Source organism: Diadema antillarum, unplaced genomic scaffold, assembly GCF_040938485.1.
Source record: "Diadema antillarum isolate AM-2024a unplaced genomic scaffold, OU_Dant_1.0 seq00001292_RagTag, whole genome shotgun sequence".
Taxonomy (NCBI): Eukaryota; Metazoa; Echinodermata; class Echinoidea; order Diadematoida; family Diadematidae; genus Diadema; species Diadema antillarum.
This window is the reverse complement of record NW_027272071.1, coordinates 946,725-1,009,866: the sequence shown is the minus strand read 5'-3', so window position 1 is coordinate 1,009,866 and position 63,142 is coordinate 946,725. Positions and strand designations below refer to the sequence as shown.

At 39.2% G+C, this 63,142-nt stretch overlaps 1 protein-coding gene across 1 annotated transcript; it reads left to right on the top strand.

Annotated features, from left to right (window-relative positions):
- The first annotated feature begins 7,956 nt into the window (after positions 1 to 7,956).
- On the top strand, positions 7,957 to 33,733 carry LOC139707978 (telomerase protein component 1-like). The gene is made up of 23 exons (XM_071619968.1): positions 7,957 to 8,325; positions 8,763 to 8,831; positions 9,835 to 9,941; positions 10,479 to 10,612; positions 11,835 to 11,965; positions 12,796 to 12,891; positions 13,534 to 13,626; positions 14,198 to 14,391; positions 16,055 to 16,166; positions 16,877 to 16,984; positions 17,603 to 17,776; positions 19,782 to 19,969; positions 20,741 to 20,898; positions 21,755 to 21,920; positions 22,645 to 22,738; positions 24,144 to 24,272; positions 26,245 to 26,372; positions 27,679 to 27,811; positions 28,678 to 28,797; positions 29,226 to 29,369; positions 31,136 to 31,216; positions 32,043 to 32,201; positions 33,629 to 33,733. Exons 1-23 carry the CDS (start codon positions 8,050 to 8,052, stop codon positions 33,731 to 33,733), a joined length of 3,099 nt encoding a protein of 1,032 aa, XP_071476069.1. The 5' UTR covers positions 7,957 to 8,049.
- The last annotated feature ends 29,409 nt before the right edge of the window (positions 33,734 to 63,142 follow it).

Here is a 63,142-nt window from a genome sequence, read left to right as displayed (position 1 = left end):
AATTTCCCTTGACCTCTAATTTCTTTTCTAATACAAAAACAGATCATAGAAAGTAGAAAATGCAAAATCAATTAAACTCGTAAAAATCAATTTCATTTTCAGAATACCAAAGTACTGTGAGTTCTAATTGCCTGTCCAAAATGACTCATAAAGGCTTGTTCAGATATGATGAGACAAACTCCGGCAACATTTTAGTGCACAAATCAATGCGATATGAGATGGTAAAAAACAAACAAAAAAACAAATCAAAATGTAACAAAACAAAACAAAAACACTGAGGCAAGAGGAATATATTTTGCCACACAGTGGCAAGAAGTTATGGTGCAATCAAGCTCAAAAGTAAGTGAAGATACAATGTCATGAGTTTATCTTTAGCTTATTTTTTTTTGAGTCATGTGCATTCATTAACATAATGAAAGTGGCGTGGTTCGGCGCACCATATCTGAACACTAAAAATGTCAGGGGGTTTGTCGCATCATATTTGAACAAACCTTATAGTCATGTAGACTTACCTTTTGAAATCGGATAAGGTAGTCTATAGCCAAAGCCACAGAAATCTTGCACAATCCTTGCGCCCTGGTTCACAGGTGGAAGCAGATAGAGTACAAGAAGGATTTGCAGGTTACTTACATTCTATGCTGTGTTGTAAGAAATGCATATTATATACAATATATTCTACGACTCATTAACAAAGTATCCAGGTATCAACAGAAATTATCAGTGAATTGCACTGCATAATCAGGGAGCATTAAGTAAAACATATGATCCTTCATGTAGGATGAACCCATGGGTTGTTGTGTGGCTTCTATAAAAAAAAAACAAGAAAAAAAAACTCTTCTTTATTTCATCAGCATCTCCAAAATAACAAAATTACATTACATATTGATTTGTGACTGTGAACTTTTATATTACAATTGAGTTTGGTGAAATCCATTCATCTGCCTTTGAAAAATCAAAGTCACAAGATATTTCCTGCATTTTTTTTTTCATAATGAAGGGCTCCTGACCCTTGATTATTGACCTCATGACCCTCATCGACTCCAGGGAAACGTTTGATAAAATGTATTGTCAGATGCAAAGATTTCAGCTACTTATAACTAGTTGTCACCAATGACAAGTTTTGTGGAACGCCCCCTGGATTTACATAGCCTTACCAAGTTTCATTCACAGATGATTGTTTTCAACTTGCGGCATGATACACAAGAAACGATATTGGATGGATAGACATCTAGAACATAAAAAAGGGGCTTTCAAAACCTATAGTATTGTGCATACCCTGACTGCTACCAGGTCTGGTGGTACACTATTTGATGATTGCTCCAAGTCTCATGAATCCACATCAGTTTTCCGCATTCAACAGCTTGACTGTGGTTTCTGAAGGCTTTCCTCTTGCTAGCTTGACAAGACCTTCCACCAAAAACTGGCCACTGCTCAAAAAAGCTTGGCATCGTTGCCTGGGAGAAGGAGTGAGAAGTACTGTTCAACCTGCAAGTGTAAGGACCATGAACATACATAATTATCAAGTGGCTACAAGTCCGCAAACTGTCAAACTGGTGCGCAAGGTGTGATGCACTGGCTTAGGATTCAAAGTACTGAACATCCACATAATTGCACTAGTGTATTTACTGTATACAAGTGCATGAAACAGATTTATCTTGTGTGCATGAAAGATTTGACCAGAACTGCAGAAAACAAAGGGTTTTGTTCAGGTGGCTTCAGATTAATTCAGTCGGTGATTTTATTATATATACCTACTTGAGATATGCTCATAATTTCAAGTTCGTTTTAATTAGCTACCAGGGGGGGGGGGGGGGGGGGGGGGCAAAAATATCCTGCTTCCAGGTATTCATCATCTTTATGCAGTGTACATTTATGCAAATATTGTTTGAGGAGAAATGGAAAAATCAAATGCCATTTTGCAATTGATCTACTCTCATTTTCAAGGTTTTTTAGATAGATAATAAAAGGTCTTTTTGCAATTCTGTCATTTTCAAGATTCTCAAGTGCACTATTGCCAATATCATTAAGTGTGGCAATAACATAAGTATGGGGAAGAGGCATATTCCAGAAGGGATTTTTTTTTCAAGAGATTATTTCAACAAATACTACCATCAAAGTAGACGTATATTCCCTCACCTGAATCATGAAAAAAGCGATGATACATGTATTCCATTTTGACTCATTTGTGAAATTTAGGATCAGTTCTCAGACAGAGAACAACTGCCAGTTATTAATAGGGGCTGTGATTCTGTTTCTCGCTACCCTTGAACTCGCACCTTACAATTAGATCTAGTGCACTGTCTTAACATGGACTCGGTGGAAATACCGGTTTTACATGCATGTGACGTCATCAACTTTATAAGAGCATATTCTTATATAATGTAAATTTGTAAGCGGTTAGCAAACTCATAAATAGTAGTACTCATATTAGAAACTAGTTAGTAGATTCTAACGTAAGATCCACGCGCAAACACTAGCGTCCTATATAGGCCCCTACGTTCCTACGTGTAGCTACTGAAAACATCACGTAACCTGTTGTTGTGATAAACAAAAATCGGGTCGGGAGAATCCCCCACCCAGCCCCTTTAATCGGGTATTTACGCTCTTTTTAGAGCGATATTTGCTACTAGTACCTAGTACTAATTTAAACCTAACAGTTTGGACCTAGAACAGTTACAGTAGGCCCTACAAAAAATATAGTAGGCCTAGGGGCCTACCATTATACATGCGAACAAGTACACACAAACATTGTTCGAACTTCGTCTTCGTGCACGTCAGTAGCGGGTCGGGTTCATTGGTTACAAATGATTTGCGCGCTGACAAAGATCCGCACCAGAGCCTCAGAGGTAAGAAAACTACATCAATAACAATACAAAATGCCACGGAACCTTTCATATTTAAAATTTGATGATATTTTTAAAATGCAATTATTGGACAAAGGAACCCTCAGCGAAATTCGGACTCAATTCACCGCTGCAGCGCGTTGGTGTTATGGCCTATTATGTATGGCAAACACTATAGGCTACTTAGTATGCTGCGCTACATAGTATACTATAGTATTATGTGCGTGCAAAGACAAAGTTGTCTAGGCCTATGTATGCGATGAAATCCGTGAAAATCATGCACATCGTTTATGATAGAAAATAACTGGTACAGGAAATAATTACCTTAAAAGATTCTTATCCCTGCTGACAGACTTAGCAAAGTCACCATCATAGATTCAATGTCATTTTTAGCCCCAGACGACATCGAAAACCTGACTATCGCGATGACAGACGTTGACGACTCCGCGCCACAGCAACAAATTTCAGGCATTGGCATGTGTAACCAATGAGATCATCAGACTGCGAACACGTGATCTTCTCTGATGGACAACTAACACCGATACGGTGTTATTAGTGAAAACCCCCTTTTCATGACAAAACTATAACACCACTTGGGTGTCATTTTAACACCGAGAATCTAACACCCAATGAATGAGAGAATGTTGGTGTTAAATTAACACCGAAGGGTGTCAAATTGTGTCAATTTAACACCAAATTTAACACCCACAGTTTGACACCCGGTTGGTGTTACACTTTTAACACCGCATTTTTTGCAGTGTAGTACAGCAACGAAGGTTGCTGGGCGACGGTGTCCCAAAACAGGTGATCCGTGTCCCTCCCCCCCCCCCCCCCCTCCAGCTACCGCAAAGTTCATAATAACAACATTCCAGAAATATAACAAATTTTGTCAAACATTACTTCTTTAGTGTTAAACGGATGCATATTTTCCGGCGGTGTACAAGCAACAAACACAACATTAGACAAATTACTGAGGCAGCTTCGTGTAGTAGAGCTTTAAATCAATCTTATCGTATTACATTATACTAACAAACATTTTATCCTTGTTAAGTATAATTATATATAAAAATGATTATATGAGTTAACTTTCCCCGGAACTGTTACCAAAACATAAAATGATAATTTTGATTACCGAGAAACTATTACAAATACAAACATATATTTAAACCTGGTTGGTACTGGAAAAGGGGGGCTCGTACAACAAATACATATATATCTTAATTTGTGATCAACTTTATCCATTACACAAACAAACGAATGGGGTTTATGTAGATCGTTTTCCTATTCCCTTTCTTCCTTATCATCTGATTATTTTTTTTTTCAATACTGGGTTTGATCTGAAGGTCATACATGAGAATCAGCATTCCACACGAAAAATAAAGAACTTGATGTCAACATGGACATACATTGTGGAATAGATATTATGAATAAATGCGTACTGTATGTATTACTTTGTCTTGACTAGAAAATGGAAATGAGAAGGGAAAAAGAAAAAAAAAACTTCATATTATGCGTATTATGCTTGGAGAATTTTCACACTCATACAAAAACAAAATGTATTAAACTTTGAAGTCAGCTTTAACACAGGTTTCAGTCATTTTAACAAATAAAAGGATTTTTCTGTCTTCATTCTCCTCTTCCTTGTTTATTACAAAATGGAAATAATTCAAAGAAGAAAAGGTGTGAAATGATGTCACGCAGCAAATAACCTGCTTTAAGTTTACTTTCACTAAAAAATAAAGGCGTGTTGTCACCTGGGAAAAATGTTTGCACAATTGTTACGTCTTTACACTCTTGCATAAAATAACGTTCTGACAACAGAACGCCTCCCAATCTCCAGTAATTTTAGATATGTTATGGCTTTGAATTTTAAATAACTAATACATTAAGACAACCAACGGCAGTCAAGGGGCCAACATCACCTGGTATGATACAATAAATTGCCATAACTATCCATGAGTATAAACAGCACCTATAAACAGGCCCAAGTAAGTATAGTACAGCAACGAAGGTTGCTGGGCGACGGTGTCCCAAAACAGGTGATCCGTGTCCCTCCCCCCCCCCCCTCCTCCAGCTACCGCAAAGTTCATAATAACAACATTCCAGAAATATAACAAATTTTGTCAAACATTACTTCTTTAGTGTTAAACGGATGCATATTTTCCGGCGGTGTACAAGCAACAAACACAACATTAGACAAATTACTGAGGCAGCTTCGTGTAGTAGAGCTTTAAATCAATCTTATCGTATTACATTATACTAACAAACATTTTATCCTTGTTAAGTATAATTATATATAAAAATGATTATATGAGTTAACTTTCCCCGGAACTGTTACCAAAACAAAACATAAAATGATAATTTTGATTACCGAGAAACTATTACAAATACAAACATATATTTAAACCTGGTTGGTACTGGAAAAGGGGGGCTCGTACAACAAATACATATATATCTTAATTTGTGATCAACTTTATCCATTACACAAACAAACGAATGGGGTTTATGTAGATCGTTTTCCTATTCCCTTTCTTCCTTATCATCTGATTAGTTTTTTTTTTTTTCAATACTGGGTTTGATCTGAAGGTCATACATGAGAATCAGCATTCCACACGAAAAATAAAGAACTTGATGTCAACATGGACATACATTGTGGAATAGATATTATGAATAAATGCGTACTGTATGTATTACTTTGTCTTGACTAGAAAATGGAAATGAGAAGGGAAAAAGAAAAAAAACTTCATATTATGCGTATTATGCTTGGAGAATTTTCACACACATACAAAAACAAAATGTATTAAACTTTGAAGTCAGCTTTAACACAGGTTTCAGTCATTTTAACAAATAAAAGGATTTTTCTGTCTTCATTCTCCTCTTCCTTGTTTATTACAAAATGGAAATAATTCAAAGAAGAAAAGGTGTGAAATGATGTCGCGCAGCAAATAACCTGCTTTAAGTTTACTTTCACTATAGACCTATTTCATGATACAATTGTAAGTATAACAGGTAAGGTAAAAGCTAAATCCGATTTACCTTCATCTCCTCCTTCTCCTCATTGCTTTTTTTTTTGTGCAATTAAGAGTGGGTCTGTGAAGGCTTAACTTATCTAATCAATGAAGAAAGGATATACACGGAGAAGTATAAAGTCATTGCTGTGTATAGGCAGCACTGATATACAATATTCACAATCAGTATAAAAGGTTAGTATATACAAATATTTTTTTCTTCTTTCTTTTTCATTACTAAATGGAAATGAGGAGAAAATAAAACAAATATATTAACAAAAAGGCACGATTTTAACTTTAAGGCTGCAAAATGATTATGTTTTTATTAAAAACAGACTGACAGCTAGGTCTAAACGGATAAAAAAAACAAACAAACAATGTAACAGCAGTCATTTGAGAGGTGTGTCACGTTTTTCCTTGGTGTACTGTAACACCGTCTGCCACGAGAAAGTGCCCATTTTGCGGAAGCAAACGCAGAGGGCGGTATGCCCAAACATCGCACTGCCAAACATGATGGAAATGGAATTGGTCCTTTCGTGAATGGGGATTTGTCCGCCGTCGGTCGCGTAGGGAACCCGACGCTATTTACATGAAATGAAACGGGCCAGCAGTGGCCAGACCAGGTACAGGTAGGCAGTAGGTACGGCTAGCTGGACTTCGTGTGCAGACTTGCCCCGATGGCTGTGGTTGAGACTCCGGCCGCGCTAAAAAGAGAGGCCTACTACGATTATTGAATGACACCATGGAAAGTTTTGAGTGGCACATATGAGACCGAGATTGATATCTGTGCTGATAAATAAACAACCCCTCGACCTACCAGCCAACGATCAGACGTGGAAAGTGGAAGTAGAGGCCTACTTACCGACACACGTCGAAGCCATCAGTCACCTCGCCGACCCTACGCTCCTTGGTAAGCCATTTATATGCTAGAGTCTAATTGAAGAAATCTAGTACAGTAGAATCATACATGGTATTGGTTGTGTTGAAAGTCCTGAACTACCTCTCTGAAAAACGTTAGTTAGAAATACCTGTATAACTCCATCCCCTCACTCGAGAAGGCTAGGCACAGCTCTTTTTATTTTATTTTTTTTACTATTCTTGTTAGAACTAACGTTAGGCACAGTCTACTTTACCTTAGCCTGCGTGTAGTTAACTTTACCTTATTACCCCTTACGCAAATCAATGCTGAGCTCATCTAAGTCATACAATATCCCCACTAACGTTCATAGTGTTTACATCAATTGGGCAATGGTATTGCTGGGGGTGTTCCTATTAATTCATATTAATGGTTAGAGGTCTAACCACTTGTAATGATGATCAATCACAGTGTATAAGTTGCTTGTTAAAATATTTATCTAAGCAAAACACACAAGTGTATATTTCCCATACGGCAGCATGGCTCAAAACAGATACCGTTACTGTTAGAACCTGTTATTTTCTTGTAGACCTTGAGTTTCTAGAGATTTTTTTTTTTTCAAATGAGAAGTTTTGCAGACATTTTTGTGAGATGTTGTTTTTGCAATTTGACATCAAGACTATCGTACATGGAAGCGCACTAATGTCGATGCCTGTCCATTTGCCTGAGCCTGTTAAATTCGGGGCCCAACAGTAGAAAATGTGCAAAATTCACAAAAAATTAAACCCTCATGAAAACAACCACAGTTTTACAGTACATGATGTACAATTGTAGCGCTTCTATACAGAAAATTTCTCCAATGAGTATTCAAGTTTATTACCCACCTAACTGCGACAGCCGCCACTGCGTGTGGCGGCTGCGCCGTGCTCCCATAAAAGATCTTCATGTTGAACAAACGGGTGCCTTTGCGGCGCTATATTTCCTTAATTTTTCAACAGAAACTACTAGGAATACTTACATGGGTCGATGAAACCTAAATGACTATCATCGGCGACTGTTTGATCCATTTCATTGCTTGTGATGCACAAAATGATGTCTTATAAGCAGCTCACCGATGTTCACAGAATTCACAATCACTTGCACAAGCGCACAGAATACTTAGGAACTAACATAAGCGAAACTGCGGGGAAGCCGCCAGGACCGCGCCTGGCGGCGCGGTCTCCGGGGCTATTACCCACCATACTTTTGCTACCATGTAATATATCAGTTGGAAAAAGGATTCAGTTTTCTACATCATTGTGTTGTTCAGCCGCACTCGGGAGAAGGCAGACCCAGTTGAAGAATGGGCTGCGGTTCGTCCATCCCCCCACCCATCGCCGACAACGCTCCTTTACCCGGTCCGGGAAGGGCTGGCTCATTTTACAACCCCACTTGGGGACCCAAAGAGTACAAGTACATTGTCAAGGAGACCTGGAACAAAGTGGACGGCACGCTGGACCAACTGGACAGCGCCCAAAAGAAGCTGGTGATCCGCCGGAGCGGCTGGAAGACCATCCGCATCTTTGTTTCTTCGACTTTCAAGGACTTCCATGCCGAGAGAGAGGTCCTTGTGAAAGAGGTATAATGCATGATGCGTAGTGTAGGCTGATGAGGGACTGCACTCTAAAGGGGAATGAAACTGAATACTTATACCGGTATAATATGTGTGGATTCATGGGTGAATGCTGAAATATTTAATAGTCACACATCAGTGAACCTTAAAGAAAATCGGACGATCAGTTCAAAAGTTACGTATTTTCAAATTTGACACAGCCATCACTGGATAACATGATTATAGCAATCCACAATGTAAAATGTCAGTTTGTGTACGGTCATTGTTGCTACAGTGCAAGTACAGCAAGTTTTCTGGTTTTCTAAAACAATGGAATGCTTAAGATTTTAACGAATCAGTAACCACTGACAGTCTGTTAATGTACAATACTGTAAAATAAAGATACGTTGAGATCTGTCCAATCATATGTTATTGACTTTTCCTTACCTCCTCTATATCAACAGGTGTTCCCTGATCTGAGGCAGTGGTGTGAAGGGCGTCGTCTCCACCTAATTGACTGTGACCTGAGATGGGTAAGATCACTTTAATACAGCTCCTACAGGACAAATATTTAAAGACAGTTTTGGTTTAGATACTAGTTTGCACGCAAATCCGTGTAGGCTCTTCTCTGAGGACCTAGTAACAAGCCTGTTCAATGCACCTCATCCTAAGATGATGCAGAAAAGCACTCGCACAGTGCAGACCTCTGTCAAGCAGCTCATGTTCCATCCATACATGCATGCTGAAATTTAGCCAAATTTTCTCCTCCCCCTCCCCCCCCCCCATAAAAAGAATGATAAAGGGTCCTTGTGTCCTTGTGTTTAACTCATCAGTTTTCCTGTTGCACTGCACCTTCAGCAGAGCATGCAGAAGGTTTTGTGTGCAAACCTCAAATACATGTAGCTTGAACTCCCAAGTTCATTGACCCTATTTCCCGTAAGATTTTTAAAAATCCTTCAAAAATTCATGAAAATTCCCAGATTCCTGCCAAAGTTTAATCATCTGTTCCTTGTGTCATCAACTCTCCCAAATCCATTCACAACATTTTGAGGTGGTTTTTTTTTTTTTTGGAAACAGAAAACAAAACACAAACATTATCTCCTTGATGGATGTGAAAATGCTTTCTAGTGTTTATCTCAGGCTGTTTACTTTGGTACATTCTCTGTATGTCGCCATTATTTCTCAAATGCTTACTGACTAGAAATTTAGGAACCGGTACTCTACATCTGCAGTGGTTTGCACAAAATTAGCTTTCAAATACACATAGCCTCATGATTTCAGTGTGTGTCGGAAAAGGAGATCTGAATAAGAACAGTAAAGCACTGCCTCATTTACTCTTCAATTCCTTCATGTGCTGTCAATTATACCAAAAACGTGCAAGCTGTAGCTGCAGAATGTTCAAAACAATAATAACCACACTTTTTTTTTTTTAGTGTGCATGTTGACAGAGCCAGTTTTGTTTCAACTAGCATGTATATCCTTGCACATCACTTGTTGCTCACAGTGATAGACATGATGTGTTGATTATCTCTACAGGGTGTTCCAAAAGACACAACATCAGAGGAGACTCTCAGGACGTGCCTGGGGGAGATAGACAGATGCTACCAGGATAACATCATGCCATTCTTCCTCAATCTCACCAGGTAAATTTGATTTTTTTTTTTTTTTTTTGTGGTCATGAAAGAGATTCTATATCCTAATGCCTGTTTTTACTTTTGTTAATCTGTTGTTGAAACCTTCATCTGACCCAGCTTGGATTCATTAGTTGTTTCTAGGTGGGAGAAGGTAGGGCAAGCTTTCTGGTTGCTAAGAAAAAGAATGCTTAGGGCTTTGACTGAAATGATGAATATTTGCAATTATTCACAACTCTCTAGAATATATTCCCTTTCAGAAACTCAAAAGGGGATCTCTATCCTGTAATGATATTGAAACTAAACACAATTTTTCATTTGTTACGTATGCAGAGAGTCAATAATTTTTTTTTCATGCAAAAAATTGACTATTCCTCAAACAGACGACTCCAGCACTTGATTACCAACAATATACTTTTATTTTATCCCAAACTAGAATAACATGTTCTTTCTATAGAAAAAAAAGATCAACATTATCTTTCCACTACCCAGTTGATGTTATGGATGAAATGTTGGACAAAGTGCTGTATTTCTGTTTTGTTTCATTAGTGAGCGCTGCGGCTGGATACCCACATCTCAAGACGTGCCGTTGTCCGTCACCAATGAATACAAGTGGGTCCATGGCCTGTCGGTCACTGAGATGGAGATCATGCATGGGGCGTACAGAATAGACAACCCAAACTGTGAGTCTGTCAAGTGGGTTATGTGAGGTTGATGCGTCAGTTATGATATGTTTACGTTTATTCTTTTAGTTTATATTCTATCTATATACATACATATGTATGTTATGCACACTGGTCACAATGCTAGTACTGGAATAATAAAATGTTTAATAGATACTTATCTGTTCATTACCTTTAGTCAGAAGATTTTTCCCAATCTCTGATAAATGCATCTTTGTGAAAAAGAAATCATTGTGATTATCTTGGTCAGGATTGTGAGCTGATATAAGAGGAATTCTTCAGTTTGCAGCTTCAATGTATTGTTACCTATGATGTCAGTGTAAATGATTTTACATACCCATATCTTAGTCATTCCCATCTATAAACACAGGTGTACTTTTGCCCCTATTTGTAACATATATCAATTCAATTCAATCACACTTTCCTTCCATCCAACAAAAAAAAAAAACATAATCTCTCTATATGAATGTGTGTATATGTGACCCTGCACCACAAAACAAACAAAAAGTCGCCAGACATGAATTTTTAGTTAAGACCATATACTGAAAGAGCAGACTTCAAGCTTTAAAATGATGTATAACTCAAATCAAATGGACTCTCCAAACCTATCTAAATATTGGAAAGAAAACACTACACTCAGGAAAAGTGTGAACTGAGAAAAGAGGCTCTGAAGTACAGTGTCTATTCAAGCGCTTAATCTTTACCAAACTGGCTGTGCTGGCTGTGCGATGAATGGGATAAAAAACAGGAGGCGAACCACCAGAGTAACAACAATGAAGGGATTATGAGATTGAACTGAAATTAAGCATGCCTCATTAGCACATTCTGTCCATAATTAATGCTAACTTTCAAAGCAGTAGCACTGTCCTTTCAAAAGTTATTAGAGTTGAAAGCGAAGAGTGTGTACAAGGTTTTTCAGAAATGAAAAAGGGACTCTAAAAGACACACCTAATCACACTATTCTACCAAGAATATTCGAGATAAACTGCTAAAAAACACACTTTCCCACCCGATTTATGATACCAAACTTCAGCATAATGTAAAAGAAGACCTGCTCTTTCAGAAAATATGAAAAAATCAAGATCAGCTAGGTTGACCCGTTTCACTTATTTTCAGTCCTCACGCAAAATCAGTGTGTGCGACTTTATACTCGTTTTGTGGTGCATGGTCACATATTATACTGTATGTTTAACATGTGCCTCCATTCCTACCCCTGCTACAGCACTGTTCTTGGTAAGGAATAGCTCCTTCCTGGAATCTCTGCCAGAAGACTTCAAAGATGACTTCCTTGACCCTAATCCCATCGCTGCCCACAAGCTGGAGATCTTGAAACACATGCTGCAATCCAGACTGGTAAGTGGAAGGAGGCTTCAGTTGTGATCGCAAGAAGTGTTGTAACCGTGGTAACTTGGTATCATTCACATTCCTGTATTGCCATGAATTTTGTCCGTAGGAGGTTTCATCCACTTAACATAAATGTTGTAAGAGAATTTTACTTGCCATGGTAGAAGTGCCAGTGAGAAATAAAATCAAAATTTTGTTCTTTTATATACAACAAATTTTATCAAGTATTATAATTTTTATCATTTAATCATGATATTGTCTTTGGAATTACTATCCCAACAGATTCCATGCTTTGAAGAGTCTAAAATCAAAGCATACTACAAGATATGTATTCTACAATTTAAAGTGCACACTATAGATTTACATACTACAATTTTAGAAATTTCATTTATCTTTCTACAGAGCAGATGTAACATTTTCTAGGGTGTACTTATCATGTGATGTCACTCTGCCATCAGTAGTCAGAAGGTACACTTGTTAATTAACATGTCAAACATTATTTTCTATCTTATCTGTGGCAGGAAAAATGACATTCTGATTGTTTGAAAAGAATGGTTTCATGTGTCCACAGATATGAGATCATATCGTCTGTTGAGAATGAGAAGGGCGTTAAGTGGTCGTGAACACTATGGGTTTAGTGGCAACTTAACACCCTTATCATTCTCAGCCGACGATATGCATATTATCAGTGCTTGGATGGCATTATTCTTCAAAAAGAGTAATGATGAATAATGATGGATGCATTTGCCCGAAGAGTTTTGTTGTAGGCAGTTGAGGTCATTTTGGTCTTCAGTTACATCACTCATGTGTAACATGACTTTGTATACTGTTCATGGCAGGGAAAGAGGGTGCAGTGGTATGACGTGAAGTACTCTGGTATTGATGACCATGGGAAGGTGCAGTTTTCAGGTATCCATGACAACCTTGCTCCCAAGGTAAGCTTGCTCCGTCTGTATCACTCCTCTCTCATCATTTGAGTCTTTAGCAAGTTGAGCACGAGTCTAGATTCATCGAAAAGAATTCTGTGCATATGATAACTCTCAGTCTCAAACTGTTTGAGAACTATATTACTTTCAAAATGACTTTAGTGTTGTATGTAATGCAGTTTCCAGTGGTATTGTAGGGTTGCACAAATGATGCATTCATTGGAATTTTTGCCTAGGTGTTGCTTATACCATTGCATACATGCAGTTCCACAGTCCCACACAATGAAAATTCTGTGTATCATCTTCTTGCATGGTTACAAAGAACATCTTGGTTCTACCAGGTCTTACTACCATAGGTATATTTATTATCATATGAGGATGCAATGAAGATGTAAATCAGGTCACAAGTATGTTGTTTGAATCAACCTTCAAGGCATGCAATTTACATTCTGAGAATTTCCAAAGCTGATTGAGCAATTGAAAGCTTTTAGTATAGCAGTACTAGCAAACAAGCTTTCCTGTGAAGAATTGTGCATCGTTTACAGGCACTTTTCATTAAATTGGTCTTGACTTATCAAGTAGATGTATTGAGCAGGGGTAGTAAGCTTCAATGTCAGAATGAAGTATTTTTGTGGTTTCTCTCACTTTCAGGTGTTTGAGTTTTTCAAGGAAAGGATTTCAGAGCAGTATCCACCCCCTGATGTGAATCTGGATCCGTACCAACAGGCCAAAGAAGCACATGAGGTTAGAAAGTCTCCAAATTTTTGTTCTATCTTTTCATTATACCTGTGCAAACATATTCCTGATCTTTATTTCCTTATATTCCTAGGTATGGTGCATTTGCTCTCTTTCAAGTACCTGTAAAATCCAATCAGATACTGACATATCATCACAACAATATTAGAACATTAGCATGTAAGTTTATATTTGATGTTTATTCTTAGGGTGTTTAAAGGGGTATTTCAAATTATAAAATTAAACCAATATCATGTTGTAGCATTCTTCTTTGTGATGAAAATCATCATTTTCATGGTAAACTATCAGTGCATAAAGTTGCTATATTGAAATATTGATTGTCATTGTTCTACTACCTTGTAGATACAATGTGTATTTTATGTATTGGCCTCTTCTCCTGAGGAAGATGCATGTTGTGTTATGTACAGTTAAATTTTCTTACTCACTGATATTTCAAATTCACCAGAATGATTTCTTTATCAGTGATAATTATATAACTTTAACAAAAATCATGAAACAGCGATTTACTGTACTTAAGATGACAATGGCAAGTGAGTGTCATTTCCATTTCCGTCCACAGTCGTTCCTGAAGAGCCGTGGCTCTGTGGTCCTGGGGCGGAATGACATTCTGGAGAAGATCCAGGTGTACATGACCAGTGAGGGAAGTGGTAACCCCTTGGTGATCTCGGGCGGGGCTGGTACCGGGAAGTCTTCTATCATGGCCAGGGCGGCGGATGTCACCCAGACCATGGCACTGAACAAGAGGATACCCGGGTATGTGATGGTGTCACGGTGCTGTGACCTTGAACAATGCACTGTAAGGAAGATTAAGCATCTTGAAGGGATGGTATACTGTAAAAGTGGTTTCTGTCACGGTGGTTTTATTTTCGCGCTTTTCACGCTTCGATTTTGAATTTAACATCACAAGAAAATATTTTGAACTCGCCGCTTGTTACAATGCTATTGCGCACATGCACACACGAAGATTCCGCGCATCGAGTGTATTGATGGTCAACACACACAGAGCGATAGGACCTACCGCACAATGTCTGTACAAGCATGTTATAAAGTACTCGAGAGACGGGATTTCAGGTAAGCCTGCCTTTAATTCTAATTTCTATTGAATAAATAAAAGGATAATTGGATAATAGTTTGGGTTTTCATGTGCAAAATGAAACAGTTTTTGCCGACTGTGAATTCAGAGATTTTGCCAACCGCGAATTTAAACTCGTTCAAAAAATTCGGCATCGACTGAAACCGCGAAAGTGTCTGTACGCGAAAGAAACCACTTTTACAGTAGTATTGGTGGAGATGAGGATTGAACTCTTACCTTTTTTCGAGATGCTATGAAACACTCATGAAATGTTACAGAACATACCATTCTAAGAGGAATTCAAAGTTTATTTGATGAAAAGATATCCATGAAGAGCTATCCATAAACAAAGTAAACAAAGCGATCCTAATAAACGATGGCTCCCACCTTTTATAAGGATCACTTTGCTTTGGATATCTCAGCCATTTTACAACCAATTTTCATCAATTAGATGTTAATTTCCACTTGGAAGTACATATTCTTTCATATTTCATAATAGATTTATCATTATCTCATCAAAAAATGTTAGAAACCTGAAGCCAGGTCTCAACCAATACTTAACCATCCCTTAAGTAAACCTGATGAAGACTAGTCTTGAGTATACAGTACTTGGGCAGGTGTTTATGGGAAATGCATGTTACAGCAAAATCAGCTCACCCTCAAAGGGGTAATTCTCGTGTTGGAAGTTTGTCAGTGTAATACAACCTTGCCCCACTTTGTTCTCCAGAAAAGAAAAAAAAACGGCTAAACTTCAGTGGCCTTCAAAAGGAATTAGTATGGTGCTGTTGGGGCAACAAAGGTCATATCTAGAATATGTCAAATGTTTGAGAGAGCGAAAAAGCAAGGCAACCAAAGCACGGTAATTAATGGGCTAACCTTTCCTATGCTATGCCATGGTGGCGTCATTTTGGGTAAGACAGCTAGGATTTGGACAAGACGTCAGTTGATTGAGTATCTGATGGTTAATAAAAAAAGTAATTTTCACACACACAAAAATTAGATACATGCTTTGGTCATCTCATTGATGATGGATCACCTTCAAATAAGTATTATGATTTGAAAATTATGGTAAGGATTATTGAATTCTTGTACTTTGTACATACTTTTTAGTTTTTTCTCTCTGTAAATCAGGTTTTTGATATGCCTGCCCTAGGTATCATTGCTCTGTATTTTCAGTATCTATGCTGGTCTTCTTCCTTTTTTTTTTTTTTTTTTTTTTTTTGCTTCCTCATCAAAAGTGTCCACATCATTAGAGGAATAGTCTTTCACAAAGAGACCTAAAAGGTTTTGCTCAAAGGGATGATTTCAGTGAAGTTCCACCTCTTTCTCCATGCATCTGAACAGAGGTGGTGACACAGGTTGGCATGTCTTCTACCACTTTGTTGGTGCCATCCCAGGATCAACAGACCTGGAGCTGTGTCTCCGCAGAGTCCTCAAGGAACTGAAGGCATACAATGTAAGTTGTCGAAAGATCCTCCTCTCGTATACCCCTCCCATGAAATCAATCTGTAAAATGATTTGGGCAAGATCACAGTATTACCTTCTGTGTAGAAGTAGAACAAAGCTGGAGGTATGATTACCTGAGATGTTAGCATAAGTGAATATCTGAGGTATCATTAGACAGTGTTTTCCATAAGGCAGATTTGTAACTTCTATTTTGTATGTCTGAACCTATGTGTCTCAGTTTGTGTAAATCTGGACGTTAAGAGCTACCTCTTGTAACTAGCATTGGTTGTTGAGACAAACTGCCTTAAGAAACTTCTTGATAGAAAAAAAGTAGTCTCTAATAAGCAGTAGTCCTTTATGCCCAGGTGGTAACTATTGGCAGGTTGCTTTGCAGCAATGAGGTCCATTTGCTTTTGATTGGTGGACTTGTTTAGTGTCTTCAATGTTGCTAGTTTGTCATTCTTTCCTAACTTTTTCTACTCTTTCTACTTCCCCTTCATGTCTTTTTTTTTCTTTCCTTTTCTTTCTTCTCCTCTTCCTTTTTAGTCTTCTTTTGTTCTTTTGTTCTTCTTTCTTCTTTGTTATTCATATTAAATCTGTCAATAAATCATTATCATCGTCGTCGTCACCATCAAAATCTGCTAATGTCATCATCATCGTCAGCTGTTGTTACTACCGCTGCTATCATATATGTCTTGTGTGGACTCTTCTTGTTACCAGGAGGCTTCAGCTCCCAAAGATTTGGAGGCATGCTGTCAGCTGGCTTGCAGCGTCTTATCCAACACCCAGACCCAGCCACTGGTGATCTACATCGATGCCCTCAATCAAGTATGATCTCAGTCCAGGCCCAAGCTTGCTCTCATGTCATGTCATGTCATGCATCTGATAAGGTTTAGTAGGCCGGGTGTTAGGCAAAGGCCGCGTTTGAGCACTCGGAAGCCACCTGAACCACACTGAACAGTGCCTAATTGGGAGTGTTTGAGCACTTTGTAGAGATAGCTTACCTTATTATCTATTTTTGACATTGAGTCAGAGGGGTCACAAGTTTTGTAGCAATAGGGTTTATTCACCTTGTGCGCTTACACTACATACAGGTGTCCATTGTAAAGAGATTCAACTCTATGTACAGGTGTCCGTAATAAAGAGATTCAACTCTTGTATTATGACATTGTGTGTGTCATGAACATTTTTCTCGTGTAAACTTGAGTCCCTATGTGTTGATAAGAATGCCAATTTTGACATGTTGTAATAGCTGATGGAAACTTTGCAGTATGGTAATTTTTAAAGAATTCCTCACAATTGCAGCAAAACCTTTAATATTGAAGAGGAATGTTGATAAGTAAACGTGTGCTGAATAATGTTGAATGAAGCCGTGAAAAACAATTGTTTGATGAATTGCACTGACTGGATGTACCGATATTTGGCTGGTGCATGTTCACCCTACAGTTTGATGATGACCAGGGATCAGCCATCCTCAGCTGGTTGCCACGGACACTGGCTCATCAGGTCCGCGTCATCCTCTCCATGATTGACGACACCCCGCCCCACAAGGAGCTGTTCAAGAGGGCAGTGTCTCCGGAGGAGGTCGTCGTCATGCCGCTAGATATGAAAGCAAGACAGGTGAGATGTCACGCATTCTTGTATCAATACTAACAGTGAAATTTTGCATTATTTCACTCTTTTCATTACGTCTGCCAAGGAGGGTTATGTTTTCATCCGCGTTGGGTGGTTTGTTGGTTGGTTCGTTTGTCTGTGTGCAAAATAACTCAAAAAGTTGTGAACGGATTTGGATGAAACTTACAGGAAAGGTTAAGAATGACACAAGGAACAGATGATTAAATTTTAGTAGTGATCTGGGAATAGTTATGGAGTTTATAAAGGATTTTCAATATTTGGCTGATAGGTCAACGAACTTGGGGGTTCAAGCTGCATGTATTTGAGGTTTGCATACAGGCACTAAAGTGCGTGCTCTACTTCCTGTTTGGATGATGAGGTGCTGCGCAGCTGGAAGTTGATGATGTAATAAAAGGCTTCTATATTGGGAAGTCGGGCGATTTTCAGCATGCATACGTATGGATGGAAATCACTGATGGAGGAAAGGAATAAGATCAGTGGTGGAAATGAGCCACTTGGCGGAGGTCTGCACTGTCAAAGTGCTTCTCTAGTTTGTTATGTGAATGCAAGTGCACCACAAGATACATTTCCAAATAATAGTACATTGCAGTATTTCAAACTCTGCCCGAATAATCATGTGAGATTTGAGCATGAATCGTCTCACCAAATACCACTGATTCTTCAGAGGTATATTTCTCATGTGACCTGACACTCTTTTTTTCCCCCTTCCTTCCACAGGAGATATGTGTATGCCCAGTGTTTAAGTTGAAGCAGTAAATTTTAAGGACCAGAAATAGCATGGTATTTAGTGAATGAGAATGTTACCAAGTGAATTATTGTGGTATAGTATATCTATTACCATTGTATTTTCCTGGTTAGAATGGTGCCGACAATTACCATGGTATTTTGTACCACGGAAGTTCACATACAAATACACCTCATGATGAATTTGACTGTCTGTGGAGGTGATAATCATGTGCACTACCTCATGTTCTTCAGTGGAGGTTGTGTTTTATGAGTACAAGGCAGAGTCTTATGACTGTTACAGTTTCAGTTTTATTGTCCCCGCCGAACGAGTTCGAGCAGGGGACTATGAAACGGGCTCCGTACGTGTGTGTGTCTGTGCGTCCGTCCGTGCGTCCGTCCGTGCGTCCGTGTGTGATCAAAATGTTCAATTTGCTACTTCTCTGTCATTTATGAGCCAATTTTGATTCTGTTTGCTTTATATGATAACACTACATGGGAGCTTTGAAACTTCTACACAGAATTTCAGTTGTGAGCTTTGACCTTGACCTTTGACCTATATTGTACATTTTGCTACAAAATGCTACTCCTTCGCCATTTCTAACCCGATTTCGATTCCGTTTGCTTTATGTGATGGCACTAGGTGAGGGCTTCAAAACTTCTACACAGAATTTTGCCCTTTGCCTTCTTTGACCTTTGACCTTGATTTTTGACCTATATTGTACATTGGCTACAAAATGCTACTCCTTCGCCATTTCTAACCCGATTTCGATTCCGTTTGCTCTATGTGATGGCACTAGGTGAGGGCTTCAAAACTTCTACACAGAATTTTGACCTTTGACTTGTTTGACCTTTGACCTTGATTTTTTACCTATATTGCACATTTTGCTACAAAATGCTACTTCCTGCGGGGACATATATTACGCACCGCGTAATTTCTACTTTTTTTTTCCTTGTTTGATGGTGTGTATATGTTTTTGCCGATGTATGAGTCAGTGTCGAAATGTGTGTGCTAGTTCAGGTGCTAAAAGTTGCAAAGTCACAATGTACAGGGCAAATTTCGCCAGCACTGTTCATTTGTTTGATATAAAGTTAGCTACATAGAACCAATGACAGAGAGGAATCCTGGTAATAGGATGAAAAGCTGCATGGGTCACTTTAAAAATGAAGTCACTTAAACAATTGATGGAAAATTAACGAATTATGATGAGTTCTCGTATTGAAATTTCATGTTGATATCATCATTATCAATGACTGGACTTTGCAGCAAATAGTGACCGAGATGCTGGGCAAGTACAATAAGAAGCTGGATGAGGACCAGATGGTCAGTCTGCTGGCCAAGGAGTCTTCCCAGAATCCCCTCTGGCTGTCCATCGCGTGCGAGGAGCTCCGCGTCTTTGGTCTCTTTGACCGAATCAACGATAAGATCAACAGCTTGGCCGACGGACTGTTTGAGTGAGTGTGTGAATCTCTGCCTCTTGCAATAGGATGTTAACATTGACTCACCATCACTGAGAGACCACTGTGGTATAGTGGTTACTGCCCCTTGGCTCTTAAGTAGGAAGTCGTGGGTTCAAATCCTGCCCAGTACAAATGTCATACCCATGTCTGTCTCAACCCATATGTAGATATATTTGCCTGGTGATGCTTGAGTTATCAATGATGGTCCTATGAGAGAACAGTGCTTACACTAGAGAAGCCACCTAAGGGCAAACAGTATTCAAGACCACATGGCAATCATATATCTCCAATTCATTTTTACATAGGGCACAGACAAAGCACATCAACCATTCTCAAGTTTCTTTAGTGTAGTCCACCATTGACTCCAGAATCAACATATTACCTAGCAACACATCATTATCTCCTCATTGTGAAGTATGATTGAACTGTAGATGAGTATGTACGTACAAAGTGAACTCTTACCAAATACTTAAACCTCTTTTGTTTTTGTTATTTTGCCAATGCCAATTCTTTCTTTTTGAGAGATTAAGTGATTTTGAAATGTGCTTATGTCATCAATCTGATAACAATTTCAATGAGGTAGTGCATGACAACTCTGGCGTACTGTTTCTGTAGCACGCTTTTGTGTCAGGAGTATCTGTCCATGGACCAGGAACAGCTGAACTATTTTGAAGAGATAATGATAATGCATTGAGTATACATGATACCATTTTGTCATGGTAGTTTGTAATGTTTCTCGTTTGTGTTTTATTCTACTGTGCCTAGACTCCTTGAACAGGTGTTTACACGGTTTGAGGAGGAGAATGGAGGCATGCTCCTGGTGGCCACCCTCTGTCTCCTGGAGTGTTCCGCCACCGGACTCCTGGAGACTGAGCTCCTCCTCATCCTGGGAGATGAGGACAACCTCATGCCGGGCAATAAGAGTAAGATGTTCTTCTGGGCCACATCTCATAAAAAGTTGCAATAATTATACAGGACTGGACACTAAACGGGCCACTATAATCTTTAAATCTTAAAATTTTGTGACCCCCCCCCCCCCCCCAAAAAAAAAAAGAAAGAAATGTAGTGGCCCGAAATAAGTGGAAACATAAAAACCAATTTTGAAAGTTAGGTGCCACTGAGAAACAGCCTTTTTGGAAATTTGGTGGACTGACATGAGTCACCACTAAAAGTCAAGCCCTACATTATTGCAACTCTTGATGCAATGGTAAGGGCCATGATAATGACAAGAACCCTGCTTCCTGATTGGCTGTTGCTACAAGAAGTTGCTATTCAAGAAGGAATTGCCACTGTAACATCTTCTATAGAGTAAGACCTTGGTCTCTTCTCCCCAAAATGAAATCATCCAAGTGAAGCAAAGAAACAGTTTGACAATGGACAGAGAAGCGGTACATTCAATACAACGTTTGATTTAAAAAAATATTGCAGTGCGAAGTGTGCTTTGTGTGAATGAGAGCCTCATACAATTACATACCACCTTTCATTAGGACCACCTTCGTTTACTTTGTTTTCTGGTTACCTTAAGATGTTATAGCCATTTTATAAATGATATTCATCAAATAAACTTTTAATTCCTCTTTGATAAAACATATAAGTAGCTCTAATTATCTTGCAAAAAGCTAAAACCTTATTGCCCTTATTGTCTGTCAAGTCAAAATCTCACAATGTTGTAACTATCTTCAGGTTCAACTTCCTTTGACAATGCCATTTCACTGTCATAGGCTTTGCATGATTTAATTCTAATTATGTCATGGCTTTCCAAATTGTGCTCTTTTTCAGCCGGAGGACGCAGTGAGAAGAAATACCACGACATGGCCCCCCTGCCGGCAGCCAAGTGGGCGGTGGTCTACCGCGCCCTCAAACCCTTCATCAGACCCTTTGGAGACAGCGGGGAGGGGAGGCTGGACTTCTACCACAGGGCCCTCAGCAAAGCTGTCAGGAGAAAGTGAGTCCAGCGATCTCCAATGTTATCAACCACTTGAAGACGGGATGATTTTGCTATAACACATGCTTCTCATAGACACCTGCCTGAGTATTCTTGGGACTACTGTATACGCCATATATTTCGCGAGTCTAAATTTTCGCGAATCGGAATATCCTGATGATGATGATCGTAGAGTCCTGTACTGAACGGAGAAGTGTACACACGTACGTCACATTTACATCAGGATCAGAGTCAATATTTTCGCATGTCTTTAATTTTGCAAATAACACCTGACTTGTGAAATTCGCAAAAATTAAAACCTCGCGAAATGTTTGGCATATACAGGGGTCAAGGTTTTACAATGTATGAGATTTTAATCCGTATAAAAATATATACCCCAAAGAAAGAGAGAGATGTGGAGGAAGAGAGAGATGTGGAGTGGGAGGGGGAGCAATGTGTGATAAAAGAAACCAGTTGAGTATTGGTGAGAGATCTGCAAAATGTTGAGTGAAATTGGTCCATGGAGGAAGGGTCCTCCCCTTAGAGAAATAGCAGCAAAATTTTACATTTTGTTTTGTAGAGCCATCAAATGCAAACTTCAGGATTATCACTCATAGGCTTTCTAAATGTATGTGCTTTTAATAGTTTCAATCTATGTGCATTTGAGCCTTTGCATGTGGTTGCTGGAAAGCTGTGTGTATGTCCAAAAAAGCAAATGCTTATTTCTTCTCTTTTTTATTCAAAGGTATTTTGGCAATAAGACAAACAAGCAAGAATGGTGGCACAGGAAACTGGCAGATTTCTTTTCTGAGGTGAAGTCTGTGGATCGGAAAGTGGAGGTAAGTCCCCAGAAACTCCTCATAGTAATCAAGCAAGTTACTTGTTGCCTGCCCAGCAGAAGGGCCTAAGGTTTGCATAGGCCCTATTTCAAAAATCCTACACACTAAAATATTATGATTACATCATGAAAGTGCCTTAAAAAATATGTTGAATTATGTCATGACAGAAAATTTGATTTGGAGTTGTAATTTCATGCTAGGTCGCTTCTGCTTGGCAGGCAACGTACTGTTGTCCTGGTCCGTATCTACCTTCACCCTAGCTAACTCATGTATCAAAGTTAGCAATGTGCCCTGACTGGTATATTCTTCATATTTATTGCTTGATACATCATTTATGAGGTTTATACTGACCTTGATAAGATTTGGGGTGAAGCAGTCATGATAACCCAGAGTAGCTTACTTAGAAATGTAAATTTCATGCATGAAAGAGTTTGTTCCTAAGCACTATAAAGCTAGCCTGAGGCTTGCCCTGTATCACAAAAACAAATTTGCATTCAAATTGAAGTCCAGTAATGAAATATGTATAGCATTTAAAGGCTAATTGAAAAGCTATTAAGTGCTATGGGAAAATGTCTATAAATGCAGTGAAATAGAAAACCTAAGAATGTAATGTATGTATGTCCTTGGATTTAGGTGAAGATTGTTGCATTTTGTGAGCCTGTGGAGTAATCAAAGTGGGTATCTCATAGGCTTGTAGACGAGGTGGCAGCATAGTGGGGACTCAAGTCTTGCTGATTTGCGGAGACATCCCCTGGAGACTAGCCGGGTCTCCAGGGAGTTGGGTGAGAATGAAACATGTTTGAAGACTTCTTACACTCTCCAGCTGGTCTTGGAGACATCTCCGCGAAGTCTCCTTAGTCGCGGCCAGGTCATGAAGACTAATTTTGTCTGCGACCTTGCGGAGACCCATGAGGACCTACCAGCGATGATGTGGAGACATCGCAAAGATCTCTGTTGACTGAGAATATGTCTTGGAGTCATCGCAGCAATGTCCCTGTGACTTCCAGCAAATAAGTTGTCACCTTGTTTTGAGGTGTTGCAGATACTTTATACGCCATGCATTCAGTGAGTTTAATTTTTTCGTAAATCAGGACTTTCTGATAATTTCACAAGTGTTAAAATTTGCAATCCTGAAGCTCAGCAACGAAAGAGACCTGCAAGTCACATTCATGGGGAGGTCAGGGTTCATAATTACATGCAATTAGTACCCAACTCGGGGAAATTTGTGAATATATAAACCTCGCGAAATATGCGATGTATACAGTATCGCCGTGGAGTCGCCTTCTTGGTGAGAGCACAAGCCATTTTATGGTCTTTCGAGTCGCACAAGTCGTAGCGATGTCTCCTCGAGTGAGAATAGGCCTTTTTCTGTTTCATGAACCTTTCTGTATTCTATCACGTACAGGAATTGCCCATTCACCTCATTGCCATTGAGGACAGGTCCAGGTTGCAGGAGTTCCTTCTGGACTGGTCAGTCTTTGACCACCTGTACAGGGAGGACTACAGCTCCACCCTGCTCAAATACTGGCAGCAGGTGAGTAGGTTTATTTTTCTTCTTTCTTTTTTTTCGAGAGGGAGAAAAATGGGAGCAGTGCATTCAGGATAATTTTTTTGACTGTTTGGCGCTCTTGTTTCTAGATGATTCTGAAACTTGTAATGTACGTATTTAGCGTTATAGGAGGAACAGTTTGCACAAGAAAGCTTGCTACCTTTAATTACTCTGAATGTTTCATCAGAGACAGTGTTTTTGTCATATTTTTCTTTCATTTTATTTCCATCAATTTCAGTGCGGTGTCTTCAAAGGCAGATGCAAACATTTCTTCTTTTTTTTAAATGAAGATTGCTGTAGATCCTTTCTGGGGGAGGGGATTTGCTGGAAGGATCATCTCCAAGTGAAAATTTATATGGCAGAATGAGCTAACTCCATTCTTGTTAAAAAGAGATATTTGTGATTTAAGCTGCTAAAACTACAAAGAAAATAATAAGAGAATACAGGATATTTTTAATCATAACTTCTAGAATATTCCTTGTTATGTCACGAGTGAGATATTACAGAAAGGTTTAATGTGGCTCTATCCGATGAGGGACTTATTTTGAAATGTTTAAACATGATGCTTAGCTCATTTTGCTATAAAACTCTTCAAGTATTGTCAGCCATCATTTACCACAGCCTCCGTTGTTCCCTATAAAGGATTTTTCACCCGCAGGATTTTCAATCCACATTAAGGGATTTTCACCCGTTGCAGAATCTGACTCATCAAGGAATATGTCAAGATGTAATTTCTGTAACAATGAGTGAAAATAATAATCTTCATGTTGCTAAAGTTCACACAATTCCACCTTGCTTTGCTGGTGCAAGTTGCAGTAGTTTTATTTTGTCATCGATGGGCAAAAATGTATTTTTTATTTAAAGGCCCTCAGTTCAATGGTATGATGATATGATTTGGATATCTCTATTGAAAACAGGCTGAGTGTTTCATCTCCTAGAAATATTACATTAATGTAAAACAGACTACATGTATGTCAATCAAAAAGATATTTCCTAACTCAGACTTGGATGATTTTTCATGATTTTCCTTTTCCCTGATGAATTTTGGGAATTTATCTATGATGCGTCCAAGTTTGCTGTTCCAGAGAGTTAGAATTTTTTTAATAGCAGTTCTGATCCTATATCTGTCAGTGAAGCACTCTTGATGTCTTTGTTGTTTTGACTTTGTCTTTTTGGTCCAGTTGACAATCTCCTCCCTTAGTCCTAATCAGGCTAGGCTTTCTTTAGCTGTGCTATATCCAAGGGGGCAGATTCTGCCCCCCCCCCCCCCCAATTTCTGTCATCAGTGGTGCAATCATGATGAAATATGCAAATGCAAATTCTTTCTCAAAAGTTGTGCAAGAAGCCTCATAACAAGGCCTTCTTGCATTGCTGAACTATTGCGCGAAATGTTGAGGAGGGGCGGACTCTGCATCCTCCCCCTCCCCCTCCCCCCCTCCCCCCCCCCCCCCCCCCCCCCCCCCCCCCGGACCTTTTAGGGTTAATATGTATTGCAGGAGAATTCACTGATGTAAAATAATGTTTGATTCTCTGCCGATACTAGACCAAGCAACAGTTGATCCACTTATAAAGATAAAACAGGCACTGAATGAGTGGAATGTTAGCCAAACTTCAATAAAAGGGAGCAACTTAATCTCCATTTCTCTTCTCAGCCTTCATGAAAGAAGATCAACCACAGATTAAGTCCTCTGTAAAAATGAAAAGGATGGAAACCCAGAAATTTTTGCATGCATGACACTTTTGCAAATTTTGCGCAGAGCCAAGATGCGCGAAAGGTTTTGTCTGCACTATGCATTGAATGCCAGTAGTGGCAATTCGCAAAAGTTTAATGCCGCGAAAAAGACAGTAGACTCCAATTCATGAAAGTTTCATGCTGCGAATGTTTGTGATGTTATGGTAGTTTCCGGAAATCAACAAAACTTTTTCCTCCCATCTCTCAAATCTCCATCAGCGAGAGAAGGACAACCCACGATGGGCGGACACCCTGCTGTCTTGCTACACCAAGAGTTTGGAGCAGCTGGCCGGGGATGAGACCTCCACCCAAGAAGAAGTCTCCCGTCGCTACGAGCAGGTCTCCAGACTTGTGTGAGTAGAGATTGTGGGGAGGTTACTGCAAATTCTGGCAAATTGATGGTTACATGAGGAGACCTCCCAACAATGCTGAATTTAGAGGGCCTATCTGACTTTTGACTATTCCCAATTCTTGTTTCAAAAGGATTTTCCTCTTTTTTTTTCTAGATAATTCTATTGCATGCTCCTGCTCTGGAACTGCTCTTTCTGTCCTACTTTTGAGCCAAATTATATCTATTTTCAGTCAGAAAGGTTGGGAGGTCGGCACGAGAACCAAAATCGCGCCTTCAGTGTACCATGTCTATGAAAGGTGACAAGTTCTTTTGCATCCGTAAATCTCTTTCAATAGAGCTTCATGTGTCCCTACACTGTACCTCTCCAATTTTTCAATTTGATGCATCACTTTGCCTTTTATTTGTGCAGTCTGTCATTCTTTCTTCCTTTTCCGTTGCCTTACTACTTATTATATCTCCCTTTATCTATATCTAGCTTTCTGTTTTCTTTATATTTTTGCCTAGCATGGTAGCCCAAACATTTTTGAACTGTGTACTGTACTCTTTATTGCCAGAGTCAAGACTTCAGGAGGACTTGCATAACATGATGGAAATTTAATGTTTGAACAAAAGGACCCTGCCATTACTGTTGTCCCAGCTTTGCCAGGTACCCACTTTCACACCCAAGAGTTGAGAGGGACATCATGGGTAAAAAAAACCCTCTCATTCAGTGACCGTAACCACCTGACAGGACTTGACCTTGGGACCTGCGCATCCAAATCAAGAGTCCCGTCCAATTTACCACAGTGCCTCCCTAACTTCGTAATGTTTTACATATAATGTATTGCCTTGAAATGCACGAATGCTGTCCGCTGTCATATTTACCACTACTGGTTGACAAATTGCCATTTTATTGATGTAAATGAACACCAATTATTTCATGTTTTTAGTAGTTGAAGTTAAATAAAAAATTAACTTGATGACAGAATTCTTTAATTTAAATAAATAGGCACTACTTGCTTGCTGTAAAGGAAAAAAAAACCAACGGAACTGGCTTTCGAGCAGGAGCTTGATAGTCTAGCGGATATGATGCCTGTGTTGTATTCAGGAGATCCTTGGTTCAAGTCCAACCCAAGGGCGTATGACCATGATTTTTTTTAAAAAAAAAATCATAGCTACTACTAAAAACACTTAATAATCAGTGTGTAATTAAGTCAATGAAGGGCAATTTGTCAATCAATTACCAAAAAAAAAGAAGAAAAAAAACATGAAGCAAGAATTCATTAATTTGAACACTGCCATATTTGTTGGCATGTGCCTGTCGACAGAATGCAAGCGGGGAAGAACGAGGAAGCGTACAATCTCTTGAAGACGGCCATGTCTACTGAGCTGGAGGAGCTTGGTGCCCGCCCAGAGAGGATGGTAGACCTTTATGGCCTGGCCTGTACATGCTTTGATGAGGTAGAGCAACTCAAAAATGATTCCAAATACACTATACCATGACTTTAAATACTGCAGTGAAGAGTGAAGTTATATGATCAGGTGCTGATACGGCAAGTGTGTGATAGTGTTGAATGTTTTTGGGTTTTTTTAAGTTTTTTGGTTGAATTTCTAGACATGTCATATATGTTAAAAGGCATTTTTTTTCTCTCTTTTTATATAAATGGGGCTTCCGCCTACAAGCACAGATGTTTTAGCCTAAGTATTGTTTACTTCTCTGTAATGATTTATGTTGGTTTATATTTTGCCAAATGAATGAATAAGTGAATGAATGAATGAATGAATGAATGAATGAATGAATGAATGAATGAATGAATGAATGAATGAATGAATGAATGAATGAATGAATGAATGAATGGATGGATGGATGGATGAATGAATGAATGGATGGATGGATGGATGGATGGATGGATGGATGGATGGATGGATGGATGGATGGATGAAAAGTGTACACTGAGGAGAAATGCTTTGAAATTATGCATTGGCAATCCAGTGTTTCGGATATGCGTTTCCATGACAACAAATGTTGTTTCCTCTTTCATGTACCATTTCAAATTAGGTATTTGCTCTTCAATTATATGATTACCTATCATACGATTGTATTTCACCTTGGCTTTGGGCAACTGAAATAGCACTGCATAAGGTCAGGTGATGCATTTTTCAGGCACATTGTCTCATATAAAGCATTCAAGATCTTGCGCCATTCATGGAATATGAATTAATTGAAATTCTATTACTTTACAAATGAGGTCAGAACATGTCCTTTTACTTTGCTGACCACTGTCACTGTCAAAGTGCATTAAAATGGTTTGTATTTCCCTTTCCAGGTGACACGGACCAAGTACAATTATTTCTCGAGGAGCCAGCTGAAGGAACTCCGGCCGGCCATTGACTATGGGAAGAAGTCCATTGCCATCCGCGAAACGCTGGCGGGAGATGTGCACAAGGTGAGAGTGAGAGGGTGTTGTGATACTCGGATGTTTATTCATCGTTTCCCGAGCTGCGGTGTTGGATAGCTGAGTTGGTCTTCCGATGGTATCACCTTATGGTCCAAAGGATTTAGATATAGACAAAGCTGAGTCAGTTTCTTAAAAATGATTTTGACTTCTATTCCGTGGTGCTGTGCTTTGACATGTGTGAACAGATCACAGAGATTGTCTAAAGTCATTGTACAGTTTTCTTTTAATGTCAGCTACCCTCACTCAGGCATCTCTATTTCTTGTGTAAAATACGTACAGTTTTCACACAATTTGCATGTGTCGGGCATTACTAGAGCAATGATGCATGACTTGTTTGTTTGCTTGCTTGTTTGCTTGTCCGTTGCTCTCAACAAGTGAGCTATGTTTGTTTTTGTCCTACCATTTGTAACCTGCAGTTCAAGCTTGGCCAGAGTTTGATTCAGATGGCGTTCATTCTGGATGGATGGAATAACTGCGGTGGAGACAACACTCTGTCTCGCTCTGAGGCCCATGAGTCTGCCAAGGATTACACCGACAGGGCAATCAAGATCTACCAGGAGGTAGGCATAAACTCATCCAATCACTCGCATGACTGCACTTGTGCCACCTAACTTTGCACCTAAGCTTAAGCACCTGAAAGTATGTAACATTTTATGTCTTTGGTGGTCTGTCAGCAAGGTTTAATTGTGAAGAGAGCCTCTGGAGCTTAGGTCTGTACGATCATGATTATGGTGATGATGCTTACGCCGGCAATGATGGTGATGATAGTCATGATGATGATGGTGATTATAATGGTATGGTGATGGCGATGGTGGTGTTGTTGATAACTGTCACAATAAAGATGATGATGATAATGATGGTACAGGTGGTAATGGCGGTGATGAAGGTGACAATAAATGTGATGGTAATAATGATGACGGTGCTGATGACAATGATGGTGGTGGTGTTGACAGTGATGACAGTGGTGATTTTGATGATTTGATGGTGATGATGGTGATGATGATGGTGTTAGTAGTTATGGTGATGGTAATGATGGCTGTGGTGAGTGTAGTGGTGGTGATAGAGGTGATGTCGGAGATGGTGCTGTTGGTGATAGTGATGATGCTGATGCTGATGATCCTAGTGATCCTAGAGATGATAATGATGGTGGTGCTGATGATCCTAGTGATGGTGATGATGGTGATGATCATGTTGATGGTGATGGTGATGGTAGTGATGGTGATAGAGAGGCTGTTGGAGATCATAGTGATGGTATGATGATGGTGCTGATGATCCTTGTGATGGTAGTGATGGTGATGATGATGGTGCTGATTATCCTAGTAATGGTGATGATGGTGATGGTGGTGATGATGACAGTGATGATGAAATGATGATGACAATGATAGTGATTATAATGCTACAACTGGTTTCCTATACCCACAGATTGCAAAATGCAAATTATACTACTACTGCTGCTGCTGCTGCTACTACTACTACTGCTGCTACTACCACTAGTACTACTACTACTACTACTACTACTACAATGTACTACTACTACAATGTACTACTACTACTACTACTACTACTACTACTTCTACTACTACTACTACTACTACTACTACTACTACTACTACTACTACTACTTCTACTACTACTACTACTTCTACTACTACTACTACTACTACTACTACTACTACTACTACTACTACTACGACTACTACTACTACTACTACAATGTACTACTACTTCATATTCAAGGGCATAATTAGTTTCAGCATAACATTATGCAGATTACTATATCTCGACTAATTATAGCAAACAAAATTGCCTACAAATCTTTACAGCACTCCGAATGATTTTACCCCATTTTGTCTCTCTGGCAAATATTGAGTTATCCTCTGAAGTTTTTTGTCTTGAATCTCTTGCTGGTATTGTGTTACAACATAATGATGTTTATCAAAAGAAGATAGTGATAAATGACTTTAGGTCATATTTACTCAGGGTAGCTCCTTCAGTGTTGGCCCAAGTCTGCGAGAGTGTGCAGTGCAACCACTTCTAATATCCCAGTTATTTTGAACACCCCTTTTCACACTAGTCAGAAGAGATGTTGAAAGATTCAACATACCTGTACACTGGTCAGTCTTTGTGGAGTAGCCTGGCATGTATCCTGCTTCTCCATAATGGATTGAATATAGCAAAGTGAGAAGTGCTGGAATCCCACAATATTACATATATAAATCATTGCATCTTATTTGATAGGGTGGATCTGCGAAACTGCATATTTTGTGATCTTCAACTGAAATTGAGAGGCAGATGAATCAAATTTCTTGATTTTATCTTGCAACAGCTGGGACAGAATGGCTACTTGGCCGATGCGGTGATGACGAAAGGAATTCTTGCTCAGCAAGGGACACAGGAAAAAGTTGATGTGAGTACATTTCTTTTATATAATCTCACCAACAATGCTGAAGCTATCAGGTATGAGTTTCTTCAATTTGTCTCCGTCTTCAAAAGAAATTTGGTACGATCACAAGGGCTGATCTGTTAAGTAACAGACATGTCGGACTGGTTCCTTTTTTCTGACCTGTTGGAAAAAAGGAACCTGTCATCTACTGCTAGAACCATCTAGCAGTAGATGACAAGTTCGAGTCCCACTGGTTCCTTTTTTCCAACATGTCTGTTAATTTACAGATCAGCAGTTGTGATCTTAACAAATTTCCTTTGTAGAGGGAGACAAATTGAAGAAGCTCATACCTGAACCTTCACCCCTCTGAATAATATCTTGTTTTCAATGCTGAAGCTATTTTTTTTTTTACTTTTCTGCCTGTTGATCACAAGTTTCTGTCCTTTATTAATCATCCAATTACTCAAGATTAATGAAACTAAACTAATGAAATGTCATCAAATTAGGTGTCAAGATTGAGTATCACACCAAAAATTATTTGCATTATCTTATCAAATTGAGTTCATGGATGAGGACCATTAGAAAACTACCTGGTACTTGAGTAACACTAACATTTGTTAGTGACATTTGAACCTGTATTTAATTCACTAACACCAGAAATGTTTTCATCATAGTGACTCTATGCTGTTAAGTGAAACATGTGCACTGCTGAACATGTATACGTACAAATCAGACCAAATTTTCACTATACAAAGCACATATTACAACCAAGATTTTGTAATGAAGTCGTCTTTATTCTAGCATTGCCTTCATGGCTGATTTGTGTTTACCGTTGTCTTGATTTCTGTAGCTTTTTAAGGAAGCCAAGGATCGCTGCATCCAGGCGTATGGTGAATACAGCGTGCTGGGTGCTCGCATCTATTGCAACATGGGTATCATGTTTGAGGATGACCGAAAGTACACTGAAGCTTACGAATGCTTTGTGAAGTGGGCAGAGATCTCTCACGAGGTAGGTGATGTGGAAATGTATATGGACAGATTGCTGTCAATAGACTCATTCACACACATTGAAAGAGTGAGATTCAAATCACGATTCAAATCTCGCTTTGTGGTGCTCTGGTTCACACATTCACAAGCAAGTAAAAAACTGCAATCCAGATCACACCAGTTCATCAAGAAGAAAAATCATGATACTTAAATTGCACTGGTTCAAGTGAGGTCAAACTGCGCATGGGTAAGTCTGAGAGTTTGACTTGACTTTGACCCGAATGTCTGGCACACCTGGCATTATGGGATTTTTGAAAATCAGTGCAATTTGCACAGCATTTTATATGCATTTGCGCCGCAAATAATATTCAGAAAAAAGCACCACTATTTCGGAAACGTTACACTTTTGGTGGTGTGCAGATCGCACTTTGAATTTTACTAATAGTTGGGATTATTATGTCCAAACATATAGAAACAACAGCCTGTTTTGCATCATGGTTGACATGACTACCCAAATAATTGTAACTGTCAGTGGCTGTGTGAATAAGTCTATTTAGAAAGATTCTCCTCCCCACCCCACCACCACTATCTTTTTGTGTCCAGATAAAGAGTGAAGTGTCCTCTTTTGCTTCTTCCCTTTTGGATTATGATAAGGCATTTTAATTAGATCCAAACTGGTGGACTATCAGTTTACAAGCATCATACTTATGTAAGGGTTTCCAAACCTTCAGCGAGCTTTCTGGTCATGAAAATTGTCAAAAGTTTGTTGTCGCTCCATTTAGTTAGTTTGCTGTAAATTCAAAAACATGGATGTTTCACAGTGGCAAGTGATCCACTAAACATGCTTTGAGAAACTTGGGAGACACATCGTAGATCACATTGTGCAATGTTATCACATTGTCAGGCATCCCTCAGAAAAGCAACAACAACAACTTCCAATTCTTTGTGACCAAATAAATTTGTGACCAAGTAGATAATGTTCAACATGATCCTTTCTGATCTACATTTGATAATACATGGTCTTTTGTGCATATCTGTTGCTGTAGTATGGAAAGAGCTTGAAAACTTGAGTGGGTTATCATGAAGTGAAATGATAGCAAGTTTTTACTTGTCCATAGAGTGATGTCCAATTGAGATTGTAAGTTAGAGTACAAAGTAAACATGTTGTCTTTAATAAATTGCTACTGTGTACTGAGATGATAGTGGCTGTTCAGTTTTCTGTGAACGCTGGTTTAAATTGTCTCCCCGTAATGTCTGAACACACATAGCTTTCTTTTGTAGATAGCAAGGTATTACCTTGTAAGTCTAGATTTGAACTGAAATTATGTCTATCTTCATCGAAACCCTTCCCTAGCATCAATTCCTTTGTAGAAAAGAAGAAGTTTTCGGAGAGATGTGATTTCACGTATTTCTATAAGTTTAACACCATTTGTTTTGTAATCCTTCCAGGTGTTTGGCGTGCACCATCCGAAAACCAAACGAGCCGTGGACACCCTGGAAGAACCACGCTACAGCGCCATTGCCCGGCAGGTAGCAGCAGCTGAGAAGAATTGAAACCAGTCGCTTTCTGCCGACCACGCCCCCTTCACCAACCTCAGCTGGCAGTGTCCCTGTAGTCCTTCCTGTTTGACTTGTTCTGTCATTCAGATACAGCAGAACCTTGTTATATAGAGATGCTGATATAACAAAACTCTTTTATAACAGTGTGATTTTGCAGGTCCAACTCTTTATATTCTTATGTTTTTGTTTTGGTTTGTTTTGTTTGTTTGTTTTTTGTTTTTTGTTTTTTTGGGGGGGTTGTTTTGTACCCTGACATAATGAGAAGCTTAAAGGCACATAGACCCAGTGGTTGAGTTGAATGCTTACATGGGCGAATGGCGTAAGTTTCCTACAGAGACCTACCGTCGCTGGGGTGACAAGACCTTGTATCTACAAAATGTCAAAGGTTCAGGAGAGCAAAAAAAAATGGCAGCCAAAGCACTGTATCCAATGGGATAGACATTCCTTTGACATGCTGTGGTGGCTTCATTTTTTGGGTAAGACATCCAGGATTTGGACAGGACATCACTTAACTGATTAACTGACCATTAATCCAAAAGATTCATTTTCACCAAAATTGCAGATACAAGGTCTTGTCACCCCAGCGTCGCTATGCTATTGACTCCTCTTTAGCACTTACCCTTTGACCCATTCCACGAATCTGAAGAAGTTCGATCCATTGTAGTCAGTGGTCCAATCACAGTTCGGCTCATGATTCAGCTGATGTTGACAGCTTTAGCAAACTTCTTTTGTGACGTCATACAAAGAAGCCCATAAGCACGCACCCTGGCATCACTACAGACTGTGTGATGCGCAGAGAAGACAACGAAGGCAACATAACCTAGCAACACCTACGCGCCTTACTGTTGATGACAGCTCAACTTCGGCAATCTTCCTATCATGCTAATGGTGATCGGCACTATCATCCAACAGTGCCCCCGCAGCCACCATGTCTATGTGTCCTTAATATAACAAGGTAATCATCTTGGTTTTTAGGTCCTCATGAAACCGAGGCTCCTCTGGATCAGTTTACAGTTATGTTTTGAGCCCAGTCAGGCTATGTGATGAGCAGAGGGTGTCCATTTGCTTCATTCGAAAACAATTTGGCCATTTTCTGATGTCGGAATTGGAATCAGCTATGGATGAATACAGCCAACCGATGTAATTTCTCATTTGTATAGTGTTGAGTATCCCCCAAACTGCATATAATATTTTTCTTAGTAGATGAACATTATTATGGATACTCAGGAGTGTAGAAGGGTATATTTCCGCCCACAAGTTAGGAGTCATATGTATAGCATCTTGGGAACCATCAGCCAATGTATGATAGTGTTTTTATAGTGTTTGTACTTTACTCAGTGTTATGTAGTATACACCTTTCCTGCTGATGATTGTTACCATGCTCTTGGTTCATGTATTTTAATTTTTTTAATGCAATATCAATGGCCTTTCATTTACTAACTTGTCTTTCAACTTTGTACCACAGTGACTGAAAAAATGTTTGTAGGAAATTGTATTTTTTCAGAAGAATTAGATTCAGAGTATATTTTTACATTGTAATGCATAACAGGTTTTTATGTATGGTAATGTAAAGTTGAAAAAATAGAGAGATATAAAGGGATAGATGAATGCACTTTCTATCAATATTGTTTGGTGTTACAATGTATTACTGAAAAGGAGAAAAGTGTTTAATATGTGAGCTATTTTTTATATTGTATTTTTCGCCAACGTGTGCTTGAAGTTTTGTAGATAGTAGTTCAGTGAGGTTTGTGTAGCTTGCTTGGTGATGTTTTATACTTTGTGCTCCGTATGCTCGAAAGGTCTATGAGATTTGAATGGTCTTTCAATATTATTGCGTCCTCGGTATTCTCAAAAGTTTTATGTGATGTGAATAGTCTTTCGATTAGCAAATATGTTTTTCAACCTTGAGATTTACGGGAATGTTGTTGCAGAGTGTAGTTTTATATTTATATACATTATTCCATTAATCTGCTTTTCATGGAAATGAAATATGTGTATTTTTACAAAAAAAGAAAGAAAGAACGAAAGAAAGACAAAAAAAGCTGAGAGATGCAAATGCTGATTGAGATCACCAAAATACAAGAATACAATACAGATTTTTGTGTCATTCATTGGTGCATTACAGCACATCCGTGTTGGGGTTTACGCTCTTTCTCTTTCGGCATAGCATGATGTAGAGTACATCCTAATACTTGGTACAATAAGTTTTTCCTGTAGCTCTATTTGTGATGTAAATAGAAATTTCTACGATATTATTCTGTTCTCATAGATATTGCCTTGAAAGATGATAAATGCTTGGCAAAATTGGAGGGTGGATCAGGGATTCAAGGATAACATACATTGAGAAAGTTAAATATAGTGATATAAAATGATTTTTTTTTTCAGGCATCTGAGCATTCGATTGCAGATGTGTATTAAGATCAAAGTATTTGTGCACTTTAATGATATCATGTATTTCATTTTATGTATCAATTTCACATGCAAGCATTACAACAGTTGAGAAATGCATACAATTTTATACACGGCAAGACACCTGTTTTTGTAAGCCATCAGTGAAATTATAACAGCACTCATGATAATGATTGCAGTAATAATGAATATCATGATCTTAATAATGACAATAATGCTAATATCGTTTTTTATCACTGTCATGAATATTTTTACTAAGTACTACTACTACTGCTAGTACTACTGCTACTACAACTACTACTATTACTACTACTACTGCTGCTACTACTACTACTACTGATATTAGTACTACTAATGGTATTTTTACCTCTACTGTTACTACCGATATCACTAGTATCATCATTACTGTATTATGATGATAATGATAAGCATCTTCATTATTGTTGTCAGTGGATGTCTGCGTGTTGTCAGTATGCTGCCATGTATCCACAGACCTGCTTTCTTGTTTATGATGACTCTATGCATCATTAGTTTCCCTGAACCAGCAAAGTCTTGGGGCAGAATTTTAAGAGAAATACTGTCAGATGAATAATCATTTTTCCAAATATTTTCAAGAGGCTTTACTTACTAAAGGAACCGGCTGACAGAAGATAAGCACTCTGCATCACCTTGATAATATATTATGACATAAAGTGTAAAGTTTGCATTTATTTCAAGCGTAAGACAATCATTGCTTTGTACCTCGGTCACACCACCAAATGCGCTGAACCTCTGCGGCCTTTCTCTCTCTATATTTTAACCGAATAGGCACCCTTAAACATTGATCTTAGAATGCATGATTTGATATGGATCTGAAGTGACATCGTTGTAGTTGTGTACGCTGCGTTTCCACAAAGACCTTATTAAGATTTGGACACGTTCACAGTGTTAAAATTCTTCCCGTGTTCAAACTTTGAAATTTTCCCACTGCGTTTCCACTTCATTCCTCCACATCGCGCCGGCATCAAGGCAGTGTCTAAGTTACCAAAATTGAAAAAGAAGAAGAAGAAATTGTCCAAAATGGACTCGAATATGGCAGTGGTTCTATTGAGAAGGCACCAAGATGAAAGTGTATGCCTTGTCTGTTCGAGAGACACTGAAACTGAAATGCCAAAACTGAAACTGAAAAATGAAAAGCGTTGTAGGGTAGACATATGTTGAAAATGCATGCATTTCGAAAACGAATTGACGTCGAAATGAAAAAGTTCCGGTGTGACCTAGGCAGACTTGCAGTTACTATGGGTTGCAGCAATAGCAGCTACCACGGCAATAGCTAAAACTCTGTTTGGTTGTGAATGAGCAGTTGTCATGGTAACTGCAATAATCTCTGTTTAACATGTTTTCATATCAGAGGATATTCTCGTTTCGTCATACAGGGTACCATGTACTACCTCGTACCTCTCAGTATTAGAAATGGCAAATGTTCATGCTTTTGTGTACAGTATTGGTGTTTGTGTCATGTAACATCCTCTGCGTTTTCAAATTACTGTTGTAGTGGATGGTTACCGGGTACTTTGTGTAGGACTTCTACGATATGTACTTATACCAAATGTTTGGAGAAATAACCGTAAGTATGTGAGCAGTATTCACAAAAATTCATGTCTTTGCAACCAAATGCTGTCCAATGTGTTACACTAACGTTTGTTCATAATTAGTACATAGTGTGTGGGTGTGCAAAGTGATGAAACTCAAGTGAAATGACTGTGGAAAGCAAATTTTCACACCAAGTAAACAATAAAAACAAACGAACTATCCGCCAACTGTTCTGTGTCATGTCTTCATTCAGCGCTTCGTGACATGCTCTAAGTAAATGATCCTACAATTGCCTGGAGAAAGTTATGCTTTGTGAATCAGTGAACAGAGACAAAAACGGGATGTGGACACTCTACCTGGTAGCAATGACCAGAAAAAAAAACAAACAAGGCAAGTGCCAAATTGTGTCTCGCCCATTCGCGTAGAAAAAATTAATGTTTTTCTAACTCCCGGAAGTTCATTGAACCGCCTATGACCTTTGACCTTGTGGTGACCTTCAACTCCCCAAGGGACATTTACCATCCAAGTTTGGTCACAAACGGAAAAATGGATCAAAAGTTATGAGCCATAATCTAAATGCGCCGTAAAAACTTAACAGTGGGGCCCTAAAAGTTCGTTGACCCCTGTCTGTGACCTTTGACCTTGTGATGACCTTCAACTCCCCAAGGGACATCTACCATCCAATAAGTTTGGTCACAAACGGACATAGGGATCAAAAGTTATGAGCCATAATCGAAATGCGCTGTAAAAACTTAACATTGGGCCCTAAAAGTTCGATGACTCCTGTCTGTAACCTTTGACCTTGTGATGACCTTCAACTCCCCAAGGGACATCTACCATCCAAGTTTGGTCACAAATGGACATAGGGATCAAAAGTTATGAGCCATAATCGAAACGCGCCGTAAAAACATAACGTTGGGCCTAAAAGTTCGTTGACCCCTGTCTGTGACCTTTGACCTTGTGGTGACCTTCAACTCCCCAAGGGACATTTACCATCCAAGTTTGGTCACAAACGGAATAATGGATCAAAAGTTATGAGCCATAATCTAAATGCGCCGTAAAAACTTAACAGTGGGCCCTAAAAGTTCGTTGACCCCTGTCTGTGACTTTTGACCTTGTGATGACCTTCAACTCCCCAAGGGACATCTACCATCCAAGTTTGGTCACAAACGGATATAGGGATCAAAAGTTATGAGCCATAATCGAAACGCGCCGTAAAAACTTAACATTGGGCTCTAAAAGTTCGATGACCCCTGTCTGTGACTTTGACCTTGTGATGACATTCAACTCCTCAAGGGACATCTACCATCCAAGTTTGGTCACAAACGGACATAGGGATCAAAAGTTATGAGCCATAATCGAAACGCGCCGTAAAAACATAACATAGGGCCCTAAAAGTTCGTTGACCCCTGTCTGTGACCTTTGACCTTGTGGTGACCTTCAACTCCCCAAGGGACATCTACCATCCAAGTTTGGTCACAAACGGACATATACATAAAAAGTTATGAGTTAATCAAAACGCGCCGTAAAAACTTAACATTGGGCCCTAAAGTTCATTGACCTCTGCCTGTGACTTTTTACCTTGCGGTGACCTTCATGTTTGGTAAAATGTGTAACTTTGTATAACCACTCTTCCCTCCAAGTCCTCAGCAGAGAGTTATTCAAGTTTTTTGTAGCGTCACGGACGGACGACGGACAGACGGACGGCTGACGGACAGATGCCGCAGGCGATCACTTTGAATAGTCTCCCCACACCTCCGGTGGGCTCATGTATTGTGTCGTGCAGTTTCCACCAAAGTTCAGAAACTCTTATTGTTCTTTTCCAATGTATTCCCGTTATAACGAAGTCCTCGGGGCAGGCGGTTTTTGTCGAGCCCAACGGAGGTGCGGGGAGACTAAGGGATCGCCTGCGGCGTCTGTCCGTCCGTAGTCTGTCCGTCTGTAGTCTGTCCGTCCGTCGTCCCTAACGCTACAAAAACTTGAATAACTCTCTACTGAGGACTTCAATTTTAATCAAACCTGGAGGGAAGAGTGGTTCTACACAATACAAAGTTACACATTTTGCCAAACATGAAGGTCACCTCAAAGTCAGAGGTCAAACTTTTGATCCCTATGTCCGTTTGTGACCAAACTTGGCCGGTAAATGTCCCTTGGGGAGTTGAAGGTCACCACAAGGTCAAGGGTCATAGGCGGGGTCAATGAACTTCCGGGAGTTAGAAAAACATTAATTTCTTCTACGCGAATGGGCGAGACACACTTTGGCACTTGCCTAATTGTCTTTCGATATAACGAAATTTCGGTACATTGTATAGTGGATGAAGATATGTAGATGATCATTTGGGACCTGAAGTTTGATTTCGTTGTAACTAGACATTCGTTATAACGGGAGTGCATTGCACTGAAATTTTGTTAAAATCAAACCGTATTGTGTGTAAAGATATAAAGGTGATAATTTTGGGACCTTCATTCGTTGTAACGAGAATATCGTAACAGTTTTCGGTATACATGTATTATCATGATTATGGGAGTGCACTGAACGGTACGTCCCTCAATTAAAAAAAAAATAGATACAATCGGATTTCTGCATTGATACTTTCAATATGTTTAAACTGTCTGAATGCTATTTCAGGGTCTAAAAATATAACATCTATATTTTGCAGAAAATCCCATTCAGGTCGGTTAATTAATGGTCACAGAGAAATGTGGGTCGTTGTAAAGCATGTCATGGGTCTGTTTCTTCCAATATAGCACTTGGATGCTCTTGGACTGCTGTTAAAGGACAAGTTCACCTTCATAGACATGTGAGTTGAGTGAATGCAGCAATATTAGTAGAACACATCAGTGAGAGTTTGAGCAAAATCGGACAATCCGTTAAAAAGTTATGAATTTTTGAAGTTTCTCCTCAGTCACGGCTGGATGAAAAGACTACTATAGCTTGTGATGTCACATGAGTACAACGATGTAAAGAAAGAATAAAGAAAATTCAACATATTTCCATTTTTCTCGCATACCAAAAGAACACTCGACTTCTCTCTTTCAGGAGGCAGGGGGGATAATATTACCCTTAACATACGTCAGTAGCAAGTCGAAGAAATGTGAACTTTATTCAAAATGTAAGGTTTTGTGAAATTCTCTTTTTATTTTCGTTATTTAGTTGTACGCATGTGACATCATACACTGTAGTAGTCTTCTCTTCCAGCAGTGACTGCGCAGATACTTAAAATATTCGTAACTTTTGAACGGATTGTCCAATTTTCCTCAAACTTTCACTGATGTGTTCTACTAATATTGCTGCATTCCCTCAATCCTTATATGTATACGAAGGTGGACTTGTCCTTTAATGTGTGAACACAATGGACAGAACTTTTAGGGAAGGGATTCCCGACATGCTCTACAAAGATCCTCATTTCTCTTTGACTACTGAAGCAAATCGGATGGGCATTTCTGTAATGCTTTGTTTATACCATGTAATGTTCCCGGCGGCCACGGCAGTCACGTTTTAGGCACGTTTCACCGTGGGGGAAAAAAAAAGAAGGATGGACATGCGACAACGCGGTGAGACGAGATAGGCAAACGTGACAGGCTGTGATTTCCGTGGACGCCGTGTCAGATTTTTAAACTGTCAAAAAAAAACTGCCACGGCAGTCCCGGTGCTAATGATGAACCTTGTATGACGTAATAAAACGGGGTGAACGCAAGAAGACCCGACGGCACGTAATAGCGGGACGCGACGGAAAATATTGATAGTCTAGCCTGACTAGACGCCGTGAGAATTAACAGGGTCTGATCGTTATTGTGTTTACCGGGGCAAGGACTGGACCGAACAAGACAAGAATACGAAGGGGAAAACTGGAGACTGTCTCATCTATCCACTACGCAGGACTGCCATGGCTGCCGTGAACATGGTGTAAACGCAGCACGAGATGTAGGTCATAAGTTAATGCTTCATACCCTTAAATTGTATTTGGACTGATTCACTTTTTTTAAACTTATCATTGCGGAAGGTCTCGTATTTACTTTTTTTTTTGGGGGGGGGAGGGGGACATACGGTACAGTTGATAAGTTACTTCACTTCTTGGCCTATTGGTTGAGATCATAACGTAGTACGCATAACCAAGGAGGTGATTTTCCACCTTCCTGATGTGGTTTCACGTCCGATCCTGGACGCTTCACTAGCTCATCCTCGAAAATCCGTCAACAAAACAAGCTCGCGAGATTAATAGACCAGGAGGATCATTCCCAAGCAACGTGCGGACGAAAATCTAAACTGTAGGAATGTGAAGTCCCATTACAAGTTACTATGTCGGACAAACAACTAAACAAAGCGGAAAATAAGTTCTGTCAGTTCGTGGATTAAATTTAGCGGTCACTCCGGAATGTATACCATACTTGGAGAACATCACAGTTACTGAATCTGCTATTAAGAGTAATCACATCAACCCTGCCACTGCAGAAGAGATTCAGGGCAAAGTCAGGGCCACTCTCTCTAGCGCTTAACTACCACCTTCGGTTCAACATTGAAAAAAAAGGTTCATAAGTCAAACAGCTCATGAGTTCGACACTAGGCAAATAAGGCCCAAGAGTTCGACACTAGGTAAAAACAGCCTACGAGTTCGACATTACAACACGGGGCTTAATGTGTCGGTCTCGTGGGCATTGTTTGCTTAGTGTCAAACTCATGGGCTGTACGACTCTTGGGCTGTATAACTCGTGGACTGTATGGCTCATGGGTTGTGTGACTCGTGGGCCGTTTGACTCGTGGGTGTCGATCTCGTGACGTGCACCCGATGTCTAATGTACTCTTTGCAAATCGTTTTCCTTTGATTCTTCAGTTTATTCGTACAATGTAGGCCCTACTTTCCGCGCCAGCCTTAGCTGTGGTTATCAGACACGGAATGCTTCCCTTGCTTAGCAACGGCCACCTTCGATGACTGATAGTGTAGTGTAACTGCCACGAGTCAACGAACATGTGCATTTGATTGCGGAGGCGATAAGGGGGAGGAGTACCGATCCGCCAGCTAGTAAACAGAAGCTGTGAATATAAACTAATGTAGACAAATACAGCATACCTCTTATCGTTTTGTAGGAAACGATAGTCATATATCAATAACTGGACATATACTCACATCTTGGTTTGTGCATTTTCCTGGATCAGATGTCCTCGCAATTTACTGCGGCGAGCAAAGAAAAGTGAAAGACGCACAAGCAGGAAGAGAGTAGGAGTCAAGAAGGTAAAAAGAAAAACCGGGACGGATTAGAACATGAATAAAGAAAATATTAAGAGAACATGTGGAGAAAGCGGAGGAACATGACCAGGAATAAAACAGGAAGAGAGCAAGGAGTAGGGGCAGGAGGAGGAGGAAGAAGAGTCGAGTAAAGGGGGGGGGGGTTCAAGAACATAAAGAACATATAACAGAAGGTGTAGGAGGATAGTGACGACATCGATAAGGATTATAAAGAAAGAATGAAATAGACACTTGACATCTTCAACGTGATTGTGGAGACACGCTAGCATATATATTGGATAAGACTCTCGAGATGTCATCTGAAGGTCCCGAGATCGAATCCCGTCAAGTACTTACGTGATTTGGCAATATGATTTTAACCACCCTGCCCATCTCAGCCCAGGAGTATAAATGGTTGTCTAGCAACACTATAGGGTAATAACAATGGCAAGACTCTCTCATAGAATAGTGACAACACCGGAGAGGTTTTCCTGGATAAAGAAGACCATATATTTATAATCATATACCTATCTCTTCCAATTGATACCCTTAAAGGTTGATCAGCGCTTAGACGGATTAAGACGTGGAGTACGTGGTCTGGTTGGGGATACGTGGAATTTGAAATTTTGGAGTCTTTGTGGTTGTTTTTCGTCTACGTCTAATCTTGTAAAATGAACACGTTTACAGAAAATGTGTTACAATATCAACCCCAGTTGCATTGTGATCGCAATTATTTTGTTTTCTTGGCGCAGTTGATTGGTTAGTGTCGGGGATCCTGACGTCACGTTGAACTATGGAACTACAATATGTACCTCCATAGTTGAACTATGCTGGAAACAAAATAGTGGGGGCGCTGTGGCATAGTGGCTAGGACTCCTGGCTCCCAAATCGGAGGACCTGAGTTCAATTCCCGCCTAGTGCTTACGTCCTTGGACAAGATGTTTTTACATACCATGTCCCTCTCGACCCAGGTGCAAAATGGGTACTTGCAACGTTAGGGTAATAATAATGGCAGAACCCATTGGTAGATCAGTGGCAACACTGAAGAGGCTACCCTGGGTTTAAACATGGAGTAACATGGCTTACATAATCACTGAGATGGATGGAGAAGATTGGCGGGAGATCGTTTCAACAAACCCAGGTGCGTCAATCAGCACGCCGCTATTGTGATCGTGTGATAGGATGCGCCCACGGCAGATCTCTTTATTGTTAGCTTAAAGGCGAAGTAGCGCTCGTGTACGGGCAAAATATCTTTGACAACTCTACAACTGTTGTATGAACAATACGAGACACGTAGAAAGACCGATATACCGGTAGCCTGTCATGACGTAGCATGTGATGAGATAATAACAACAGGAAGTAAAGGTTATCCTGTATTGTTCACGTAAAAATTATACCTGCGTATCTTGAGGCGACTAATCGGCATTTCAGTTGTTTGACGAATATTTAATAGCTGATACTTTTTCTTTCTCTTTTCTTTTTTTTCGTTTGTAATCAGCGAAATTTATAGATCTGCGACGCGAACGCTATTAGGCTGCAGTATGATGTTCTGCACATGCGCGAATCAGCTGTTTCCATTGTTCAACCCGGGAGGCTGCGTCGTCATAGCGTTCGCGTCGTAGATTTCAACTTTGCTATGTTGTTTTCACCGACGGCCTCCATTTTGACATGGATGTGCACCAAATCACCATCAAATGACATTTCACAAATTAAACTGGCGAGAGTCTACATCGCTACACCGGTGGTTGTTGATGTAACATTATTCTGTATAAGTGCTTCGCATTTGCACTTCATAATGTCCCCTCAAATAATCAGACTTACTTAGTAAACGAAAATAGTACATGATTTAATACTTAAGTGGTAGCACTTGAAAGTGTCCATAATCTACAAAGCTCTTATCTCTTCCACGCATCATGTGTAAAGTGCCTTGAGTTAGAGTCGAGTTGACTGATTTTATCTCCCGTATAATGTATAAATTAAAATGTACTTAAAATGTTCTTACCTGACAACTGAAATTGATTTGAGAGCTTCGCAAAAGTCTTTGTAATTCAAAACCCACGTGCTTATTTTGCGAATAATAATACTTCATAGGGGCCGCGAAACGAGGGGGGGGGGGGTCGGAGCGCAGCTCTCCTCCTCCCCCGAATTTTGGCTTTTTTCAAATCTCCCGGCCATTCTTCCCGTCGAAGCGGGAGGGGGTGTCAGCGAAACCCTCTAAACATGACAAAACTGAACAAAAATTAATGCAAATTGTTAGAACCTAGCGACAAAGGAAATTAATGCGCATTGTACATCAGCGAATAGAAGACGTGAGTGGGCTTCGCGTCGCGTCATCATCTCATTGACTTTGCGTAAAACTATCGTCGTTACCAGTTTTGATATTGTCTAGTGAAAATATTTGAAACTTTTAAAGTCCATGACTTTTTTCATTAATTTTGGACCCGTTTTTGGAAGAATCTTCTTATATTCTGAATGTTTAGTTAACTTTATTATACGAGCCAATTTGAAGGTTTGATTTGATTTTGATTTGATTCAATTTCATTGGTTCTTGCATTATCACCGTATATGTACGTGTACCTTTACATGTGAATACACATTGTTGGTAGCATATATATATATATATATATATATATATATATATGAAATAAACAATTTTACAAGTTTCTTACAAAGTAAGTCTTAATCTCCTCTTGATTTACAATGTGTAACAGATTATAATATATATCAGCGATACAATGAATATTACTACAGAAGAGAAACAGCGTAAGCGTAGCTTGATTTGTGATTTGCTATAGCAGCCCTCATACATAATACAGTGTACATAACAGAAATATAAAAGGGAGGAATGACTTGGGTAAAAATAGGATAAAAGAAAGGAGAAAAGGAGAAGTTTGACTGCTTTCATCGAGGTTTACGCTAAGTTATATCACCTGGATCACAGATCAGCAAGAGATGACAAGTTTGAAGTTGAATTGCGCTTTTACCAAAGATGATATCAAATGGTGACAGCGATACACACTGATCATAATAGTTTTGTGCATATTCTATGTTTGTGTATACCCTACACAAAATGAAGAGAAGGTCATTAACCCGCTGAGGACGGGCTGATCTTACTACAACTGTACACGCCTTTTCCATAGACACCTGCCCGTATGCTCCGGACTAGTCATCAACTGATTTTTAATATCAATGGCAGGAACAAGGAGGAGACCATGAATGGGAGGGAACAGTTATATCAAAATAGCTTCATAATTTTCGTATTTTATGTATTTTGCCGTTTTCTTTCTTTTCCTCGTTTCATTACTTCATGGTGTTTCATCCACGAATTCAGTGATTCTCATTTGAAAAGATGATCTTTTTTAGCCGTTCAGAGAAATCAGCGTATATATAAACATAATGCCTTTTGTTACTGTATGTCCTATGGTATAGTTGTGAGGGTCTCTGATGATGAAGTGGCGCAATTAGGGGTGTGATTTCTTTCCTTTTTCGAAGAAGGGGGTCAAGAATGGAGACGGTTTATCGATTTCATCTTTTGATTACAGTCTTAAATTTGATGGCAAATAATAAGGGCCATATAATACCTTCATTGCACCTCATTCCAGTTCTTCTTACACTTACTGAAGTACCTGCACCTCATTCCAGTTCTTCTTACACTTACTGAAGTACCTGGTGTTTGGATATGAATAAAAATGATTGATCACGAAGCCGAGGGAGAAGCAGCTCTTGAGTATTTTCACTGTAAGATCAACTTCGTTCCCCGGTTTATAGTCCGCCGAACACGAGTTGAGCTAATCCTATAGGCACGTGACGCAAAACGATCATGTGACTTTATGGAATTCAAACTGGCGAAGCGTGGAAGGCATCGAATGTTCGGATCTCTGTTTGTCGGTTTGATTCTTGTTTCCCGAAAAAGGGCAAGTCTGGCCGAGGCTGGATAAGGATCTCATCGCTGTCCATTATTATCATCGATGAAGGTTTACCGCCGATACTTGTGGTTGCAAAGCCGACGATCGAGCTGTACATGCATTAGGCGATTGACCACAGATGCTCCGTTTTTCAAGTGCCATCTTGGGAGAAGAGGCGGGGACGTCTCTCGGGGTCGCTGCGTTATCACTTCCTGTGCATGGAGGGCGACGCACTTTCTGAGAACATAACATTTGAAGGGATGTCCGGAGAACATTTGGCGCCATTTCAATAGAAGACGCGTGTCATTATATATATTTTTTTTCAGTAGATGCCTTTCTGATTAGATATGCTGCCTTTACAAGTTCTTGTGGTGAGATACACGTGTTGCAGTGTTTAATGTTATCACGCGTAGTACGACCGAAACATGAATCTCCATCCATGATTGAAACAAAGGTGTTATCATCTTTCTATAAGTTTTATCTAAAACGTATCGAGGTCGCTCAAGAACACATTACATTAATATTTTGTTTGTCTTTCCTTGGATGTAAGTATGTTTTGTGAGTTCGCAATGTCTGCCTATTCGATGGCTAAATGGTATGATGAGAGTGACGAAGCGATGTCAGTATACATCCAGCAGGGAAGATAGAGCGAATCAATTCTTCCTACAGCAGACAATATTGTCAGGCCAGCTTGGATGTAAACACATCCGTCACAATCAAGTCGTTGAGAGGCGCGCTTTCCCTCGAGTCAAAATGTTTTGTCGCCTGCCCGATATTGCGAAGATTTCGCACTGTTACTATAAGAAAGCAATCGACGCAATCTTTTCTTTGGAAAGGAGTTTCCGTGCAGCTTTATTTACAATGAAGTATATTGCTCATAGCATGAGTACGCAGGCTTAAGTGTTAGCTTGAAAGAAGAGTATAATGATAAAAGTAACAATCGGAATTTGGAATGACAGTGTCACTTCCCCTCCTGTTATCTTCTGTTGTGTTTTGTCTGTCTGTCTGTCTGTCTAGCTGCCCCCCCCCCCCCCACACTCTCTGCCCATGCTGTAAAGCAAGATATATCCGTAGCATGAAATTTTCGGGAATTGGAGCCGACGGCCTTTTTTATTTGTTTTTTTTTTTCGCGGCATGGAATTTTCGCGAATTGCCAATCTCACTCAATACATACAGTGTAGATAAGCTAAAACTTTCGCGTGCGTGAATTCTTAATTTCGCGAATATCGGCTCTCCCGAAATTCGCGAAATTTAAATGCACGCAAACATTCCTCATTTTACAGTGTCTTCTGTGATCTTATTTTCTATTTTTCTGTCTGTCTCTCTTTCTTTCTCAGTGTTTCCTCTCTTTTTCCTTGAGCTCGTCTGATTTCGACTCCCAGAATTTGCTCGTCCTCCATATCATCCTCCTTGTCATCTTGTTTCATCCTGTAGTGTGATGATTATCAGTATTCCGCTGACACGTCGAGCGTATGACCGTCACCCGCTTTCCAAGCCGGATGCCCGCATTGCTTTTCTGTTCTTGTTTGTTTATTTGTTTGTTTGTTTGTTTGTTTGCATGTTTTTGTTTTTGGTCTGGACAGACAGAGGACAAGAAAAGAATCAAAGACATTCAATGAGATCGGGATAAGGATAAGAACCGAGATAAGGGTGCCAACGTGGATAGGTCACTATGGCTTGGAGGTTGAGATGGAGCGTTCTTTTGTGTGTGAAGGAATTGAACGAGAATAAGAGAGAGAGAACGAGACAGAAACACACACACACACGCACGCACACACACACACACACACACACACACACACACACACACATATATATATATATATATATATATATATATGTATATATGATAATGATAGTAAAGGACATTTATATTGTATATATATGTATGTGTAAAAAGCCCCCGAAAATTTTGAATTCTGATAAATACCAACTGGCAATAATTAATGCATTTCTCAACATATCGTGTCATTCCTTTCATTATATATACTTCATTTTCTGCTACGTTATATCATATAAGCCTATTTTCTTTATATTCAAGCGTATTATGCATTTCATGTATATTGTATTGTGTATAATATGCTGACTATACATTTTCTAAAATATACCCATACCAGGGCTGCATCTCTCCCCCCCCCCCCACGATAGAAATCGATCAAATCGTATTAAGCCCATGCGACAGAAAATTAAGCAGGGTCTCGAAGAGATAAATATTGTCCTATATTTCTTATTTATTTCTTTGTTTCTGTTTTCGGCCCCAAGCCAGCAAGATGCAGAGGGTATACAACCAATATATTACTATATAGAGGGGACAATGACTTTACTGGCACCTTGGTCAGAGACAGATTGCCTGAAGGTTTCCTTTCCCCTGCCATCCATAAATTTATAGATAGACGCCTGACAGAGACCGATCGCTTAGATACTGCGAAAGGATAAAACATCATATAAGAGGTATCACGTGGTTGGTTCGATCGATGTTGTTGTTCTTCTTCTTCTTGTTGTCGTTGGATCTCTCCACCACCCTCCCCCTCCCCTACCCCGCCTTTTCCTATCTTACTGATGAAGGATTTAACACGATGGGAATCCGAATTAAAATTCACCACGCGCACTTGACACACTTTCCTTCCCGGGGTTTGACATTTTGACTGGGAATGAAAACAAGCCACTTTCTTCATATGTTCCCAACAGACGCGACTGGTCGCTGTCACGAATGCATGAACGCATGCATACTATTTTTTGCCACGATGATACATTGACATATAGAGTGATCAGTGAAATATAAATAGAGTAGTAAACAAGTAACAGTTTGGTTTATTTATGAACAAACATGAGCTTCCTTATACGTCAGAGGCTGATTCCGATTGTGTTGTAAACGAAAGTAAATGATGCATGTATACCAGACAACATCATCTAGCAAGACAGCGATCTGACTCCAGAGTCCTTACCGTACGCCAAAGCTCAAGTAAACACGATGATAAAGTAGGAAAGTTTATCACTTAGATACCCAATATGACGCGGGTTGAATGATTTTATTAAGGTATACATAAAACTCCGGTGTAGCCGCATTAATGAAAAACATTCAAGGTGGTAATCCATCAATACCTGTCGGTATATAAGTAATGTGATTAGGTAGTGCGATGATAGAGTGTTACTGAAAGGAAACGGGGGGGGGGAGGAGGAAGAAAGGGAAGAGGTAGAAGAGGAGGAGGAGGAGGAGAGAGGGAGGGAAGGGGTGAGGGAAAGGCAAATAAGGAAACAAGTAAAAGCAAGAGATTATTAAGCAGAGGGGTGACGGTTGAGGTGTGAACTATCTTCAATCTGTCTCCCTCAACAAATGAAATTTGTTCCTTTTTTCCGACGTGCTTGTTAAACTATAGATCGGCAGTTGCGATTTTACAAATTTCATTTGTAGAGGGAGACAAATTGAAGAAAATTCACACCTCAAGGAAACAAGTGTTTGTTACGTATTTCCTCTATAATGAGTGCCAGCATACAAGATATTGCGCTGGAGAGTGATAAGTCCGGATTCACACACACACACGCACACACACACACATACTCACAAACTTTAAGAGTCTTTTTTTCATCTCTTTCTTGGATCTCTCTCTCTCTCCCTCTCTCCATCCCTCTCTTTCTCTCTCTCTCTCTCTTTCTTCTGCCTAAACGAACAACAAGCTTCAACAGTTATAAGGATATTGGACATCACTTTGCACTGACTAAGATTGATACTGAAGGATCGCTATTGCCTTGTACTATTTCCACTTGGGTTTTTTTTTCTACCTGTTAATTGTAATAAAAAAATGTACAGAGAGACTATAGTTGCTTTTTGATCGGTCTTCCAGACAGATTTTATCATTTAAATACGGCGTCGATTGTGTGCCTTTGTTTTAGTCATGTATGTCTGCTTCAATCTGTACTCCACCCTTGCAAACCTTATCTTCAGTTTATACACTGTGCCAGCGAGTTGATTGTTCGTCATAATGTCGCGTCAATCCCATCTGCACGCGATCTCCCTCCTTCCGAATTTTGTGCCGTGTTTCTACTAAATTTTGCATCATGAAAATTGCACGTAACGACTTACCCACGTTTTGATTGCATTCCCCCCTTTTTTTCCAGATGTTTCTGTATAAATTTCTCACAAAGACAGCATAATTGCTGTTATTCGATGCTCCCGCCACAGACGATACATTCACAGCACTGCACGTGGGTGCATATTGGATTATAGCGGGAGGGACGGAGAGTGATGTACGTCACCATAGCAACGAGACGTGACCAGCTAATGGTCGCTATCAACTTCTGAACATGGTTTCCAACTCAACTTTCGGCGTCTCTCGTGCACTTTGGTACTGCCAAATCCATTAATCCACGGCCACGAAAGAAGAAGGGATACCACCACCATTATCGCTTGACCTTGTTCTCGGAGAAACAGACACGGACACAAAGATCATAGAGAGATAGACATGCAGGTGGACAGACAGACCAACAGACACAAGGCCGTGAGATGAGTAACACGGGCGGCAAATCACTTTGTCATGAAACAAATGTCGACCGAGCATAAGATGTGATCAGATTTGACGTGAAGACGAGGACGAGTTGACTGTATAGAGGCTAGAACATTTACTGAAACACCAGAGCTTTATATCGTATGGTGCTATCGACGGCCAGCAAGGGGCATGTGGACTAAAATCATTGCTTCTGGAAACCAGATTCGAGATTCACATTAAAGGGATGGTATACTTTTGGTTGAGACCTAACTTCAGATTTCTAGCATTTTTGGTGAGATAATGAGAAACCTCTTATGACATGTGAAAGAGGATGTAATTCCAAGAGGAATTCAGCGTTTATTTGATGAAAATTGGTTTTGAAATGGCTGAGATGTCTTTGTACAGAACGATTCTGATAAAAGGTGGGACCCACCTTTTATTACGATTGCTTTGTTTTACTTTCTTTTTATATGTCTCAGCCATTTCAAAACAGTTTTTCATCATATAAACTTATAATTCCTTTTAAAATGGTATGCTCTGTACTATTTCATAAGTAGTTTCTTGGTATCTCGCAAAAAGTAAAAAGCCCAATCCTCATCTCCACCAATACTGTACCATCCCTTTAACAAGGTATCTCTTCAAAGTAATGGAATAACACTGTTTTATCGAGAAAAAGAAAAAGTACACTGTATTTGTTATGCCATTTCTTTTTTTTTTTTTGCATGGCGAGTGAGAAAAGGCTCCGAACGATGAATACAGTACAGAAGTGATGATGTCACAGTCTTTTGTTATAATAAAGCTTGGGTTGAAACCGGGGACGAACATGTTTAGTAATAATTGTGTTCACAGATATTCGGGCCAGATGAGGTTGTTAAGAACCAGTTTCCGTGGAGATGAATGGCTATGACGTCACACTTTGCTGCTTTATATCAAGTAAGGGGAAATATCATTGGGGGAACAGCATTTCACTGACACAAAGATGAAGCGGCCTCAGCTAAAAATCAGAACTCTGTATGAAGATTCTTTGTTGGTCAAACTGCCGGCAGCCAAACTTCTCGAAGTTTTTGTCCATTTCTTCTTGGTTAATGAAATTTCATTATTCATCATATCAGATGTTTGGTTGTTTGTCCGTATCTTTATTTGTTTGTTTGTTTGTTTTCTTCTTGTTGTTGTTGTTGTTGTTGCTGTTGTTGTTGTTGTTGTTTGTGTGTGTGTTTTGTTGTTGTTGTTGTTGTTGTTGTTGTTGTTTTTTTTTGTTTTTTTTTGTTTTTTTTGGGGGGGGGGATGGGTCTCTTCCGCTCTAGCATGATCCGAAGCGTCTGTATTCCTTACAAGTAATGTAAATGTTAGCCAGGTATGGTATAGTCTGTGGAAAAATTTCCGTCAAAAGATCTTATACTTCTTCTTAACTTGCATGGGAGTGAGCAGATCGACGCAAAACACTTAACTTTCACCCAAGTTTGGCGGTATAAAATTGGTATAAAACCAAAAGCTCCACCGCATAAAGGCATTATTTACCATTATCTTTGCAGATGAAACAAAAACATCATATAGTCCTGATGTTCTGAACTCATTGACTAACGATCTTTGACGCATTTCTTCTTTACCATATTTTAAATCCTCCTACAGAAAAAGAAAAAGAAAAACTTTTATCGCAATTTATCACACTTGCTCATCTATCCATTTCATTCCCAAATCCTAACTATTTGTTAACTGTAAAGGTTTCATTCCTTGTGATATAAATTTTAAAGAAAATTTAGTTGGTTTTGTTTTCTTCTATGTGGCTTCGAACTCTTAAACACTGTATCCTATCGCTTTTCTTTATCGACTTTGATTGGTGTGTAAATTAGAAGTGGGGACCATATTCTCCAAAAATTGGTAATCTTTAAAGAATTATGTATTTGGATCTCAGTCCGGCAGCCCTTTTAATCTAAATCTGTGCCCACATAGTACAAGCACAGTCTTTTGAGTGGGTACCGCCACTTTTTTTTTCGCAGAATGTATAAATATGTTTGTATGAAAAAAATGCCTCACCTTGTAATGACTTCTGACAAATGTTATTCTTTGCTATCTATGTATCATTCCTTCAAATGCATGTCGAATTTATACTTTTTTGTACATTCTGTTGAAAGAAGTGAAAATAAAACCTTTGAATTAGAATTTGAATTGATAAATGTTCTATTTTCTGTTTTCTTTGTCTTTCTTTTCTGTTGTCTTTCTAACAGTAATCCCCTATATGCCATGTATACAGGAAACTAAAATGTCCACACAGGACTTCGATGTAAAACAGCTTTTAGTCGATCGTTTTTATCCTGTATAAATATGTTCAAATATGTTCAAATGAATAAATAAGTAAATATCTTCCCTTATTTTCTCTTCTCTCAAGTTTTTCCTATTCGGGTATCCCCTTTCTTGTCCCATCTCTGCTGGAAAGAACATTGTATCTCGTAGTGTGTTCACACTGTGTTCACATAGTCGACTACGTGAAAACGCTTGCAATTAAACAGTGTGAAGATTATTTCACACTGTAGCGTGTTTTTTTTTTTACAGGGTATTCACATAGTAATGATCTGTTTCACACTGTGAATTTATAATTCACATTGTGGAACACTGTGTTCATTCCAGCAGGGGTATTTTCTTTTCTGTCTTGTTTATCCTCCATGCATTGTCCTCCTCGGTCAAATGACAATGGAAATGCTCGGAAGTGCAGGTTACTTATTTCTGTGTATACATGCATGGGTTTTCTTCCATCAGTTAAAAGATACGAGAGAACTGTAACAAACCATCTAATAACCAGAGGCCGTAATCCAAGTCAAGCGAATTGCTCATCTGTGAAGGACTCCTCCACCTGTACACTTTACCATGAAATATTATGTACATGTACTATTCACGTAATCATCTATTCTTCATGGATACTCTTTTTATTTTCATGTGAAAATTGGTGATTTTGTCATACTGATTTCTTTCGTACAAGTGCAGAAATAAAGCAAACTGGAAACTGAAAACAAGGTGTATGATGGCTGAGAAAAAAACAAACAAGCAGCGGAGCGTTCAGGTTCAACATCTCCACAGACAGAATGTGGAAACATATCTTTTATTTTTATAATTTTGATAACACAATGGCTTTGTTTTCGTGCTTGGAAATTGCTCGCCAATAAATCCACCGTATCCTCACACACACACACACACACACACACACACACACACACACAAACACTTTTTGACGGTAAGAGTGAATAAATGAATTAATAGATAAACCAGCGAATAAACATGGCTATGTTTATGCTTGACAGTGTCAAACACAATGTAATTGCTACCTCAAACTAATCATTTTTGGGAATGTATATATATATATATATTTTTTTTTTTTTGGGGGGGGGGATATATATACATTCCAAAATGTATAATAACATACATATTAGGCAAGGATAAAATAATCTAAGAAATGTTTTCTTTATTCAATTCAATCCTCGTGCAGACTATATATAAATGTCAGTTCAAGAAGCAACATGCACTGGTGCTGTCTTGCTGTATAATTCAACATTGATCATTGTAACGCATAAATATATTAATCGGTGTTGTGTTCGGGTATGCTCGATTACCTTCTACCTTCTCGTAGGGCTGTTTTATAATGACTCCATTTCCGCACACCAGACAGCCGTTTATATCCTGATAACATTCGCAGCATGCAATTATTTGCCACTCAAGCACGCTTTCACTTGTGAAGTATAAGCGTTTGTTTCCGATGAAATGAGACTTGAAGCGTGAAAACCGAGGCACGGTGGATGATTTCCCTCAAACTTCACACCGCATCCCTGCGCGTTGCCATAGTGATACTCACATTCCCCGTCTTCAGTGAGAAATGTAATGCCTCCATGACAATTACATCAACTGGAAAAATCAATACAGTAGGAAATGTCTTCTTTCATTTCTAAGTACATGATATCACCATTTGTCGCATTTTATGGACTGATGTATCACCCGAATATAGACCACAACGGGTAATAATGAATCAAATTACGTTACACGTTTCTGGAGATATTAGAGCTGTGTGACTAACGTGTGGAATACAGTTCTTTCTTTTGTGCCCTGAAACGCCGCTCATTCTTTCGAAAGGAGAAGAAGCGAAGCGGAGATAATGTGACAATTTTGACAGTTTATCAGCTCGAATGAAATTCAACTCCACTGAAGGCGCGCGGTGATTTCCACGACAATAACGTAATAACAGGTCATTGGCAGATCGAGTATTGCATGGTGAACGTGGAATTTTTGTACAAGTTTCTTTTCTTTTCGGTGAAAGTGCTTGGAAATGTGTATTCCTGCTATAAAGTGGTTGGTTGTTTTATTCTATTTTTACTTTCAGGGAGCATGGTGTCGATACGCAAAACTCTCGAAATGGTATGCTTGATCAACACGTGTGTCTTTGCTCTTTGTAAAGGCAAACACGAATTTAGTTTTTTAGTATTAATGTAAAGTATTTTGGTGATTTTGAGATAAGACAAAGAAAACAACAACACAAAGAACTCTTTATTGAAATACTGGTTCTTCACTTCTTTCTGTGCACTGCTTTTTTTTAAGTTCCTAAAACCCGAGACCTTAGGAAAGGCATTTGGTACTATAAATCGAAAGGTTGATTGATGATGATGGTGATGATGATGATGATGATGATAGAAGGTTTGATTAATATTCAAATCATAAATGCATTCTAGTATAGCCACTTTATGTGTATTCGAGTAAAGTGATTTTGCTATTACCAGTGAAAAGCAAATTTATGTCTCAATGAATGAACAGACAACAAGTACTCATATCATATCATATCATATCATATCATATCATATCATATCATATCATATCATATCATATCATGTCATGTCATATATCACATCACATCACATCACATCACATCACATCACATCACATCACATCACATCACATCACATCACATCATATATATCATAATATCATGTTTTTTGACTCTGGACATGATGTATAGGCCTAATGTAGACTCAGCACACAAGTAGGACAAAATGATAGGCATGCATGCACACAATCACGCCATGTATACTTACATACGATTTGTGGAGTACTGTGTTGTTTTCACCTATTTTTATTCATGTATAGCTTTGGCCCCATACAGAAACTCTCTCCTAAATTCTATTTAACACCTCGAAAGCAAAGCGGAACAGAGACCATCATGTTGCTCTTTTCCATGTAGGCCCTATCCCTCGAACGTGATGAATTAATCTATGCACAGTAAGTGCACCTAGGCAAGCACGCACACATACACGCACACTCGTACACGTAATAAACACACCTAAGCAAAGCAAGCACGCGCGAGCGCGCGCGCACACACACTCACACACAACCAAATACAACTTCTCCTTTACCACCACCACCACTTGTGTGTGTGCCACATCAGCACAGGACGGAATGATGATAAATGGCGGGGAGGGCGAAAGTAATATTTCGCTGGCGGGATCCACGACAACCGCTCATTAGTTATCTTCTGAAGATGTCAACGTGTAATACACTTTCAAAGGCTTTGCGCCGAAGTTGGCTCTCTAGAAACGGCCGAGTTGTCCACAACTTGAAATTTGATCATGTCGCAAGCTGTGAGCGTGAAATATATTGCCGGAATTGAGAAACGTATGGACTGAAATCCAAGCTATCAAATTCTCAAACTGTCGATTTTGAGCCACAATTACATCTCCAGCAAGATTGCGTCATTTCATAGTTTTCGCAGCTTTTCCATCCGCGATTGCATCAGTTAATTAAGAGACGGGGCATTAAATACAAGAGAGAGAGAGAGAGGCAGGCTGACAGACATACAGACAAACAGACAAACGTATGTGTGCACGCCTTTTTTTTACAAATGGTCACACAAAGTGTCACATGCACGAGATTCGATTCGAAAGCAATGCCTTGATTAATCTTCAATCCCGTTACGTAGGATGCACGTCACGAGACCGACACCCACGAGTCATACAAACCATGAGTCATAAAGCCCACGTGTTATACAGCCCACGAGTTCGACACTCTTAAAGAGAATAAGGCCACGAGACTGACACATAAAGCCCCGTGTTGTAATGTCGTACTCGTGGGCTGATTTTACCTAGGATCGAACTCATGGGTTTGTATGACTCATGGACCTGCATGGTATGACTCAAGAAACTCTAAACTCCCATTTTTTGCCCGACCCTTTGTAGTTTAGAATAGATGGCATTGTTCTGGTTGAGATGGATATTCAGATTTTAACTTTACATGAGATATTTAGAAACCATTTACATGAAATTTTATACCAAAAAAAAAAAATGATTCTAAGATGATTAAGTTACTTTCTCTCCCCCCTCCCCCCCCCCTCTCTCTCTCTGTGAAGAACTTTACTGTCGCTGACTTTCCAACTTCTTTTTCTTTCTGTAATGAAATTAAGATATTTTAGAAAGGAGAACGGTAATTTGCCAGGGTCGTGAATCATTCCCAGTCACATTGTCTGTAACAAAATGAAAGGATTTCGCATCTCTTGAGGCAAACTGCAATAAGTGATATGTAAGCTTCTCTCTCTCTCTCTCTCTCTCTCTCTCTCTCTCTCTGTCTCTCTCCATCTCTCCCTCTCTCATCTTTCTCTCTCTCTCAAACACCACTCTCTCCCTTACTCTTTCTGATTCTCTCTCTAGCTCTATCCCTCCCTCTCTGCTTCTCCATCGTTCTTCTTACGCTCGTGATGTTTTATGATGTTGCTAGCAGCTTCTGATAGGTTGAAGCTTTTTAAGGAAGGCATTCTTGGCGTCACACTTGAGCTCCTCCCGCGGTCGGTCGGACTCCGCCTGGCGAGGTGTTAGTTACCGCCCGGAGCAGAGTGGGCGAGAGAGCACCGGCATTTGCGAAATAAGTCGTCTGCGACGGGTTTGAAAATATCGCCGAGACATTCGGGACTGGCAATCTGGGACGGACATAACAAACAAAAAAGAGAATTATTGGGAAGAGCGACGGGAAGTTAGAGAGCAGCAACGATGTACGTGTGTCAGTGTCTGCCTGTCTGCAGGCAAGCTTATAAGTCAAAAGTTAGGCTCGTTACAGGACTTTTTCTTTAAGGGCAGAAGTAAGACAATTTAGCAAAATTATTTAGAGCTTTAATAGTGGTGGCCCCGTTGAATGGGATTGCCAAAGGTTATGGTCTTTACTTGAAGTTTGTCCTCTCCAAGCAAGTTTATTTGCGCAATAATGTTGTTTATTGTGTGCTTTGTGCAAAAAGATTTTCACCAAGTGGTAAAATTCCTATACTACTAATCTCCCTTATATGTTTGTGTTTTGTTCTTGTGTGTGTGTGTGTGTGTGTGTGTGTGTGTGCGTGCGTGTGTGTGTGCGTTTGTTTTCTGGTCAAATTAGTTGGCATGATAGTGAAGTAACTCCTGCCACTACCGTTCAGTGTTTACCAAAATATACTTTTGAAATTAAGAACGAAGAACAAAAGCAACGAGAGGATACTCGGATCACCTAAAAATACAAAACCATCAATCATGCTATGTCTAATAATCTGTCGCTGTCATTTTTTAAAGTGAAACCACCTTTTGAGAGGAGGAATAGTTCCAGAAAATTGATCAAACGAAACATGACATAATAAAGCCAGACAGGAGAAGAAAATTCATCTTTTGTCATATATTTGTTCTGGAATGGTCACCCATATGCTGAAGAACAATAGCGAATGTCCAGAGATGTTTTAAAATGCATGTCATGATTTGGCTATCCTCTGGTTACTAATACATGTACGGACAAAAATGAGTAAACATAATTGAGAAGTCATTTTCCTGCTCAGCAATAACTGCTGTAAATAAATCATTTTTCCATATCTAATAAACCAGTGATGATTCAACTCATAAGAAAAATATATCTCTGAATACCACACGTGATGAAATTACCAATAGATAACTATGTAGGGTATCAAAAATAAGTATTGGTTAGATGTCCACGGGGGTATTTATATTTTTCAGAAATGAGGAATACATTGTTCAGAAAAGGGTTTTGTTCTGGTCAATTTTCTGAGCGATTGCTACAAGTGAGACCGATCATGACGATTCAATGAAATAGAAAATAAAATCAGTTTTCGTTCAGAATCGAGGGAAAGAAAATTTTTGCCTGGCTTAGAAAATCCCCAATTAACTGATAGAAACCCATGATTAATTGTCTGATAAGGAAGAGGTATAACAAGAGAGGGCAAAAAGAATAAGAATGAAGAGAAACTATAAGAGACATTAACACGTAGATGGCAGGAGAAAGGGAACAGAGTTTAAGATGGAAGGAGGGGGAATAGATTTCATAATGTCTCTCTTTCAGCATACACAATATTGTTCTTCTCTCTGAAGGAGTGCGTGCTGTAACCACCGTTCTATAATAGTCTACATACTATGCGTGACGTCATGTGTATATCGAGGCGACAACTAAGCCAGCTGCCGTCTGTGGAGATGCACGAATTCGAACGGTGTACGTCATTTTTAATCCATTTTTACCGTATCACAATGCATGAACCAACTCTGCATTTTTATGGCAACACACCTACGTCTCCAAGGAAATAACAAAAATATGTAATATCCATTTGCCTGTTACTAATTGTACATCCAGCTTTTTTTAAATTGAGATGCTATATTTATACCACGCTTAAAATATCTTCAATATAAAATAATGAATTCAAGCAAAATTTGTTAGTACAACCTGAAGAAGCCTAAGAAAATTATGAAATTTCAATTCTGATTCATATCAACTTCTCATCAAAGAATGAATTAGTCTAGGTAAGATATACAATAAAAGATGACGTAATATGTCACCGCCTACAGACTCTGCCAATTCAATTCAATTCAATTCAATTCAATTCAATTCAATTCAATTCAATTCAATTCAATTCAATAGTGTATTTATTTCCATCATCAAAAAGAAAAGAAAAAGTTGACATAATCCAAAGTGATACAATTTTTTCATTTTTCTTACACTCGTCTGATAAAGGATTTTTTTTTAAATACAATATAAAGTATATGCAATAATTATCACAAACCCAAAATCTAAATTCTTCTGGAAGAAATCGTTATCGCTCTGTCATTATCGCCACATCATTACATTTGAGGAATTTTTCAATTTAAAGAATATGATTTTTAGGTCGGTGGGTTTTTTTGCGTTAATTTGAAAGGAAATTTAACCAGAAAAGATTTTTGTGCAGGAAAGTACTCGCATCAGACTTATACGACGATGGCAATGATCACATCATCTAATTGGAATAGTGATGGTGACCGATATCAGTGTGAACATGTGAGATACTAAAACATCCAAAACAGTCTCTCCTTATTCACACTTTTCAAAACAGAATGCAAAATTTAACCCTACACCCACTTTCTAACTTCAGCACTCCAGAACCTTTCAATAATTTACGTCGATAATAAATAAAATAAATGAATAAGTGAAATGACTAGGTACATAGTGAATAGTGGACATCGTTTACCACACGTTTAAAGTTCGGTCCTTGGACATTACGTCTAACATGTATAATCTATATAGGAGAATTGCAAGATTAATTATCATTAGCAGTCATGGTGGTCTCATGTTTGTTTGTTTTTTAAGAGTAATGCTTTAATTATCTGAAGGTAATTTTAGGGTATTTTTTTCATGTAGTGTACATACGATTTGAAAATGAAAATGCAGCAGTATAATCACTAAAATTCTCCAGAGTATTCTTTTTTTTATTCCATGAGATGCCACAATCTATACAAGGTGCATATAGCTTTATCATAATTATTCTAGACATCATTCCGGAAGTATAATGATCTTGACAGGTGTGTGCTTTCATTCCGGGATCTGCCACCAGCTCCTCCCTGTCTCCCGTTACCTTGGAAACCGCCCAGTGCTTTGACGCAGGGAGATGAAGAAAGCAGACACACTCTTTTTGGGGGGATGCCCGTCAAGATTGCTTTCTTCATCTTCTTTCATACACGAACCTGTCGTCTGCTTGCTAACAACTAAAACCTGCCTTTAAAGTTTTCGGGACGATCAGCCGTGTGACGTCATACTAACAACCTTAAAGAAAATCCATCCATCCTTCACGATGACCTTATTACAGCGCGGTATCTCAATGTGAAACATCTTTGATCTGTAGCCAAAAAGGGAACATGCACGTTTTTATTTTGTAATCGTTACTCGCATGACATGTTATGTCTTCCTTTTCAAGGAAAATATCACACATAAAGTACACAAAAAGTTCATCATGAAGCAATCTGCGTGAGTATTGAATGTACATCATGCTATTACACTATGTTGCGACTAGTTGTATTGTATTCAGGAATAATATGTATTATAACAGTGTACCCCCTTCGCTTACGAGCAGGGATAATGGTTTTATGATCTTGCCACCATAGGACAACCGTAGGACAACCGTACACAACCGTACACAATTATACAATTCTTTAATACTGCTTCAACTATTTTTATCGCATAGTGTGGTGAACTGAAGCACTACTAAACTGAATCTATTGTCATGATTGTTTGTTACTAAAAAAAAGACGGTGCTATTTGCATTATTGCTTACTCTATACATATTCACCCAGCATCTAAATGCTCCAAGAAATTCGTTTTTACAAGCAATCATTTTCATGTACAAGAACACACCAAATCAGCTTCCATCAACGTTTTACAACATAACATTACTTGAATTCGAATGTCCACACACATCTAACTGGCAAGCCCCAAAACTATTTTTTTAAGCCAAGAAATCAATCACGAATTGCAGACCCGACATCTGGAACATCTTACCCGATCAACTAGCACCAGTGCACTTGATAAGTTTTTTTCCCCCGATTTGTCGTCACTCCTGAACTGTAATAAAAATGTCATCTGATTTGACACATCCTCGTGCTTCTTCTCCTTATTAATAATCATAAAAGGGCAACTATTTACATACTCTCACACCTACACAAAATCTATGCAAAAAAAAAACACAACAAAACAAAACTGCACGTTCAGAATTCACATTGCCTTGCATTGTCACACCTGCACACATTATTACACGCTTTAAGAAGAAGACAATTACACAGCCCAAACTTATCTACCCACACAGGTATTGCAATAATTATCATCCCACTACCTGTGACCTTTCCCATACAAATACATACACGGTAAAACAGCGTAAATATATTAACGTAACGGCATAGTATAATGTAAATGATGGGGGCCCAAACCAATTCAATTTGATTCAATTCAATTTCATTACAATCTTTAGTTCGAATATTGCAAATACAACAATTACAATTCATCAATGTTATACAAAAAGAATTAACATTATATTAAAGCGGAAAAGATAATGAGCCAGTGCATAACCTATGTTAAACTATTTATTCAAAATCATTAATTGTATTATTGGAAAAAGAGAGGCCTAGGTAAAAGACAAGCTTGTAGAGAGAATTGGTGTGCCGCTCATTCAACTGGAACTGCAAGAAAAAGTAAAGCACACAGAAGCATATCATACACACACACACACACACACACACACACATACATACACACAAACACAACACACACACACACACACACACACACACACAACACACACACACAAACAGAACACACACACATGCACACCAGGAATAGGCGCACAAATGCTAGAGGAAACAAATACGTAGACATGACAAAACAGCAAGAGACATCGAGAAGGGACAATTTAATAGAGAGAGGAGGACGAACTATTGGAGAGGAAGACGTCTTCAGCTCAAACAAAGAAATTACCAGACACTTTAAACCACTGACATGAGCACAGCATTGATAACAACAGAAAAT

Coding starts and splice junctions, on each gene's coding strand:
- LOC139707978 (XM_071619968.1), top strand. CDS start 8,050: ATGGGCTGCGGTTCGTCCATCCCCCCACCCATCGCCGACAACGCTCCT. Junction 27,812..28,677: donor CCTGTACATGCTTTGATGAG/GTAGAGCAACTC, acceptor TTCCCTTTCCAG/GTGACACGGACCAAGTACAA. Junction 28,798..29,225: donor TGGCGGGAGATGTGCACAAG/GTGAGAGTGAGA, acceptor TGTAACCTGCAG/TTCAAGCTTGGCCAGAGTTT.